A 71,452-nucleotide genomic window follows, 5' to 3' on the forward strand; every position below is an offset into this window, starting at 1 on the left:
CACCGGACAGTCCGGTGCTCCCAGACTGCGCTGACCTTGGCTGAACTTAGCCATCTCTTCTCCAACTCGATTTTTCCTGTTTCCAGCACTTAGACACAATACATTAGTCCATAAAACAATGTACTAAGTCTAGAAACATACCTTTTGACATGATTTGCACTTTGTCCACCACTTTGCATAGATTAACACAAAAGCACTTGTGTTGGCACTCAATCACCAAAATACTTAGAAATGGCCCAAGGGCACATTTCCCTTTCACAACCCCATGGGGGTTGGCATTCTTCCGCCATTGCTCGGCTTCAAGGATTTTCATCATGCAGCCCGGCTGCAATCTCCCGCCAGTGGTCATCTAGAGGGATGACCACCAGCCTTGTGGTGGGGAGAAGCAAGTCGGGCTGCGGCCTCCCTCCTGCCCTCAACTTCAAGGATGTTCATCATCCGCGCTGGGGAGGAGGGCGAGCAAAGTCGGGGCTCCGTCTTCCGCATGGGTTGGCGGCCCGCTTCTTCCTCCAGCATTCGGGGGAGAAGCGCGTTCGCGAGCCTTGCGAAGGAGGCGAACTTCGACTACGCGGGGTCGACCGTCTGAGGCGCCGTCAGTTTTTGCGTGTCTGGCTCCTCGGCCTGGATGGCTTTGGTGCCACCTCCGGCACTGCCTCCTGCCGCTTGGACGGGGCATGGCTGTCCGTCCACCGCACGAGCGACGGTCGCGCCGTGCGCGGGTCGGCCACACCCATGGCTTCTCCCGCGCCGCCGGCCGCACCGAGGGGTCGTACAATACGTCGTACGCCGTGGGGGCGGTGGCGGCGTTCTTGGATGGTCTTGTAGTCCTCACCCCCGTAGTGAGGACGGGAGCGAGAACCTCTTCACGCGCGCTGGGGCGGCCGCCATTCGCCGGTACGACACTGGTGCGCAGGTGGCCGCTGTCATCGGTGCCGCTGGTGAGGCTCCCCACTGCAGAGGTGGTTGCCTCCGCTGGCGAGACCGTCAGTGCCACCTGCCGCCGGACCTCCGGCTCTTTGGCTTTAATGGCCTTGTTGTCGCCCCCCATAGGAAGACGGGGGCAAGGACCTTTTCGCAGTGGCGCACGTGCCGAGGTGGTCGCCACTGCTGGCGAGTCGTTGGTGCAGAGGCAGCCGTCGCCGTCGGTGCTGATGTGGTCGCCTCCACTGGCGAGCCGCTCGGAGCTAGCTATCCCGTGGCCCTACCAGTGTGGAGGTAGTTCATACCTGCAAAGTAGAGATGGAACTAGGGCTCCACTTGAAAACAGACGATGTAATACTTTCGCTTTTTGTAAGATACTCAAAAGTACTCTTTTTATAAGCAGTATTAGCACTTATCTATTTTCAACTTGTTTCTGCTGTGTGCGATTTTGCTGACTCCTCCCTGGTACCTGGCCCCCCGCCTGGAATGCAGGCTTGTTGTGTTGAGGCTGGATTCCAGCGTATCTGAAAATATTGTCAACAGTTCTCGGGAGGCAATTTCGCCGGGAACTGGATCTGCACACAGCTTCAGCTAGGGGGCGTTAGTAGTACACCTCATAGGGTTCCCTGTCTGACATTAGTCGTCCTTTGATACATGCTTGGGACTCACAGGTTTTAGTCCGGGTGGCCAAGTTGCGTGTCCGGACCCCCTTGGGTCGCGGTTCTAGATACTAGGACACTTGTCGCAGCGCGGTGGAGCGTGCAGGCCCACGGTACGGGACTAGGCTGAGCGGCTGCACGGGCTCCGGACCACCCCATGAGACTAATGCCCATTCTCTAGCTTCGGTCCCGAGGTTGTCGGACCCACTGGACTTATAGCCCCAAATACTAAGTACCCGTCATGGAGTGGTGGAGCATGCAGGCCCACGGTACAGGACCAGGCTGAGCGGCTACACGGGCTCCGGACCACCCCATGAAACGATGTCCCGTTCTTTAGGGCCGGCTCCCAGGCTGTCGGACCTCCCAACTTTCGTATCGGGGGCCCTAGACTGCGAGCCTGGCTGCTCAATTCAGACGTCGTAACGTTAGGATCGATAGCAACCATACGGGTGGGTTAGACAAAAAGCATTATCTGAAAAATTGCAAGGTAAGACCATGGAGCAGTGAGGTGGATCTATCATAGGGGCACAACTGAGGGGGCAGTTTTTCTTTATAACTCGTCTTGCATGTGTGCAGACCAATAGGTCGGGCTTATGGGGACAGACCCCACCGGATTGTCGTACACGTATGCGTTACCTAGTTACAAAAAAGAAAACAGATTCGACCTCTCATACTTGCTCTATGGATAGAACTTACAGAGATGTTTCGGCATTGGGGTAAGGCACTCCTCCAGTCATAGCTAGATGGCTGCCCCTGGGTCGGTGTATTCCCGTTACCTTGAAGGGTCCTTCCCAGCTGGGGGAGAGTTACGGAGCCCTTCTTGGTTTGGTACTTGTCATAGGGCTAGGTCCCGACCCTGGGTCCCCACCTGCATTTGACACGGGAGCCCTTGTCTTTGGTTGTGGTCACTTCCGCATGTACCTGTTGGCTGCCTGGATCCGTGGGGGAGTCCAGAAGGGTTTCCGGAGGAAGGCATGCTTCAGCTCCATAGACTGGGGAGCACGGGGTCCCCCTGGGGTCCGCCTAGTTGTCTTCACCGGAGTAAGAACCTCCGACGAAGACATCCTTCAGGTCCCCTTCGGATGACTGATACCCGTGGTCCCGCTCAGCCGCGGCCACCTCGCCGTAGTCCACCTTTTCTTTGCCAGGACGGTGGTGAGGTGGAGAGTCGTCCTTGGAAAACTGCTCACGCCGCTCACTGACGCGTTTCGCGAGGTCAATGATCTCGCGACACTCCGTGGTGCTGTGGCGACCGTTGGGGTGCACAGGGCATGGGCCGCTGTTACCCCTCTGCGGCTGTGGGCATTTGTTGCGGTCGCCCTGGCCCCCGGTCGCGGCTGCGACCACTAGAGCGGTTGACTGTGGCTTCTGGTAGTCGCGATCCTTCTTCTTTTTCTTCTTTCCGTCCCGGGGGACGGCGCCCGAGCCACCCGACTGGGCAGCTCCGGTTTGTGGGGCCGAGTGCCATGCACGACCCTCGGCGGCTCTGGCGCATTTATCGGCCAAGGCGAAGAGTGTGGGGACAGTTTCCACGTCATGTGCGGCCAACTTCTCCAGCATCTTCTCATCACGTACTCCCTGTCGGAAGGCTGTGATGATGGAAGCATCAGAAATACGAGGTATAGTACCTCGCACCTTGGTGAAGCGGGAGATGAACTTCCGGAGGGTCTCCCCGGGCTCCTGCCTCACCGCATGGAGGTGGGCCTCCACGCCGTGTTGTTGGTAAGCACCGGCGAAGTTCGCAACGAACCGCGTGCATAGCTCCTCCCAGGAGTAGACCGATCCCGGGGTGAGGTTCATGAGCCAGGTCCGGGCAGGTCCAGACAAGGCTACATGGAAATATGTCGCCATCACAACGGTGTTTCCACCTGCTGCCGTGATGGCGGTGACGTACACCTACAGGAACTCCGACAGGTTCGATGTTCCGTCGTACTTTTTCGCCAGGTGCGGCCGGAACTTGGGTGGCCATGACGCCGCGCGGAGATGATCCGCAAGAGCGGCGCAGCACACACCGGCCAAGGGGACTCCCGTTTGGGACCGGGTGCCATTGGTGTCTGCGGTGCAACCACAGCGAAGTCCTGATCGAGGTTGCGACCATCGATGTTTTGGCGGCGCTCGCGTGCCCTTTCCAATGAGACCCGGGCATCCTCTCCCGCACGCCTACGATTGAGTTCTGCCCGGAGGTCATTGGTCTGTGCACCCCTTACTGAGGGTGAGCGCATAGATGCCGACGCCTCGCGTTGGCGCCGGGATGACCGCATCCTCGACCTGGTCGAGGTAGAATGTGCCATACCGAGTAGTCGGTCGACGTCGTCCCGCCATTGCTTCATGGCCCCCGGTGAGGCCGTGGAGCTTGGAGGGTGTCGCAACAACTCCCTGGCTGCCGACAACGCCCCTGGAGATGCCCTTGACGGAGTCCGAGACGCTTGAGCAGCCGTGTGCTGCCGTGCGGTGTGCACAGCAGCAGTGCCTAGCACTGGGCGACTGGGAACCTGCAGTGTGGAGGAAGCAGCTTCTCCCTCCACCGCAAAATCCACTGAAGTCTCGGCGCGGTGCTCAATGATCTGCACCATCATGCTTGGACAAGGAAAACAAGCAAAAAACCTAATGCTTAGCCCCTACCTGGCGCACCAAATGTCGGAGAGCAAATCTCTGGCCGGGTGGCGGAGTGCACCCGCCCTAAATCCTAAGATGAGGAGGGGCCTAGGCGTTTTGCTTGTTAGTTGGAAAAGTGGGGAGAACACAAGAACATACAAGGATTTAGAGTGGTTCGGGCCGCCGGAGCGTAACACCCTACTCTACTGTGTGATGTATTGCTTAAGAGCTTGTATGAACTTGTGAGTGTCTGAGTGAGCCTAGCCTTGGATGTTCAGATCGAGCCTATGTGTAACGTCACATGCCTCCCCTTTTATAGCTGAAGGGGGATGCACAAAGGTGCTGAGCCAGGACATGTGGGCCTAGGGACATAAATAATATAACGCTTGGAGCCACCAATGTTTGCTGCTGGGGCAATCTTCTCGTGCCCTAACGCTCGAGATCTCCGTATCCTCGACGTGCAGGGGAAGCTTCTTGTAGAAGGGATGATGGGTACTGTGCGCCGCTCGGCACGGGCGCACTGTTTGCCAACAGACTGGTCAGACGCGCTGTCTGCTGGGTGACCCTGACGCCGTCTGCCAGCGGATTGGACAGGACACATTAAATGCTGAGAGGGTGCATCACCCGTCAGTGTGGTGGCAGGCGGCGCGTCCTTCCCGCAATAAATGCAAAGACTGCACAACCATATGGGCCTTACGTCAGGCTCGACCCGTTGGCTTACGTTACGGGCCACAAAGCATGCGGCCGCGGTGGGTTTCCGCCTGAGCGGGGAGCGTAGGGCAAGGCCTGGACACGTGTCGGCACCGGACTCTTGCTTGTGCCGGGGTCCTCTCTGTCCCGGGACCCTGCCAAGGCCCGGACCTCACTCGGGGGGGACCCGGCATGTCTCCTCGGGAGCTCCGGGCTCGTATTCATAGGGGTCCGGTGTTCCTCTACGGAGGTCCGGACCCAACGGTGCTTCCTGGGACGTATTATCCTTCCTCGCCACGTGGTGCCCTTAGGCCTGCCCATGTGGTGGGGTCGGGTGCCGCTCTCCGTGTGACCTGGAGGTGTCGTACGGGTGCAGCGCCTTCATACTTTAGAAGAGGGTACCTCTGATTCAGGGTACCGACAGAGCTCATTTGTGATCCTCCCACTCATCCTCTCACACCCCTTGCTTGAGATTGCATTCTAGTGAGAGACTGAGAGCTCCTAGTGCATTTGCATCCATTGGTGATTCTTGAGGCACTAGGTGGTACACCGGGCAAGCTTCATCGGCTTGTTACTCTTGGAGGTTGCCGCCTCCAAGACGGCTCGGGTGTTGTCTCTGTCGAGCTCTCTAAGAAGATTGTGGAGGAGCCACGGTGTCGATTGTAAGGGGTTCGCGCCTACCTCGCCGGAGCGGCAAAGGCGACGCTAGTGGAAACGAGGTATTAAGAGATTTCTTGTCCACTTGACTCAAAGATCAAGTCGCGTCTTGATAGAGGAGCAAGTGAGAGCTTGAAATCCACCTCAACGTGGATTAGGGGTGATCGGCAAATCACTGATATCACGAGATAAAATCTGGTGTCTCTCTCTTCTCGCATTACTTATTACCGTGCAAGTAATTAGTATTTCGTGTATTGTCTCTCTTGTATACAATTACCATAGTTGTTTCTCATAGATTGCTTACTTGTTGTCACTAGAGAATTTATACATATTGTCATATTGATTAAATTTCTCTAGTGTTTTTTATTTTAGTCAAAATCGTCTATTCACCCCCTCTAGCATTGTCTAACCACTAGAACATCATGCTCAGATATTTTTAATATTAAATATAAATTATATATATGTATATACGTTTTTTGTAAAATAAAAAATATATAATCGTGTCAGGCCGGACCAGTACTACGGGCCGAGGCTACAGCCCAAACACGGCACGACGTTCTTGGCTCTTGCAAGCATGGAGTCGTTTATGAGACCACATTAACGCAATGGACTCCATGGTGTTTGATGTTGCTAAATTGGATGGAGCAACAATGATTTATCACACTAACAGTAAAATGAAAGGTCATTTGTTGGTTTTAAACGTTAGTAATGGCTACGAAGTAGCATAATTTATTTGGAGCGCATTCAATTTTTATTGATGCATGACTTTAGCAATCACTCCATATTTTGATCTATCTTTTTTATAAGTTTGAGTTTATGTGACTTATTTTAGAAACTTGAGCTCACAAACTTTCTCTTATTTGATCTCTGTATGGTGGAATTATGTTATTTTATAATCTCTGTTCGTTGAGTCAGTCGTTGTGAAGTCTCTTTTAATCGCTCACTTTATTGGGCGTGTTGTACCAAGACATATTGAATGGAGCAAATAATAACATCAGTTAGCCAAATTAAAAAATATTATACAGAGAGCAGAGATAATCAATAACAAATTTTGAAATCTTTTTTATGGATAATTTACATAAATATTATTGTAAGCCGTCGTAAAGCACGGACAATCGACTAGTAATTCTTTAAAACTCAGTTCCGTGAATCACTTCTCGAGGACGTCCACGAATGATAAAAATGTTCCCATAAGTTCATTATTTTGGTATTTTTTTGAAACTATACCGCTTAGTTATTTTTTGGTAAAACAAAGTTATTTTTGATAAATCTAAACTTCGTTATGGTATCCTAAACTCAGGAAAAAAAGGTGAAGTCCAAAAGTCCACTACACTCACACATCTACAACAGTATTCGTCTCCAAGTTTACAAAGGAGCCCCACGAGGAACAGCTAACTACCAAAACGTCCATTCCGAAGCCGAGGAGAGATCTCATCTCGGCTTCTCCGCCGCCGTCGCCGCCATGCCTCCCTCCCCATCTTCCGCCGGTGCGGGCGCCGCCTCGCCTTCCGGTTCCGCGTCCGCTTCCGGCTCCGACCCGACCCCGTCTTGGTGGGAGTCCGTCTCGCAGGCACGGTCCCGCATCCTGGCGCTCTCCTCCATCCTGCCCGCGGCGGTCTCCCACGACGTGGCGGCGCTGGCCGACGCCGACCGCCCGGCGCGCGCGCTCCTCCGCTCGCCCGCTGCCTATTCGGCGCTCTCCGACGCGCTCCGGGCGGGCGGGGGCGCCGACGACCCGGCCTGCCACTGGCTCTACGACACGCTCCTCTCCGCCGACCCGGACCTCCGCCTCGCCGCGCTCGCGTTCCTGCCCCTGCTGGCGGCGCTCTACCTCCGCCGCCTCCCACCCGAGCTCCCTTCCTCGCTCTCCGGCTTCGAGGCCGTCCTCCTCGCCGTTTACTCCTCCGAGGCCAAGAATCGCCAGGGGAAGCCGGTCCTCGTCCAGGTGCCCGACCTCTCCGTCCCATCCCTGTACCACACGCCGGCGTCCAGCCCCAGCTCCAAGTCCCCTCGCCGGTCGCAGCCCCCGCCGATCCCCCCTCCGCAGGCGACTCCCGTGGTGGGGGTGCTGTCGCCGCCGCTGGAGCCACAGGCCGCGGTGAAATCGACGAAGCGCGCTGGAATTATTGGAGTTGCATTTGAGGCCTACTACTCCAAGATTTCGCAGATGCCTGCTGCGTCGAAGGTGGATGCCTGCAATGCTGTGGCTGCGTGGGCGGGGCAGTACTGCAAATGCCGTTTTGAGCTGGATGAGAAAGAACTGGAAGAAGAGGAAGGTGACTCTTTGGGGTCTGCCTCGTCAATGACCTCGGAGATTGAGAATGGGAAGGAACTGGAGGACGAATTGGCCAGGACGCATATCAATGGAGACAGCAGTGGCCGGAATTGCAGCGGGGACGACAAGGAGGCGAGGGTGCCACTTCCCTGGGAGCTGCTCCAGCCAGTGATGAGGGTTCTTGGGCACTGCTTGCTTGCCCCGCTGAACCCACCTGAGGTGCGTGATGCCGCAGCAGACGCAGTGAGGGTCGTCTATGCCCGTGCATGCCACGATCTTGTGGCACAGGCAATCTTAGCATCACGAAGCTTGATTGAGCTTGACAAGAGCGCACGAAAGGCTGCCAAGGCAGCAGCTGCTGCGGCTTCTGGGCAAATTGTTGCAGTTGGCACTGCTGGAAGCAATGCATCAAGCTCTAGGCCAAGTTCAAAGCCAAATACACCAAGCAAGCAGCGGAAGCCTGACACACTGCTCGTGTCCAAATGAAGTCAAATGCGCTACATCTAGCAAGAGTGTTTGCTTATGGTAAAGAGTTTCTTTCTGATGAGTGCTGTTTGTGTGCCACATGAATATTGGTGAAAGTTCAGTAGACCTTGGAATACATAAAATGTTATTATTGCTGCAAGACAGTTGGCTAAGGTTGTTTCCAACTTGGTGTTGTATGTTAACTCGCTTATGTTACTTTTTGCATATAGTTCATGGATCAACATATAGTTTGTGTTTTTTTGGTGGTTTGGCGAGGAGCAAGCTTTTATATATTTGCTGTACTTATTATTGGTTTTGATGTAATGTTTATCTGAATATCTTGGCACGATAGCAATGAAAAGAGAGACGTGAAGGCCGAAGTTGACATGGGAATATTCAGTAGGAGACTTGAAAGGATGGAATGTATCCAAAGATTTAGCTTTGAATAAGAGTGCATGTAAAATAGATATACATGTGCCTGAAACTTGCTTTGTCGTTTCGGTTGGGTTTCAATTCTAGCATACCCAACATGCTTGGGACTAAAATACTTTGTTGATGATGTAGTTTGCGCCAGTAATCATGTATTGTACTTCAAATTTCTCTGTTCCATGTACAGACATCAGCTAATATACAGATTTATAAAGGTATTTTCCCAGCTAATTTTCATAGTTCATTTTGGTATGAGCACAAAGTTTTTACTACACCATTGGAACGCGGGTTGCCATTATGCTGTTTGAGGAACATCTGGCAACAAGGATGGACGGTGTAGGTAAGGAGGGTGCCAAATAATGTTTGATTTGGGAAGTATGTTAATTATTGTTCTTTAAACGAAAGCAATGTGAGAGCAGCAGCAAGGTTGCATATTTGGAATGGATTATGTGACTATTTTGGCCATGCGTGATATACTTGTTCTTTTTTCCCCATGTACTTTAGTTAGACATTGATTTAATTCTTCTAAGAAAAGTTATTGGTATTATAATGCAGGTTCCTCAAGAGATCCAATCAGAGGCCAAATATCAAAACGATTCCATATCTTAGCTAGTAAGTAACTAATTTTCCTTGTAGTTTGGGGGAAATCCTGAAGAAAGCTCAATGCCTCATTGATTAGAATTCTGCACTTGTAGTCGATTTCCAACACATATACTTGTTTGAAGGTTCCAGTCACCATGTTGTAATACAGATGTACATGTAGGTCGTAGGTGATGTATTTTTCATTTCTAACAAGCTTCTAAGTTCTATGACCTTTCATATGCATTTTAATAGGAATTGATTGTTGCTGGCCCATTTCTCCTTTTTTTCTTGAAAGCGCCACCTGGTTACAGATTGATTTCAAAGATAACTATTGATAGTCTTTATGCATTATATTTTGCCTCCAGAGAGGGGGGAGGGAGCTTAATCCCTTCTCTATGCTAGCTAGGTAGATACATTTGCCCGGTTTCCCATTTCATGAATCAATAGATTTATATTATTATACGAAGAACCTCCCTCTACCAAAGCCTTCCTTGCCTTAACACCAAATTCTCTTGCTCTCATCCTCATCTCCTCTGCAGCCTCACCTTCATCCATCAACCTGGACACAGCTGCCTCCACATCATCCTTTGTCACTGTAACCTCCTCTTGTTCATGCCCCCATTGTGTCACCCCTTTGACTCCAACCTCCACCCCAGTTTTCAGCACGTCCACCACCAGCCTCTCGTTCACAAACTGCTCTGCAAAGTGTGGCCATGTGATCATGGGCACGCCTGCACAGACTCCCTCTAATGTCGAGTTCCACCCACAGTGTGTCATGAAACCTCCAACAGATCTATGCCACAGGATCATAACCTGCGGCGCCCAGCCCCTTATGATCAAGCCTCTGTCCTTCACCCGTTCTTCGAACCCGTCCGCGAGCCATCCCTCAACTTCTGGAAACTTATCTCCTGCTTTGATCACCCAGATGAACGCCCTGTTGGAAGATTCCAGCCCTAGTCCCAGCTCAACGAGCTGCTGAGGCGCGGTGCGGGCCATACTGCCGAAGCTTACAAAGATCACCGAGCCCGGATCCATGGAATCGAGCCATTGCAGGCACTGCGCCTCATCCATTGAGGCCTTGTTTCCTCTCGCCGCCATCGTGTTGCTGTCCTGGTTGCACAGACACATTGGTCCCACTGTCCAGACCTTCTTCCCTGTAACCTGCTCGAAGGACTCGATGTACAAGGCCTCCAGCTCTTGGAAGCTGTTTATGACAACACCACTGGATCTCATCTCCTCCTCATACATCTTCTTACGGATCTGATCCAGACCGGGAACAGATACACTTCCAGGGCATCTTGCTTTCGTCAGCTCAAGCGGCGTTGGGAATCCTGGGAAACTGACGAGCTCATTCTCATCTTCGACGTGTTCCAGCAAGTTGTCGCGGACCATGATGTACCTGCAAAATATAATTGTATCGTATTTAATAATCGCATTATGCTGCAAACTTGTTTCCTGTCACTGCCAGTTAGTCAACATGTTACTGTTGGATTTCTTCCACTATTGGCTGGAGCGTAAACTAAATTACTGTTGCTAATTAAGGGCCTGTTTGCATACCCTCTACCTAAAGTTTAGAGGCAGAGCTCTAAATTAAAGCTTTAGAGCTTAAAAGTAAGCTAAAGTGATCTAAAGCTTTTAGAGCTGAGCTCTGAAGTTTTAGAGAAGCAAGTTCTAATTAGTATTATGATTAATATATATATTTTTCCTTACGTTACACTTATAAACACCGTTTCTGAGTTGTATTTGTAGTGCTCAGATGAATACTTTCCTCTATATACATAATTGTCATTCACCATTTTTATTTCCAACTAAAATCAGTTTTTAGTGTAAAAAGCGAGTCCCACCGGATGCTTTGATTATTTCTGCTTTTATGCTACTGCAGCTTCAGAACTTTGAATCGAGAATTGGGAGGAAAAAAAATCCCCGTTGTATGACTGTTAGGCTAGCTCCAGCATCCTCGTACCCATATTTGAATTCTACTATACGAACAATACAACCTATAATGTAAAATAATGTTTTAGGTAATAATATGGATGGATTATTAGGCACAGGCTTATAAGCGGATACAAACAAGACCTTTTTTCTTATATGAAGGAACGTATGCTACTTTTTACACCAGTTTTAGGACGACCAAAGACATTTTTAGTGATAATAAAACATGATATATCAAAATACCTGGCAAGGGACGCGAAGCCGCAGAAGCCATTGAACGTCAGCCTGGGGACACCAAACTCCCTCGCGATGTCACCTGTCCACCAGTGGCTCATGTCCGATACGACGCAGCTCGGAGGTTGTTCTTGCTCTCTGAGGTACGCAGCGAGTGGCTCCCGCAGCGCCGCGCAGGCGTCCATGAAGTTCTTGAACAGGTCTCTGGACTGGAGCATGTCGGCGTTCTCGCACCCCTCGGGCAGGCCGAACTCGGCGGCGGGGAAGCGGAGCCTGACGAACCGGATCGCGAGGCCCGCCGCCGCCGCGTGGTCGATGAGCCCCGCGATCCTAGAGGCGTTCAGCGGCGTGGTGACGAAGCTGACCCGCGCGCCGTGCCTGGCCAGCAGGCACGCCATGTCGGTCATCGGGATGGTGTGGCCCTGCGCCATCAGTGGGACCAGCACGAAGTGTGCCTTCCTTTCGGAGGCGTCCTCCAGGTCGTGGGCGAGCGCGAGTGCTGCTTGGGTGGCAGAGGCCGCCGCCGCCGCCATGGCTGTGTGGCTAGCTGTGAGGTGGAAGTCGTACTGCTGTTTGCACTGGAGGAGATGGCAGCTGAGGTGGATATGTATAGTGTCTCTTCTCTTCCTCGTGCTACGAAAGCGATGTGGGCAGGGCTTGGTGACGCATGTTCACACGTCATGTTATCAGGGAGGAAAGAGGCCGGCAGCTAAAACAAATTGCAGATTGCGGCAGCTTAGATGGCGCACGTTGACACGTCAATCAGAGTCGTGGATTGGAGCAGCTGTTCGACTGCAATAGTACAGATAGCTCGGACCTGTATCGTCACTGCCTAACATGCCCGGGATTCTTGACAATCCTGTGACTAAAATGGGTAAGCAAATAGGTTATCCACTAGAAGTTTAGGCTATGTTGCACTCGAGTCTTTATACTGTCGGCTGCTCGCTTCTGCTGCAGCAGCTGCTCCACAAATACAGATTTGCTCTGGAGCCTTTTGATCTTGCTGGTGATGCTTGCGTTGCTCGTTGTATCATTTTCTGCATAAAGGAAGTGTGTCCGAGTGCCGGTTCTTCTCAGGCGGATCTCATCTATTTGGAAAACTGGTCGTGGATCCCCCCCTTGGGCCCCTTTTATTTTTGGCAAGATGTACTTGGCAATCTTGCATGCGCGCGCAGTACTTCCGACCAAGGAAACACCATTAGTCATTGTCATCTGCCATGTGTACTAGCTCCGTTTTCATTTATTTGACGCCATATAGTTTAAAATTTGTGCTGGATAAAAACGGACTGAGGGAGTATAAGCTTCCATGATATCCTTGTACCTGCTTCTTTCAGGTGTGTGTGTGTGGGTCAGGGACTCAGGGTTCACGATTTCGTTTTCACTGTTCTGAATTTTTTTTTTGAAAAAGGACACGGCAAGAGCATTGCCATGGCCAAAAATTTATTAGAAAGGGACACTTACAAACACTGGAAAGGAAAAGAAAAAACAACACTAGGGTAGAGGGGGGCAAAGAAAAGAAAAGAAGCACTAGCAAAACAGCCCACTAGAAACCCAGCACGCCACACACACAAAACGCTAAAATTAACTAGAAGCTCTTTGCGGGTTGAAATCTTCTTTGACGAAGTTGGCCACTTCTCGCTCGCTCTTCTCAAGACCATGAAAGATTCTTCGATTTCTTTCTTTCCAAATCTCCCACCAAAAGTAAATACAGAGACCATCGAATTCCTTGCGAGCAGTTTTCTCTACTTTTAGTCTGCACTTCCTCCACCATCCATAGATCGACGAGCACTGGTCCAACTTTGGCAGAGAGGAGAGGTTATACCACGAGCTGAGCCAACTCCAACACGATTTTGTGAATATGCAATCTTTTGCTAGATGGCCCACCGTCTCCGGTTCGCGCTTACAAAGCTTGCAGATAGGATCATTATTCCAACCTCGCTTCTGAAGATTATTGGCCGTTAGAATTTTGTTATGGAGGAGGGTCCATGCAAAGAACCGACATTTAGGCTCTGTCTTCGCCTTCCAAACTGGAGAAAGTTTGAGCTTGGCAAAACTCCCGTGGAACTGAGCCAGGTAAGCACTCTTGGTAGAGTATTCGCCATCTGATGTCCAGCGCCATCTGATTTTGTCTACTTCCTCAATATTTATATGGACTTCATGGATGGCTTCCCAAAGTCTCACAAATTCAATTATTTCAGTTTCCCCAGAAACCGGAGAAATAAGAGAAATCCATGTATTGTTGAGCAGGGCCTTATGTACCTTAATGTTTTTGCGCTTTGCCTTAATGAAGAGATTGGGGGCAATGAGACGCGCCGCCATGCCATTAATCCAATTGGAGAACCAGAAAGAAGCAAGGGTCCCATTGCCAACTGTCACCGAAGTTGAAGCATGAAAAAAGTCTCTATCTTCTTTGGTACATGGGGTGTCAAGCCCCGTCCAGGCCCTGTCCCGGTCTCTCCATTGGAACCACATCCAACGGATTCGAAGAGCTCGAGCAAAGCGTTCCAGGTCTACCACTCCAAGACCACCAAGATTTTTTGGGCGTGAAACCGTTGGCCAGTTCACAAGGCAATACTTCTGGTTCCTCGCCTTTCCAAAGAAACCCTCGTCTAATTTTGTCAATTTGCTTCAGTAACCATCTCTGGGCTGGAAATACCGTTAGGTGGTAGATTGGTTGAGAGGACAGAACTGTGTTAACGAGAGTCAATCTACCCGCTTTGGAGAGCAATTTTCCTTTCCATCTTGGAAGCCTTGCACGAATTTTGTCAACCAGAGGCTGCATCTCAATTCTTCTAAGTTTTCTAGTGTGAAGGGGCAGACCAAGATATTTTCCAGGGAAAGAGGCAATCTTTCCAGGGAAGCAGTGAAGCAGTGCCTCAACTACACCAGGATGACACCGAATAGGGTACAACTCTGTTTTACTCATATTAAACTTGAGACCAGAACAATCACTAAAGGTCTGGAGGATGCGCCTTAAAGCATACAGGTCAGAAGCCGACGGCTTTGCAAATAGTCCAGCGTCGTCAGCATAGAGTGAGCAGTGCAAAGTAGCCGGCTTAGGAAGGGCATGAGAGAGGACGCTCGAGTGAATAGCACGCTCTATAATTCTCTGAAGTGGATCGATAGCCAAGATGAACAACATCGGAGATAGAGGATCTCCTTGACGAAGGCCACGCTTATGAATGATTTTTCTTCCTAGTCTGCCATTCATGAAGATACGCGACGAAGAGGAAGCAAGGATAGCTGAAATCCAATTTCTCCATTTTCTACCGAAACCAAAAGCTTCCAGCACCTCCAAAAGATATGCCCAGCTAACAGAGTCAAAAGCTTTTGCTATGTCCAACTTGATGAAGAGAGATGGATTCTTGGATTTGTGCAGCTTCTGGATTACTCTTTGGACATATAAAAAATTGTCATGAATGCACCTTCCCTTGATAAAGGCATTTTGTGAGCGAGATACTAGTTGTCCCAGTTTTGGAGCCAATCTCTCAGCCAGTACCTTTGTGATTATTTTTGCTAGGCTATTGATCAAGCTGATCGGTCGAAAGTCCGTAAGGTGCAAAGCATTCTCTTTTTTTGGGAGGAGCACAATATTGGCCTCGTTCGCTAGGTGCAGCTTGTTAGTGCGTAAATTGTAAAACCCACAAAGCGCCTCGGACAAATCGCTTCTTACAATGTCCCAACATTTCTTATAAAACAGCCCAATGAAACCGTCTGGGCCCGGAGCGCGTTGCGAAGGCATGAGATGAATAATCCTCTTAATTTCGTTTTCTGAAAAAGGAGCTTCGAGGTCTGAAAGGTCAGTTTGCCATTTCTCCTATTCGTTGTCCCCCTTGCTTGGCTCTTCCTCTAACGGGTTGTTGGGTAACAAGTGAGTAGGGCCCAGTAGAACGTCCATGAATTTTCTCATCAACTTGATGAATTAATTTTAAGATATAGGACTTCCCTATTAGAACAGGCTGTTCGAAGGGATCTCCTGTTCTTCCATCAAATATTCTGCTTTTTCCCGGGTACTCGGGTTCAAATACCCATGGATTTTTTGTTTGTTTACTGGCTTCATATAATTCCGAAAACACAAGTTTTCTTGAAGCCTCTTGCTCATATCTCTCATCAAAGGGTGCTATTCTATAATGTTTTCTAAGGCTGTCCAATCCAAGGAGGAATTTCTGGCTGGGGGAACCCCTAAGATGGAATTATAGAAGTTAAATATTGCTTCCTCCTTGTCTTGTTGTGTCATCACAATGCCCGTTTCTGATTGTAGCTCTTTTATGAAATGCTGATTACGTCGAATATTAGCATGCAGATGGAAGAATTTAGTATTTGCATCACCTTGTTTGATCCATTTCAATCTCGAATGTTGTTTCACTCTTGATTTCTGCATGGCAGCTAGCCCCAAAGATTTAGCCTTCAAGGAGCGAAGCAGGTGAAGTTCAATCTCAGAGAGCTGTCTCCGCTCCTGCGCTTTTTCTAAGCAGAGAAGGACGACCTGAACAATGGCTAATTGTAGCTCAATGTTACCAACTTGTTGTGCTTTCCAAATTTTTATTGATGTGGCCAAACGTCGCATCTTAATATGTAGCCTTAGGATTGCGTCTTTCGTATCTACCGACTGGCTCCAAGATGCTTGCACCATCTCTAAGAAACCGGGAAGAGTAGACCAGAATGCTTCAAAGCGACGCTGACCAAAAAATGTGACTTTTCTATTCTAAAATTTGAAACCCACACAAACCACGAACGTGAGCGGCAACGGGAAAACCGGCGGTTTCTCGCCAATCTCGACCCAGAAATGAATCACTTAGGGCTTGTTCGGTTATTTTCAATCCATATGGATTGAAGGGGATTGATACGGATTGGAGTGAATTTTGACTTACTGGGGATTGAAACCCCCTCAATCCCCCTCAATCCATATGGATTGGGGTAGAACCGAACAAGCCCTTATGTGTGTGTGTGGTGGTGGGGTGTGGGGTTATACTCTCTTTTTTCTCGAAAACGGAGAAGGCAGTTAGTTTCAAGTAGATCTCAGTTTATTTGTCCTTACTCAACCTTTCTAGTTTCCTGTCTGAGAAGCTGAGGCTGCGATGCATGCTGCTTCAAAATTCCTCTTTGCTATCTGGTCTGTTAATTTGATTTTCTCGCTCTCCCCCCCTACATATGTTCACTTTCTTCTTCGATCACCTTTTTCCATGTAGATATATCACACGTATTATTGTATATACCATACAATCTTGACTTCTTGAGGTCTCATATATTAGCTACGCTGGGATCATTTTAATGTTCTATTACGTCTTTGATGTTGACGGTTTGGATCAGAGCTCTGGCTTCTCTTTCTTTCTTTCTTCCTTTTTTTTTTGCTAAGCTAAACCCGTTTGGAAGAAACGTCTTGGCGAAAACGGCTTCGATTGTACAAGCCATTTATAAATGTCCAGTTGGTGCGGCTCCGTGACAATAGCCCTTGACCCTTGTGCCAAAGAGGCCCGCGTCGTGTTGGACACAAAGATAAGCAATTTGGGAACAGCCAAGAAGTACAGGTTTCGAAAGACAGTGGGAGCACAAGCAAACAAGGAACTGCAATAGATCTAGATTCATCAGAACATAGGCTGTTCTCTTACTGCTACAGCATCTGCAGTCCATAAAGATAAAACATTCAATAGAATTCGGTACGGATTAAAACTAAACGGACAGGCTGACCGATGAATCTAGATATCATATTCACTGTTTCGATGAAGCTTGTCAAAGAAGTACTCTTAGAGTTAGAGAAAACTAACCAGTAGCCTAGCCATGGCGCGCTCGCCCCCAACCCCAGCAACGCCACAGTGCGCTCGCCCTAGCTCCGACCGACCGACCGCACGCTCATCACTAGAAGAGAGTGAATGACAAAGACTGATATGTGGGGCCCTATTTGAAGAATAAAACAGTCTGTTCCAACTAAAATGTCATTTTCATGGATCTGAAGCTAACTGATTCCTTGGTTGATCCACGGTCGATCTTGGATGGACTAATGGAGCTGCTCAATAGTGAAATCTTAGATCCAGATCTTTTCCCCTCCCTTCATGCAAATATGTAGCACAGCACTTGTTCACATGTCAAGATACCAGTGGCCGCCAACGAGTCCGTGATCAGCTGCGCCGTCAGATTCGACCGTCTGTGATGCACGCGGTTGTTGAGAGCTTTGACTACACGGGGGCAGCACGCCGACATGGCATTTCGAGCTTTTGACCATCGTCGTGTGCTGTGGCCATCGCACCATTGCAGCTGCCCAAAAGAAAAAACTGCAGGCGAACGGGAGGCAGGGAGATCCGTTTTCTTTCTTTGGTGCCGATACGCGGTTGCACACAGTCTGGAGCCTCCTCTTCATGTGAGATCATTAGCCTGTCCTTTCAAAACACAGGAATCGCTGAGGAATCAATTCACGTTGGAAACGAAATTTTCATTGGGTTTTTAAAATCACGATGAATGATGGATGGGGCAGGATCACATATACACGTGGTTACGTGGAGAATCTGTACACCTAGGGATGGGCACGCAGTTTGCCTCGTTTCTTTCTTTCCACCTTTGACAGGAGACGTGCGCTGTATTCATCCATGCAGCGACCGAGGGTCACTGCCTCGCTGCAATGCGGCCTTGCTCTCCTGCCAGACCAGACACTCAGAGAGATCAGAGAGTCCACACTCCACTGGGCGTCTGGGCTCCGAAGACGGCGACAACGGAGCTTCGCTCGGCGCGGACGTCAGCGCACCACCCTTCTAGAACACAACTTTGCCTTGCCCGCCATGCGTCCTCTCAGACCAACCAAATCTGCCGCAGTGCCATCTCTGTGCCCTCCTTGTGTGTGTGTACAATAAACACAGCATGGGTTCAGTCAAGTGACCACGATTCAGTGCGGAATTCTCCGGTTCTCCTCCTCACACAAGTGACGCACATTCCAACACAGAAATGCTGCACACTGTTCGTCTTCCGTCCTCACGCTCCTTATCGCGTCGTCCCGTCTCGGCCACTCCTCACTAGAACCCCCCCTCGTCGTCCACGCGTCACGTCGTCAGCCTCGATCTTGGCCGTGCAAACTTTGCACCGGTCGTATCGCGGCCGGTGTGTGGAGCTGGCATTGTTTTATAAGCCGCACGTACGCGCGCTCGTCATTTAAGCTATCGAGAGAAAGCAGAGAGAGAGAGAGAGAGAGAGAGGCAGGCTAGGTTAGGAAGACGCAGCCAATGGCGGGGCTTCACTTCGTGCTCGTGCCGCTACTGGCGCAGGGCCACATAATCCCGATGGTGGACCTGGCGCGCCTCCTCGCCGGCCGCGGCGCGCGCGTCAGCGTGGTCACCACGCCCGTCAACGCCGCGCGCAACGGGGCCGTCGTCGAGAGCGCGCGGCGAGCGGGGCTCGACGTCGAGCTGGCGGAGGTCGCGTTCCCCGGCCCGGGGCTCGGGCTGCCAGAAGGGATGGAGAACGTCGACATGGTGGTGGAAAAGGAGCACTTCATGCCATTCTTCCAGGCCACGTGGAAGATGGACGCGCCGCTGGAGGAGTACCTGCGGTCGCTGCCCCGGCGCCCGGACTGCGTCGTCGCCGACTCGTGCAACCCGTGGGCGGCGCGGGTGTGCGCCCGCCACGGCATCCCGCGCCTGGTGCTGCACTGCCCGTCCGCCTACTTCCTCCTCGCCACGCACTGCCTGTCCACGCACGGCGTGTACGGCCGCGTGGCCCACGAGCTGGAGCCGTTCGAGGTGCCGGGCTTCCCGGTGCGCGCGGCCGGGAACGTGGCCACGTTCCGCGGCTTCTTCCAGTGGCCGGGGATGGAAAGCTACGAGCGCGACGTGGCGGAGGCCGAGGCCACCGCCGACGGCCTGCTCATCAACACGTTCCGCGGCCTCGAGGGCGTCTTCGTCGACGGCTACGCGGCGGCGCTCGGAAGGAAGACGACGACGACGTGTTGGGCCGTCGGCCCGACGTGCGCCTCCTCCTCCGGTGGCCTGGACGCGGGCGCGACGGCCGCCCGCGGCAACCGCGCCGACGTCGACGTCGGCCTCGTCCTGTCGTGGCTCGACGCCCGGCCCGCGGCGTCCGTGCTGTACGTCAGCTTCGGCAGCCTCGCGCAGCTGTCGCTGAAGCAGACCGTCGAGCTCGCCCGGGGCCTCGAGGCGTCCGGGCGGCCGTTCGTCTGGGCCATCAAGGAGGCCAAGTCCAGCGCCGACGTGCGGGCGTGGCTGCTGGCCGAGCGGTTCGAGGAGCGCGTCCGGGACAGGGGCCTCCTCGTCCGCGGGTGGGCGCCGCAGGTGACCATCCTCTCGCACCCCGCGGTGGGCGGCTTCTTGTCGCACTGCGGGTGGAACGCCTCGCTGGAGGCCATCACCCACGGCGTGCCGGTGCTGACGTGGCCCAACTTCGCCGACCAGTTCTGCAGCGAGCGGCTGCTCGTCGACGTCCTCGGCGTCGGCGTCAGGTCCGGCGTCAAGCTGCCGCCCATGAGCCTTCCCGACGAGGCCGAGGGGGTGCAGGTGACGAGCGCCGACGTGGAGAAGGCGGTGGCCGAGCTGATGGGCGTGGGCGCCGACGGGACGGCGAGGAGGGCGAGGGCCAAGGAGCTCGCCGCAAAGGCCAAGGCAGCCATGGAGGAAGGCGGGTCGTCGTATGCCGACTTGGACGACATGTTGCGCCATGTTGCGGAGCTAAACATGAAGAAGAGCCACGAAGAGGGCACGGGCTTCAGCACTCTGCCGGAGCTTGGAACTGGAAGCAAGAACAATGACAACATAGGTGCCGGGGCTGCCTTGTCAGTACAGTCCTAAGTTGCATTGCACCATGCGCTTGCCTTCTTGGACGATGTTTAACACAAGTAGACCAGTGTACTTTCTCTATGTTTTTGTACACATAATACATGTAGTTAGTATTCATAACAACAACAACAACAACAATAATGATAATATATTATAAAAAAAACAGGTGAATTGATGTGTTGCTGTAAACCGAAACATTCATAGGGACTGCAGAGGATCTCAATCCGGGGGGAGGGGGCACGGGCCCTTGTTGTTCCCCCGGTTTCCGCCATTGTTGGTCAGTCAGCGTCAATATTTGATTCTTCGGCCCATGTATGCTGATAAATTGAGTCAATCAAGCAGCAGTGACCGCTGTGTAGCATATGATAGGCTTACGGAAGGTTCTAGATACAAGGAAACCCATACACAGGAGGTAGAACAAGCAAAAGAGGTAGATCGAGCGGATGCTCACCTCGAGCTCTTGCTCGCCGCCTCCGAGTTCAGGCTCAAATCATTTGGCTGCTACTCTTTTTGTACTTCACTTGGTAGCTTGCTTCCTTGAGTCGATCGAACCTGATGGTCCACCCCACCCCATGTATAGCCTAGCTTCATCCAGTGCACTAACCACTAGCTCAGTAGGTCCATATGACACCCTTCCCTCCTTGAAATTTGGCTTGTCCCCAAGCTGACTCAGGAGCCACAATTAGATATTGAACCGATGTCGAAAAACCCAATAGCATTGGGATATCGATCACCTGGATGATCTATCCCATGGAACTTGCAGTTTGCTTTTGATGCATGTTATTCTATTAGTAACATCTCTGCAGCTTGATGCTCGACTGAAGTTTCGGTATTTGAGTGAATCCACTTCAGAATGCTGGTGATAAGCTTCAGAAAAGAAAGAAAGAAAGAAAGAAAGAAAGAAAGAAAGAAAGAAAGAAAGAAAAAGAATGCCGATAAGCTGTTGGTCTGATGTAAATCGCAAAATCTTGACTTCAATAGAATTGACAATGGATATGCAGTGTCTCTGATCCTCGACAACAACAGCAAACTCACACTTGCACTTGACTTACTTTGGATTAACAGCTCTATCAAGGAAATGCCCGTCATTTAGAACCATATACGCAAAATTAGTAAGCGCCATACCACGCCTCTCATATATCTTAGTAGTAGTTTCAGACACATTTGCTACAGGTCGTTGGTGCTTTGACAACATCTCAGCGTACAGGTCGTTGGTGCTTTGACAACATCTCAACTTGAAAGTAGCTGAAACTGAAAGATAGCCAAGGCATCCTCAATACCTCCCCAGTGACGAACCCCCCACCTCCACCGCACACACGCACACCCAACTGGCCTTATCGCTTTCAAACGCCGAATAATCACTTTAAGTTGGCTAGACAACGTATAGCTTCTTTGGTTCTATTTGTTTCAGCTTACGCCCCGTTTGGATCTCTTTATTTTAGACAGTTTGAATCCACTCAATAAAGTAACTTATTTAACTATTTCGTAGTCTATATATAGTTGTTTCGTAGCCTAAATTATAAAAACGTAGATTAGTCTTATCTAAGACACAAAATAAAAAATGCCCTTATTTGTTTATTTGATTTTTTGCAATTATGGCATTGTAACGATCATACATTTAAAGATACGAAAATAGAATTGTGCCAGTTGGTACATCTTATTTGGCCAAAAGAAAGTATATATAAATAAAATTACAGTCTTCTAGCAAACAATGCAGCAATTTGATCTCGAATATTATTCATGTCGACCTTTCAGTAAGTCCAATTTATTCTTCAATTGAAGCCTTGAATGGTGCAGTCATGTTGCTATCTTGTACTTTTCAGCTATGTTGTTGTGACCACGGGTAGTCATGATGTCATTCGACCTATTACCAGCATTGATTTCTTGGATACAAATTTCACAAAACCCTCTAGTGTTCTCAAAAGTCCAAGCTGCTTTGTCATAACTTCATTCTACTCAAAATTAAAAACATGCATGCAAATAAAGTTTAGGAATTTAAAACATATACACAGTTAACGTCCTGGAGTACAATAGAAAAAAATAGTGGGAAGAAATTTACATTGTTTTCAATTAGTGGTTCAGCATGTTGTTCCTCTTCGTTGGGTTGCGAATCGCCCACATCAATTAAATTAGATCGTGGAGGCTTGTAGGCGCAGGGCGCTCCCATGTTCGTGGCCACGAATAAAACGAACAGACCCTTGCGAACCTTGTGATGGCCACTTTCCACGTCCGGATCCTTTCTCGGACTGTGGTACTCCATCGAAAATAACGTCTACAAAGTAAGATTGTGTTAACATTTTAACAAACAAGTGGGGTTCAGAAGAACATGTAGACCTAACACAAGACACTAGTGAGCATTTTATCGAACATCTACAGCACACCTGCCACATGAGCCGTAGCTTCATTCGGTGTGGTGACACCGGGCCCTGCGATCGTGGCGCCATTGCCGCGCCCTGCGGACAAAGAGCCAATGTTGCACACAACGCTACTATTCCGACTTCGTGCTCTGTCGCGCGTAGTGCTCGCGGTGGTGAGGCCGCGCCCAGTGCTCACCATGTCGAGGCTCGCGGTGGCGAGTCCAGGCCCAGCCCTATCGCGGCCCATGCTGGAGCTTGCGACGTCGCGCCCCCCTGTCCGCATGCCAGTGGTGGTGCTGAGCCCTCCTGTGCCCGTGAGCTCACCATCTGAAGCCGGTGTCGGTACGAGCGCTCTTTCTTCGTCTTCCAAGAACGAGTTGAAATCCAACCCTCGCCTCAAGGTGCTCCTATACTTCAATGTCGAGCCAGGTTTTCCTCGTTGTTGAGGTCATCTATGGAGGGAGAGGCTGGCAGTATGGGCACGCATGATGGAGACAATGGGCAGAATGTCGGCGTCCTCGTTAGATGCGTTAGGGATGAAAACGGTCGGAAACGGTATTTATTCGGTAATCAGTTTTTTCTTTGATTGCGAATAAATATGATATAGAATATACAATATAAATTTGTATTCTTGTTTTTAACATCCAGCTTGTTAAGATTCATAAAAGATAAATCTTAAATTCATCCTACATTTTCTCAAATAATAGATATAAACTTCGGTATGGATTCGGAAACAAATTCGGTAATTTTTTTAACTTTTTGTGTTGTAGGGAGCAAATAATATATAAAACAACTTATATAATATTTTATTCATATTTGTACTAATGTGCTTGATAACATAAGAAAAGATCAACATCAAATTTTATATATATCTATTTTAAAATATTAAATTTGTTCTAACAGTTCGGATTACCACTTTCATCCCTAGATGCGTGGAGGCGGGTTGGAGAAAGCAGCAGGGAAGGGGGCAAAGGGATGGATGAATGGGCGGCCGCGAGCCCAGCACGAAGCCCTTTATTTGGGTCCAATCTAAGCCCAGCACATCTAGTTCTATGTGGGGCCGGGCTCGAACAGGAAACTGTGCTTACCGGCCCGTTTACCTCTAAGCCTGATTTTTTGCACTAAACTGTGCTTACTGGCCCGCTTAGTCCGTTTTTCGGCTCGCTTTTTCCGTGCTTACCGGGCTGGTCCGACCCGTTTAGGCCCGCTGTGGGCCGTGCTCGGACAGAGAAACGAGCCCGCATGCTTAGATGGCCCGACCCAATTTTCTAACCGTGTTTGGCGGGCTAGGCCCAAAACGAGTCAGGCTTCACCGGGCCCGGGTCGGGCCGGGCGGCCCGTTTGGCCAGGTAGGATGGAGGAAGCGGCCGTCAGGATGGAGAGTACCGTGATGGGGGAGACCGATCGGACCGATTTTTTTGTTTTTTAATCTTTTTTCTAACAAAAATTTACATTAGACACATAGATGACTTATTTCAGGATTTGGACCCGAAGCTCAGCGCCATCAGCTACGACGCCGAGGTAACACAGCTCGGCGCCATAGGCTATGCGCCGAGCTTTGACGTGGTGGTGGTGGCTCGCGGTGGCTAGGGCTGGCGTGGCGCTGACGTGACCCTCCTAGCTTGACGCCACAGATTTTGGCGCCGAGCTAGGAAGTCTTATAAATCGTCCGTTCTGCTGGCCGAGAGGGACGTCCTCCTCATTTCTCAACTTCGCCTCCATTCAAATCATCTTAAAAAACGGCCAGATTCGAGTTGGAATACTTTGTATACCAAGGTATGGTGTCTCACTGATTTGTTTTGTATATTATGTTGTAATTTTTCGATTATTAGTTTTGATTGTTGCTCCTAGGATATATAGTTCATATGATGACTACAATTTTGATTGTTGCTCCTAGGATATATTAGTTTAGATAATTGTGTTAATAAATAATCGTTTCTTAGATGAAAGACATGTACCGGGAGGCATTGTGGCAGAAGAGAGGTCGTCCTAGGGAGTTATATCCAGATGTATCTAGTAAGGATGCTCCTATTCCTCCTGATCTTCCTGTGCCTAAATGTGACTGTGATAGACCGGCTTGGGTATGTCAATCCAAACATCCAGACACGGCTGCTCGCTGCTTCTACCTTTGTGGCGGTTTTAGCGTACATAGCTTATGACTTGTGAGTTAATATTGTTTACTAAATATGTACTAATGCTTCATTCCATTTTTATAGGAGCAGCTGAGGTGTTTCTTTTTCTAGTGGATCGACAGTGCTGATAAATTTGATCCTCTTCTTTTCGCTAATTGGTTGTGTGGAAGGACTAGTCATGAGCGTTTTAAGCGTTGGGTTCCTCCTCCCCCGAATCCTCCACCAATGACGGATGCGGAGAAGGAGGTAGCAACAGAAAGACGAATGGAGTCGACGCCTCGATGCGATTACGGAGATTATACTGTCATCGACGAGGACACTGCGAAGCACTTCGTGTGTCCGAATATTGATTATGTCAGCACATAACAAATGTCCAAACTTTTTGTTATTTTTTGCACAAATTTACTAAATTATTCTCCTGCAGCCATACAGGTGGCGTAAGTGTCATTTCATAGTGGTTGTATGGTCCTATGTTCCATTAGCCAGAGCCAGAGGCAAAGGAAAAGAAAAAAAATGAGTGGGTGGAAGTAGGGATGGCAACGGGGAATTCCCCGTCGGGTTTTGGCTCCCCATCCCCGTCCCCGTGACGAAAAAACTTCCCCACGGGGATCCCCACGAACGCTTGCGGGGGACATTTCTTCCCCATCCCCGTTACCCGCGGGGATAAATCCCCATCGGGGATCCCCGTCCCCGCTTAAATTATAATTAGATCGTACTTCATTTGTTATTAATGTAAAACATTTTCACTTATACACATTGTTAGATGCAAAAATCATTATGTGTACATTAAAATGAACGCATTTATATAACTAGTGATCTCTTGGCAAGATAATTATTTTTTTTATCATTAACTATTATATGAAAACGTCGTCACATGTAAGTTTAACGGGTCCCCGCGGGGAACGGGGATGGGGAATGCTTCCCCATCCCCGTCCCCGTTTACCCGTCGGGGGAGAAATTTTCCCCGTTTACATCCCCGTGGGGGAAGAAATTTCCCCATCCCCGTCCCCTAATAGAGGAATTCCCCACGGGGAATCGGGGATCGGGTCCCCATTGCCATCTCTAGGTGGAAGAGTTGAAGTTTGATTCTGGGTTGGATCCTATGTCAATGGGTTCTCCTAGGGGTACCACCGGATTCAAAGCCCCACAACGCCGCGAACAGGACGAGAAATCTCAACCTCGTTCGGGACCGATTGAGTATCTAGCACAACAACCACTTCTTCCGGAAGCTTAGGCAAAGGAGCTTCACTACGAGCTACATTTGAAATTTGTGGAGATAACCTGACTGGAGCATCGCAATGACTAAACGGTAACTTTTGAACGACCACATCCAAACATGGAGGAACAATTGTCTTCACAATTTTGACATATTTCACCCAGTCATCTTGAGAGGCAATGGAGATTAACCGTCGGACAACTCTCAGATGTAACATGGGACAATAAACCCTCAATTGATATACTAGGGTCGTTTAAGTTGCAACTAATCTCCTCACAAGCCCGAGCAAAAAATTGGCCAAAAGAGCGTCTACAACCAAGTGATATCCAAAGGATGGTAACAATTAATTCTTAAGTGCACATTGCTTTTAATTGGTATATTCCTTTGTGTCTTTTGTAGCCACATAGAAAAAAATGAAGCACTTGAGAATGAACTTAAGAGATTTTACCTTGCTTTGGAAAGGATCTAATTATATGGTAGATTGCAAGTTCATAATTTTATATTGTGACAATCTACATGCTTTAAATTGATTGTATGTATCTTGTGGCATATTTCAAATTAATTATCGTGTTATTGCCATGACGTAGACATAAAGAGGATTATCCCATGTTCTTAAATGAATAGAGTGCTAAGTAAGAAATTCAAATTCTTATAGCACTTACCAAATGGGGAATTCTCTATATGACTAGAGTTGTGAGACTAATGTTTCTATTCAAGTGTTTATGTAGTCTCACAACATGAGAATGTGTTTCCCAAATATAGTGTGCCATTCAACATTCAAAGAAGATCGAACCAATACTATGCGATGTATTCATTCTTGTTTAAATTGGTTTTGAGTCTTCTACATTAATCACTCACCATGCTATGAATTAAACTTGCCATGTAAACTTAATTAAATAATCATGCTACTTTCATCTTTTTTACAATTGATGTTATGCATGATGCTTGTAAGGGTAATTTAGTTCATATCATGAGGTTTCCTTGTTTTAGTAACCTTCTTGTCATTCATATACTAGAGGTTGCTAAATAAGAAGCTATTGCTTGTGTTTCAAATGCAATCTCTTCTAAGATATTTCATGGAAATTCATAGTAGAGATTGTGCTCTTTCAATTGGTAAAATCGCAAACACTAAATGTTAATCTTCACCTAAAAGAAAGATTAGGAATGCTCAAGGTAAAGGTATGGAACTAGTTGTTTCATTTGGTATGAGACCAATAATAATTCCTTTCAAGTGGCATTCTTTCAATTGGTAATAATCTATTCCATGGAAATAAATTTCAATATAAAGGTTAATTTCCTTTTGGCTTAAATTTGTAAATTGGTGCATTCACTCCTCCATGTGCATTAACTTAAAAGGAATTTAATTTATGCCTTTATGCCTCATAAATGATGATTTATTTGCCATTCATATATAAATATCATCATTCATTAAATACTTCCTTGTACTACTAATACCTCTTTTAAAAGTGCTATTCGACTAGTTTTAAAAGGAAAAGCGATAACAAGCTAAAAAAGGAAGTCTCCACGAATGAAGAAAAGAAGAACACTTAGATGACACCATCTCATATAGTAAGACCTTTCAATTGATATAACAAATGGTACATTCTATATGGTGGTAAGTATTCTTAGGCATAAGTTAATTCATTGCAAGTTTGTCATGCCTTGACCATGATATATAATGTACTCCTCATGAGACTCTTAACACTGAATTGAAAGTGCATGTGGCAAGTCATTCAAATACTTGATGCACATATCTAGTGGGAGAACATTATATATTTTGTGTCATAGAGAATAAGTTTCACTTGAGTAAGCTATTCTAAGACAATCCATAATGGTAAATTTGTATCTCATTCATATGGATTGTAATCTTCATTTTCTAAATAGCTACTCTTGATGTAGTTTAAAACTTCCTTTATATTATATCAAGTCCATAATAATCCTTTTTGTTGATATTCGTCATATGCATATGCACTAACATGGATATGATTTTTAAACTGTAAAAGGTATAATTAGTGATCCATACTCTCTAAATTTTGGAAACCCATATTTTGATATCTTAGAAATCTACTTCAATCGATATCCATATGCTTCACATTGAATTGGATCACTAAGTTGTAAATTCCATGCATAACTTGTCTTTATGATATGAATGCTTGTGCGACTAACCTTGATAAGCTAGGTGCACCCAAGGTCAAGCTAGGTTCATTATCAAGAAGGCAACACAATGATGTATAAAGAAAAGGAGAAAAGGCTCCTATTCTTAACTCTAGCTTTTATCTGTGTGATTAAATATTGACTTGAAACCATGTAAGATGGTTGTCAAGTATATGTGGGTGCCTACACAAAGAGAAAGGCCACAATAAAGTTTGTGTGGGTACTCAAGGCTCTTACTACTAATCTCAAAGGACCCAATTCAAATTGGGTACCAAACTATGAAGCTTAAACTTGTTTTGCAGGATCTCTCCTTCAATGGATCAAGTTGGGTGCTCGATAATGGATGTATAAATTATATTAGGAGATAATGGCAAGGGTGGTAACAACTTAATCTCAAGTGCATATTATTTTCAAATCTTATCTCTTTTGTGACTTATGTAGCCACTAAGGAAGAAGAAGCACTTGAGGATATACATAAGTTGTTGATTATGAAATAAAGGTCCAACTGTAAGATAATGTCACACCCGGTTTTAGAAGGCAAACCAAATGCGAACCATGTACGTGCCAGGATCAGCAATTCACGTACACAACAGTTACATAACTGGACATCATCACACAGTGCTCAACTAATAACATAAAAGGGGAATAATAGTCGATTACATCATATGTCTGAGACATTCACATAGTCTTTACAATAATCAAAGTGCGGAAAAGAAACATAGATACACGCGGCCTTCACAGGCAGCCGACTGAGGGTTGCCGCTAACCCACACCTAGAACTCGTCGTAATCTTGGAACTCCTGGAGGTCTCCTTCCACGGCTTCATCTTCTCCTGAGCAGTGGTTGCAATGCGGACAACCTGGGGGGGGGGGTTGGTGTGTAGAGCAAGGGTGAGTACACATCAACATACCCAACAAGTGTCCTATTTGGCTGTAGTGGACTAGCTTTATGTGGGGGTAAGTCAAGTAGTTGCTTTTAGTTGGTCAGGTTATTATTACTAGTAAAAAGAGCCAAGTTTTAGTATTAACCCACGTTATTAACCCAAGAGTACCCTTTCCAGATGGAAAGAATACCACTTACCATCACCAGAGTCACTACCAAATCCATCAATCTCGTTGCGCGACGAAACGCACGACGGCTTACGTCAACAGAACTACATTTAAAAAACGAATCGTCGCGCGGCGAAGCGCGCGACACAACACATTAATAAATATAAATTAAAAGAATCGTCACGCGACGAAGCGCGCGACGCAGCACACATTAATAAATATAAATTTAAAAGAATCGTCGCGCGACGCATCACATTAATAAAGATGAAATTAGAATGAACCGTCGCGCGGCGAAACGCGCGACGTAGCACATCGACTAAACTAAAATTAAAATGAATTAAGACGGGGGCTGAACGCCGTGCGACTACAGTCGCACGCGCGAAAGCACGCTGCACGTGCCGAGGGCACGCGAGGGCGCGGCGGGGCGCGGGGCCGAGCCGCCGGCGCCGGGCGTGGACGCGCAGGGGGCCGCGGGCGCGGGGCCGGGCGTGGAGGGGCGCGGCGCGGCCGAGCCGCCGCCTGGGGCGCGCGACGGGGAGGGGAGGGGCGTGGCGCGGGCCGCCATCGGGCACGGGGAGGACGCGGGGACGGGCGCGGGGACGCGCGAGGGGGAGGGCGCGGGCCGCCGGGGAGGGGCTCGCCGGGGGGGGGAGGGGGCTCGCCGGGGGCGCGCGCGACGGGGAGGGGGCCGCGCAAGGGGGGGAGAGAAGGGCGCACGAGCAGGGGAGGGGCGCGCGGCAGGGCCACGCAGGGAGGAAGAAAGGGTGGGGGAGGGAGAGAGAGAGGGAAGGGGAGGGGAAAAACTCACCTCCGGCGATCACGTCTCCAAACCCTAGGGCACCACGGGGAGAGAGAGAGGTGGAAGAGGGAGAGGGAGGTTACTGTGCGGGAGAAAATCAAATGAGACAAAGGGATTAGGGGGAGGGGGGCACGCGCATAGGGAGGGCAGGGGGCGTCGGGGGCGCGTGGGCCGAACCGGGCCGGGCTGGGCCGGGCTAGGCTGGGCCACATCACGGATCAAAACCCACGACACGCACGACCACTAAACGGAATCCGATTGCGAACCAAAATCCGAAACGGGACGAGACGAACACGCGACATCAAACAAAGAAATGCGCTTCAGTATGATGCAACACCCATGACACTAAGGTTTTGTTTATACATGACACGGACACCTGTCACTATACTGGTTTGAAATTGGGAAGAAGGAGTGAAACGGGAAGAGAAAAGAGAGAAATGCCCGAATTTGGTGAGTGAAAAGGAGAAAAAAAATTCTACCCCCAAATTCAGGGCGTTACAAACCTATCCCCCTTAAAAGAATCTCACCCTCGAGATTCAAGGTTGGCTAGCAAAGAGCTCAGGATACTTGGCCATCAGATCATCTTCACGCTCCTAGGTCGCTTCTTCCTCAGAATGGTGACTCCATCTGACTTTGCACATTCTGATAGTCTTCCTCCGGGTGACTCTATCTGCAGTCTCAAGAATCTGCGCTGGCTTCTCTATGTAGGTCAAGTCCTCCTGGACCTCCAGACCTTCCACTGGCAACTGCTCTTCTGGCACACGCAAACACTTCTTCAACTGAGACACATGAAAGACATCATGCACTACAGACAAGCCTTCTGGCAAATTAAGTTGATAGGCCACTTCTCCACGCCTTGCGAGAATCTGATACGGACCAACATAGCGGGGCGCTAGCTTGCCTTTGACTCCAAATCTTCTGACTCTTCTGATCGGTGACACTTTCAAATAGACAAAATCTCCAACTTTGAAACTCAGCTCTCTTCTTCTTGTGTCTGCATAACTTCGCTGCCTTGATTGCGCTATCTTCAGATTCTCCCGAACCATCTTGATGTTCTCTTCAGCTTCAAGTAGAATGTCTGGCCCGAACACTTGCTTTTCTCCAGGCTGATCCCATTGCAACGGAGTTCTACAACTCCTCCCATAGAGCGCCTGAAATGGTGACATCTTCAAGCTGGCCTGGTAACTGTTGTTATAGGAGAACTCTGCATAAGGCAACCTCTTGTCCCATCCAGACTGATCTTGCAATGCACAGGCTCTCAACATGTCTTCAAGGATTTGATTGGTTCTTTCGGTCTAACCATCCGTCTGCGGATGATAAGCTGAACTGAAATTCAGGTGTGTGCCCAAAGCTTCATGCAACTGCTGCCAAAAATGAGAGGTGAACTGCGTTCCTCTGTCTGACACTATCTTCTTTGGCACACCATGAAGACAAACGATCCGAGACATGTACAACTCTGCCAATACTGCACTGCTGTAGTTGGTCTTGATGGGTATGAAGTGGGCTGACTTAGTTAAGCGGTCCACCACTACCCAAATGGAATCGTAGCCGGCTCGAGTGCGAGGCAATCTGACTATGAAATCCATACCGATTTCATCCCATTTCCATTGAGGAATCTGCAACGGTTGCAACAATCCAGCTGGCCTCTAATGCTCTGCCTTGATCCGTCGACAACTATCACACATAGCCACATGCTCTGCGATTTCCCTCTTCATTCCGTACCACCAGAATTTCTTCTTCAGATCCTGATACATCTTCTCACTTCCAGGGTGTATCGAATAAGCTGTCTCATGAGCTTCCTTGAGGATCAACTCCCGAATAGACTGGACATTGGGAACACACAAGCGGTCTTTGAACCATATCACACCTTCTGCATCTTCACGAAAATCTTTGCCTCTGCCGTCTAGAATCAGCCGCCGGATTTCACTGATCTTCTCATCATTCTTCTGTGCTTCTTTGATTTCCCGCTCTAAGGTGGGTTCTAACTCAACTGTCACTCCTCGCATATTGTTCAAAAACCTGAGACTCAGTCTGTCAAACTCTTTGGCCAACTCATAAGGCATCGGACGAGCGACCATCAGATTGACCTGACTCTTTCTGCTCAAAGCATCTGCCACTACGTTCGCTTTGCCTGGATGGTAATGAATCTCCAACTCGTAGTCTTTGATCAACTCTAACCATCTTCGTTGCCTCATATTCAACTCTGACTGAGTGAATATGTACTTCAGACTCTTATGGTCTGTGTAAACATCACATTTCTGCCCATACAGATATTGCCTCCACGTCTTCAGTGCGTGGACCACTACTGCCAACTCTAAGTCATGGATTGGGTAATTCTGCTCATGAACCTTCAGCTGTCGGGACGAGTAGGCCACAACTCTTCCCTCCTACATCAACACGCATTCCAAACCAGTGTAACAAGCATCGAAATACACCAAGAAGGGCTTGTGCACATCGGGCAAGACTAAGACAGGCGCTGTAGTCAACTTCTCTTTCAGCGCTTCAAAGGCTTCTTGGCACTTCTGCGTCCACTTGAACTCAATCTTGTTGCCTAGCAAAGCTGTCATTGGTTTCGCAATCTTCGAAAATCCTTCAATAAATCGCCGATAATATTTGGCCATTCCAATGAAGCTCTTGATTCCTCGAGCATCTGTTGGAGCTTTCAAGTTCAGAATGTCCGCCACTTTCTTCGGGTCCACAGCCAATCCTTCTTTGTTGATTATGTGACCCAAGAACAGGACTTCATCAATCCAGAACTCACACTTGCTCAACTTTGCATACAGCTGGTGCTCTCGCAATCTTTGCAATACCATCCTCAAATGATCTGCATGCTCTGCTTCGCCTTGAGAATATATCAGAATATCATCAATAAATACCACCACAAACTTGTCAAGATAATCCATGAATACACTATTCATCAGATTCATGAAGAAGGCTGGTGCATTTGTTAGACCGAAAGACATCACAGTGAACTCATACAAACCATACTTGGTAATGAATGCCGTCTTTAGAATGTCTGAGGGTCGAATCCTGAGCTAGTGATAACCTGACCTCAGATCTATCTTTGAAAACACGCTGGCTCTTCTCAACTGGTCGAACAGATCCTCTATTCTGGGCAAGGGGTACTTGTTCTTGATCGTGACCTCATTCAGAGCTCGATAATCGATACACATCCTTCTGGTGCCATCTTTCTTCCCCACGAATAGGACAGGGGCGGCCTAAGGCGAGGTGCTTGGCCGGATGTAACCTTTCTCTGATAGCTCATCAATCTGCTTCTTAAGCTCAACCAACTCTGGCCCATATACTCTATAAGCTCTCTTAAAGATGGGGGCGGTTCCAGGAAGAAGCTCTATGGCAAACTCAACTTTTTGCTATGGTGGCATACCTGGTAGGTCCTTTGGAAACACGTCTGGGAACTCGGACACAACCTTGATGATCTCAAGTGGATCTGCTTCACTGCTATCAACAGCCATCTGATAACAACTTCCTTTTCTTGGCTTAGGCGGGACTAACTCTCCTAGTGGGGACATCAACTTGATTGTCCTCTTATCACAACTGATAACTGCCTGATACTTATCTAGCCAATTCATCCTAGGATGACATCTATTCCCTGAGTACCCATTACTATGAGATTAGCGGGGAACACTATCCTCCTTATTTCCACACTTACATTCAAGCAAATGTTATCGGCTTGAATTCTACCATTGGCTGAGTCAATTTGAATGGGGGTTGACATGGTAGTAATTGGAAGATTATGTGCTTCTACCCATGATGCAGTAATGAATGATTGCGTTGCTCCAGTATCAAATAACACTTCTGCAATGTGGGAATCGACTGGAAACATACCTACTGTCATGCCGGGTTTCTCTTGAACTGCTTCAGCCTCCAAGTGGTTCAGTCTCCCATGATTATAGCGTGGCTGAGAGCGGTTGCCTGCTCCAGGCTGAGGCACATTCTGCTTTGCTGGGGCATTGGGGCCTGACTGCTGCTGGGCTACCTTCTTCGAACATTGCATCACCTAATGGTCTTGCTCCCCACAGTGGAAACATGCCCTGCTTCCACCCTGAGATGGTGCTGCTTGACTGTTCTGCTGGGTCGCTGGGGCAGGAAGACGAGGTGCCTGCTGATTCTGCCTTTGGAACTGACCTCCTCCTGACTGATTGTTCTAGCGATTCTGCTGCTGGTGCTGAGGATACTGCCTTTGAAACTGCTGCTGCTGAGGTGGACGCTGGTTCTGCCTGAACTGCTGAGGTTGATTGCCTGAGAAACGAGGGCGATTGTTGCTTCCAGACTGAGGTCCACTGATCTTACACTTGCGATCCTCCATCTCTTTATGCTTCCTCTCTGTCATGATTGCTCTGTCAATCAGGTGCTGGAATGTCGGAAAGGTATGATTCATCAGCTGATACTGCAGAGGGTCGACTAAACCTCTCAGGAAACGATACTGTCGCTTGATGTCGGTGTTGACATCTTCAGGAGCATAGCGAGACAGTTGCAGAAACCTATCTCGGTACTCACTAACAGACATTGACCCTTGCTTGAGTGCCAGGAACTCCTCCTTCTTCATTGTCATCAGACCTGCAGGAACATGGTACTGACGAAAGCTACCTCTGAACTCTTCCCAGGTGATGGTGTCGGGGTTGGCATGGGTGGCGAGATAAGACTCCCACCATGACTGGGCTGCTCCTCTCAATAGACAGGGACCATACAGAACTTTCTCCCTGTCATCACACTAAGCGGTATGCAACTCCTGCTCCACAGTGCACAACCAGTCTTCAGCATCCATGGGGTCAGAAGAATGAGCAAACGTTGGGGATGACCTCTCATGAACTCAGCACGCTTGTCCCTGGGCATCTGAGGCATCTGAGGCTGAGGTGGTGGCTGCTGCTGCTGAATGGCGGCCAGAGTCTGACCGATGGCTTGAACTGCCTGAGTCTGCATCATGAACATCTACTCGATCGACATCAGGGGCGGGGGTGGCAGCTGCTGTTGCTGGGATGCCTCATCCTGCGGTGCTGCCTGCTCCTGCTGAGCACGTCTTCCTTCTCTGCGCCTATTTTCTGACATCTACAGAATGCAACCACACATCAGAATTGATCTGGCAAACCTTGTAGCATAAGAAAAGAGTATAGAATTCTTCCACAACACTGAACAGATGAACATCTTCACTGATCTCTGTAACACCCCAGGTGTTACTCAGGGTGTCCACCCCAGGGTTACCCCTTTTTTTAACCCATTATCACATGAAGTTTTGTATGGGCAAGGTACCTCAAGCATTAAATTCAAGGTCTTAACCAAGTGCAACTATCTTGGATGTCATGCCCTAGCTTGTCATGCACATCTAAGTGGGGATTTCCCAAAACCCTAAAGCAAACCCCCATGGGCAATAGGAACCCTAATTGAAGCCATGATCAAAAGATCATGTAAACCTGATGATCATGGTTTGGGCCAAATATAAAAGTTGTAATATACTTAATAACCTACAATTAATAGTAAGGAAGTACCCCCAAAAAGTTTTCAGAAAAGCCCTAAAAAGTTCACCTAAGGTTCAACACAAGGGAGAATTCAGTTTTTGCCTAAGTACAAAAACTAACCCTTGCACAAAGACTCCACATGTTCACCTTAATCCCCTTTTCAAAACCCTTCGACCCAATTGACAAAATGGTGCCAAATTAACCCTAGAACACCCTGGAAAGAGATGACACCTACCCTAGGGCGCTAGACACGACTTGACACCCCTTTTGTCTCGGTTCGGGCCTAGCTGACACAGCAAACTTCTCCCCTCTCTATCTCCCTACCCCGACCATATCTCGACTTGGAACTCACAGCGAAAAGATAGGATTTGGAGCAGAGAAGCGACCGTACACAGTGACTTTGCCAAGATACGCACGCTATGGCGCTCTAATCCGCCGTTGAACCATGGCAGAAGCAAGCTTCCACGTGTTCGACGCGAGCTGACATCCAGGGGCGCGCTCAGAGCACGCCCGTGCGCGAACCCCCGCACGCCCGCGGCCGCCCGTGACCACGCCCACGCCACGACTATAAAGCCCGCCCCAGTGCTTGGCTGCCTTCCCCGTTGCCTCCTCCGTACCTCGCCTGACTTACCCGAGCCAGTCATTAGCTCCGGCGACCTCCCCGCGACCCGCCAGTGCCGCCCGAGAGCAACCACCGTGGCCAGCCCCTCTCCCGTCCTCCTCCGTTCGATCCAAGCCCTCAGATAGCTTCCTGGTGATGCCATGAGACTTGCTCAAGCTTGACCCGGGGACCCGCGTCACCGGTATAGCCCAATCATGCTCACCGGAGTTCAAGAACCCGCTGGCGCATGTGGACCGGGTAAGCCCCTGCACCGTTTTCCAATTCGTTGCGCGCATGGCCTCTATATCACCCCGTGAAGCTCCTCGTGCACCCTAATTGAACTATACCGCCGTGGTTTGGCCGGAGCAGGAGCCGCCGACGACCCCCGCCGCCTGTGCTCGTGGCCAGGGTAGCTCCGACCACCTCCGACGTCGACCCGCACACCGACGTGACCGTCGCGACCTCCCGGACGTCACTGACCACCCCGCCGGAGCTCTACTGCCGCCGGTAAGCCCCACCGCCGTAATCTATGCCGCGAGTACTGTTTAAGCCGGTCAGGGAGCGCAGATTAGATTTCAGTTAAGTCCAGGGGGCTTTGCGCAATGTCAGTGACCCAAGCCAATAGTGGACCGAGGGCTGTTCTGTGAGAAAAGAAAAGGATAAACCCCAGGGGCCTCAGCGTAAACCTGTTTTCTTTTCCATTTTTGAATTTCTTTTTCTTTTGTTATAACAGATAGCTAAATAAATGCATAACTTGAAGAATAATCATCCAAAAATGTTCAAACCAATTTTGCTAGATTCTGGAAATTATGAACTATCAAAAAAAATAATAGAACCCATGGTTTCTGTATTTCTTTCTGAAGTTTTAAATTAAATAAGAAAACTACTCAAAACTCAATATTAGAAGGAAAAATAGGAATATTGTTTGACCAGGGTTAGAAAAATTTTGAGAAGTTTGTATCTACCTATTAAACAAAGTAAAAATGTTAAACCTCACTGTCTACTCCATTAGGTTAGTTTTTACCCCTTATTTCCTAATATGCTTAAGGATAAGAAAAATAAAAAATGTACTTTAAACAAAGAACCAGAGAGTACCTCTATTTTTGTTAGGATACTTATTTAATATAGTCCACTGGAAAAATATATCATGCCCTGTTTTAGTATAAAATAAGTAGGATCCCTTTTGTTTTAATAAAACAAGTGAAACTTAGAAAAACTCTACAAAAATAACCCCAAGGTAAAAACACCCCCACCCTTGGGATAACTAATGTTTTGTTATTAAGAACTTAGGAAAAATAGGAGATCTGCTGTTTGACATTTTTCAAATAATAATGTAGTAGAAAGTGCCTTTTTGACATTAAACTTAAGAAAATCATAACTAAATAACCACCCCTTAGTTTTCTGAGATTTTTAGCACAGAAGCCTATTATTACTATTGGATGCCAGCAAAAATAACCTTTAGGACAGAAACCACCCCTAAATAAGAGATGTAGTGTAAAGTGGCCCATTTTGCCCAATTATTGTTATTTTTGTTTAAAACCTAGCTTTTGTACCTAAGCCTCAAAATTCTTAAAACAGGCTAGAATAGCAAATGACAACCCACTGTAATTTTTACAGAATTTTTGGAAATTTTTTAAAACATTGTCATAGTTCAAACCTACCCTAGAAACCCTAAATGGAAATTAAGGAAAGGAAAATGAATAATGGTAATTAATGTCATCCTAAAACCCTTGTAAATTTGTCCACTGAAATGTACAAAGACAATACAAATCCACTATGTTATCCTAAAAGAAAACCTAAGCTTAAAGGGTAATAAGTCTATGTATCTATATATATACCACTAGAAGCCCCGCATGACTAAGAAACCCTAAGTTACTTCTTAACTTAGTTCTCTTTAGCATAATATTATTAAATCCTGCATAACCATGACATACATGTTCATTGCATTTCGATAGACTGTAATCTTGCTGACGGAGAGTACACCCTCGTGCCGGAGCAAGGAGCTGCTCAGGAGGTAGCCCCGGACCCAGCACCCGAGCCTGCACCAGAGGACCTGCCAGCCACTGCTTTGGAAGGCAAGCCCCGGTTTTATGCATAGCCTGTTATTTATGCTATTTTACTTCACTTAATGGTTGTAGGATTGATTGTGCACTTAGGTATAGGAATTGTTTGAAACCCTAGTTGCATGATCTCAGGAATCCTATTGAGATGAATACTAGTATGCTAGGTCGAGTAGCTGCTTTATTAAGTAGGATCTCGGTAGAAGACGAGTGATTTTTCTAGCACTCGCGCGAGGTCAGGACATTGATTGTACCCACTTTCATATCGTACTGATGTTGGGTGTGGGCAACAATCCATGGGGATTGGTTGTTCACGGGATAAAAACTTGAATAAGGATTAAGGTGTGGTACCGTGCGTCAAGCGTTTGAACGTACTAAACACATACCGAGAAATATGGTAAATCGGTAAGCCTAGTACCTGAGTGAACCTGCCCGCAGATTGCCCTCCTCACGCGACCTGAGACGAGGTCTCCCATTCCGGTTATGGTGGGTACAAGTGCGGTCACTGCACGACGGCCAGTCGGGGTCAGTGAGGCATTGTACGCCAAGGCGGTGAGCCCCTTTCTGTTGCCAGGGAATCGATGGGGACGGTTGATGTGTGTGGGGACGGAGTGCCCCTGCATGTCGTGTGTTTAGGTTTACCTTGCAAGGATAAAAACTCGATTCGAATCGTCTGCTTCTCGCAGCTAATGAGACTGCTTGATCCATGCTGCTACATTGAGTAACAAGTGGAAATATGATGAGTTGATATAAGATGTGATTGCTAATAATGTTTGTTACCATGTATGAATAGATAGTTCACTTTTAGCCTTAAGAGAGTCACACTTAATTTTGACTAAATTAAAATCTTGATTTAGAAACTCAGCTAGTGCTTTTGGCAACCAAACCCCACAGCCAAACAGCTGCATGTCTAGAGGTAGAGGAGTAGACTCCTCACACCGGGTAAGTCTAGCTGAGTATTAGTATACTCAGCCTTGCTTGTGGCATAATTTTTACAGGTTCTCTGGAGGAGATGATTGCTGGGATAACTTGGCCGTCCACCTTGCCACCGGGTTGGACTGTTGAGTGGGACCCTGCCTCGGCTGAGGAGGAGCATGAGGAGTGATGGGACAGGCTTCCCCATCTCTCTGTTTAATTACCGTTAGTTTTATTCCGCTGCACTTCGAACAATGATGGTTACTTTTGCAAAAACTCCGATGATGATGATGGTGATGTAATAATTTAATATTCTGACATGTATGGTTTTATGCTTTATTGTATTTGCTCTGTGACTCACCTTCGAGTGAGATTGTGGTACTTGATCCTGTCAGTGGCCGTGTCGGACTAGATCCGAGGGATTGACGGGTTATTCCCATTTAAGTGTGGTCTAGCCTCTAAGGCGGGGCTTAGGCACTTAAGTTGGAATAATTCGGGCAGTTCCGCCACATCTGGTATCGGAGCTTGTACCACCACAGAGGAATCAATAAAATGTAAATACCATCAAATTTCCAAATAAAACTTGATAGAAACAAGGTTGAATAGATAGTAGGACGAGCAGGATAGACCTAGGACGTGAAGCCTTAGGGTAATAGAAGAGTAGCTAGGTGGCTAAATAACTAGGCCCTACAGGCCACTTTTACAGGATGGGAGTTCTTCCCTATTCCTTTTATCTTGTTGTGAGGTCGTTCAGGACGAGCATGCATGTATTCATAATTAAGCAAATGGGTAACTGAGTAAAGGACTTAAAAATAAGATAACAACCAATTAGATTCCCCGGTGCCTTTTCAGTAGCTAGAGAAGGGCTGAGTTTTATTTTTCCTTGTTCTCTTATAATTCTTTTTCTTTTACTTACGCTTAACCGTACACAGATGACTTCCCACGGATCCTCCGATGACGGAAATGCACTAACCCACACGGACGGACTTGCATGAGAGGGCTTTCCTCGCATTCTGTGGGAGGTACTTCAGGGGGCCGGATACACGACACCCCCTCAGTACGCGGTGCAGCAGTTCGAGAAGCACCGAGTGCCTCGCTGTAGGGTGAGGATGACTTTGGAGCCTCATCCCCTGCAGCCAGGCTGGCGCTCTTTGGACTCCGAGCCTTTCGGGTACCGAGCAGAGGACACGATCGAGGCGATCGCTCTGCATGGATTGACTACTTTTTGCGGATTCCATCCTTTGGAGCTGGCTACCCACCCCGTTGGCTTGTTCCCCGCTGAGAGGGAGGACGACCCAATGTGGAAGGATCGGGTGGAGCATGCCAAGGACATCTGGGCCATCTACCCAGGACAGACGGCGCACTTGACAGTACGGTGCATGAATGCTCTGTACCGTCTGCAGGTGATGCGCGGTGAGGCAATGTCCCATCTGATGGCACTGCTGGAAGCAACAAAGATCACGTTGGATAACAGAGAGGAACTCGTGGTTGATTTATCTCAAGAAATGGTGGAGAAGGACTTGCAGGTGGAGCAGTTATCCACCGATATTCAGGAATTGGAGGAGCTGGTGGGCACCAGGGAGAACGCCATCGAGGTCCTAGAGGATCAGCTCATTAACACTCAGCAGCAGCTTGCTGAGGCTAACGAGCACCTGGACATGCATCACCAGGAGATCCAGGACCAAGAGGCAAACGAGGACGTCGACATTGAGGGAGGAGATGAGCCTGCCTCCAGTGTGGACACTGCTGGCTCGGGAAGACCACCTTCCCCCGAGTCGAGTGTTGCGTCGTTCGCTCACTAGGTGTTTAGGATAGGCTTAGAAGTTGGATAGTCGGACTCCTCGCAGCTAGCTTAGCTTTTGCACCCTTGGGGTACTAGGCTAGATAGAGTTGAGTCATTTTGGAACAATTTGATGTAATCGTGCTAAACTCTCTTGGGAGCTTGTTTGATGGATGCTGTTATCAGTTTAAATTTGGAAGGAAGAATTTATGCCTCTTTAAAAATCCCTTTTGTTGAAGTCGGAGTCTATCATGCTGTTTTAACTTTTTCCCCGTGATAAAATCTTGAACTTGGAACTGTGGTGTTAAGTAAGTATGTGGTTTTTCAGATGGCCGGGAGGCAGCGTCGTGGCCAGAACGAGCGCGTTCCTCCACCGCCGCCACCACCCCCCACTCTGCAGGAGCTCATGGCTCAGCAGAATGAGATCCTGAGGCAGCTGGCTCAACGTCAGCCACCACCTCAGCATTATGGTGGTGGAGACCATCAGCGTCACCCCGCGGCGGCTACATACCAGGAATTCCTTAGCACCCAGCCTCCATTGTTCACAAGGGCGGAGGACCCACTTGATGCAGATGTGTGGCTACGAGTGGTGGAATCCAAATTCCCACTGCTCCATGGAGCTTGTTCAGAGGTCACCAAAGTCAGGTTTGCCACCCAGCAGCTTCGCGGACCTGCAAGGACTTGGTGGGATCATTTTCTTGCTATGCAGTCAGAGGACAGAGAGGTGGAGTGGAGGGAGTTCAAGGCAGCTTTTAGAGGACACCATATACCAGCCGGGGTCATGGACAGGAAGCTCAATGAGTTTTTGGCACTCACTCAGGGCAATAGGATAGTGTTGCAGTATGCCCAGGCCTTTAATGACTTGTGCCAGTATGCGGGATATCATGCAGATACAGATGAGAAGAAGAGGGATAGATTCAGGAGGGGGCTCAGCACTAAGCTCCGGGATCGTCTCAACACCGTCAGGGCCAACAGCTACAATGAGTTGGTCAACATGGCTATCTCCCAAGAGGACTGCATTACGGCTAGGCAGGCAGAGAAGAAGAGGAAGACCCCTGTGGCAGGACCCTCAGCTCAGCCACAGCGCTTCAGGATTGTGTCCGACACCCAGGGCAGGGGACCCCAGCAGCAGCAAGGGCGATGGGTGATCCGACCCCAGCAGCAGCAGGCACCCAACCGCACCCAATTTCCCACTCAGAGGAGTAATCAGCAGCAGCAGCAGTACCGCCAGGCCAATGACAACAGATGCTTCACATGTGGCAACACTGGGCATTATGCCAAGAATTGCCCCAGGAACCAGCAAAGGCAGGGGCAGAATGTCAATCAGAACCAAGGCAAGAGACAGAAGGTGCAAGTGAGGCAGGGCAGGCTGAACTTCACCACCATGGTTGATATTCCAGAGGGAGCACCCGTCATGACTGGTATCTTTACAGTTTTAAATTATCCCGCTATTGTTCTTTTTGATTCTGGTGCATCGCATAGTTTTATCAGTGCCAAGTTTAGTGCCAAATGCCAGTTGCCCTTTCACCATACCGATGGGGGCATTACAATTTCAACGCCAGGAGGCAGAGTTGCCACTTATCAAATCAACAGGCAAGTGCCTATAAAACTTGGTAGTCTGGTGATTAGAGCCACCCTTCTCATCTTAGGATTGGATAGCGTGGATATTATTTTGGGAGCTGACTGGTTGACCAGGCATCAGGCAGTATTGGACATTGCAGCCAGAGCCATTGAAATCCATTCCCCTGCTTATGGCGAGACTGTTTTGCATTTACCCGACCAGGGTTGTACCCGATCTTATGCCTTTGTTATGATAGAATCCCCGGTGGAAAAGATCCCAGTGGTCTGTGACTACCCAGACGTTTTCCCAGATGAATTGCCAGGGATGCCACCTAACTGAGATATTGAGTTCGCCATCGAATTGCAACCCGGGACTGCTCCTATCTCCAAGAGACCCTATAGGATGCCTCCCGCGGAATTGGCAGAATTGAAGAAGCAATTGCAAGAATTGTTGGACAAGGGGTTTATTCGTCCAAGCACTTCACCATGGGGATGCCCAACATTATTTGTGAAGAAAAAGGATGAGAGTTTGAGGATGTGTGTTGACTACCGCCCTCTCAATGCGGTGACTATTAAGAACAAATACCCGCTGCCCCGCATTGATGTTCTGTTCGATCAATTGGTAGGAGCCAAGGTATTCTCCAAGATAGACCTTTGCTCAGGATACCATCAGATCAAGATCCGTGCCAGCGATATTCCCAAGACGGCTTTCTCAACCCGATATGGACTGTATGAGTTTCTGGTGATGTCTTTTGGGCTGACCAATGCCCCGGCTTATTTTATGTACTTGATGAACTCAGTATTCATGCCAGAGTTAGACAAGTTCGTGGTCGTTTTCATTGATGACATTCTGGTTTATTCCAAGAATGAAGCCGAGCACACCAAACACTTGCATACTGTACTTCAGAGACTACGTGATCATCATTTGTATGCTAAGTTGAGTAAGTGTGAGTTCTGGCTAAAGGAGATTAAATTCTTGGGTCACACAATTTCTCAGGGTGGGATATCAGTGGATCCTGAGAAGGTACAAGAGGTAATGGACTGGAAACCCCCGACTACAGTGAAGCAAATTCGGAGTTTTCTGGGATTGGCAGGGTATTATCGACGATTTATTCCGGACTTCTCCAGAATTGCCAAGCCAATGACTGAACTGTTAAAGAAGGGAGTCAAATTTGAGTGGAGCCAAAAGTGTGAGGATGCCTTTCATACCTTGAGGCAGCATTTGACAACAGCCCCAGTGCTGGCCCAACCTGACAACACCAAGTCATTTGAAGTTTATTGTGATGCTTCGGGTACCGGATTGGGATGTGTCTTGATGCAAGAGAACAGAGTGATTGCTTATGCTTCCCGAGCACTCAGGCCCCATGAGCAGAACTACCCTACACATGATCTAGAATTGGCAGCTGTGGTGCATGCTCTTAAGATATGGAGACACTACTTGATGGGAGCTCACTGTAACATCTATACCGATCATAAGAGTCTCAAATACATCTTCACTCAAGCAGATCTGAACATGAGGCAAAGGAGATGGTTGGAGTTAATCAAGGACTATGATTTGGAGGTGCATTACCACCCAGGGAAGGCCAATGTTGTGGTAGATGCCTTGAGCAGAAAGGCCCAGTGCAATTGTATGAGCATGGATGTGGGAGTTACCACCCTGTGTGACGAGTTGTGCAAGCTGAACCTGGAAGTTGTTTCTTCGGGTGACCTAAGCTATATCTCGGTGGAGCCCACGTTGCAAGAGCAGATCATCAGGGCACAGGTTGAGGATAAAGGTGTTCAGGTTATTAAGGATATGATCAAGCAAAAGGCAGAAAAATACAAGTGTTTCCGACAGGACAGCAAGGGAATTCTATGGTTTGGAGATCGATTGGTTGTTCCTAAGGACCCTGAGCTCAGAAAGAAGATACTGGATGAAGCTCACCTTTCCAAATTCTCCATGCACCCTGGTAGCAACAAGATGTACCATGATCTCAGATCTCTATATTGGTGGACTAGAATGAAAAGGGAAATTGCCAAGTACGTATCCGAATGTGACACCTGCCAGAGAATTAAAGCTAGTCACTTGAAGACAGCAGGCCCTTTGCAACCCCTTCCCATACCATCTTGGAAATGGGAGGACATTTGTATGGACTTCATAGTGGGATTACCCAATACCTCCAGGCACCATGATTCAATTTGGGTTATCGTGGACAGGTTGACCAAGACTGCTCATTTCTTGCTAGTGCATACCACCCACAGGGCAGAGAAGTACGCTGAAATTTATGTTGATCAGATAGTAAGATTGCATGGTATTCCCAAGACCATTATATCTGACAGAGGAGCACCATTTGTGGCACGATTTTGGGAGCAATTGCAAGAGTCACTTGGGACCCATGTCATCCGAAGCTCAGCTTACCACCCTCAAACAGATGGCCAGACAGAAAGGGTGAATCAGATTTTGGAAGACATGTTGCGAGCATGTGCACTACACTACGGAAAAGATTGGGACAAGTGTCTGTCTTTGGCAGAGTTTTCTTACAATAACAGCTATCAGTCCAGTTTGAGGATGGCACCTTTTGAGGCATTATATGGGAGAAGATGTAGGACCCCACTTAATTGGTCTCAAGCAGGAGAAAGGGAAATTTTTGGGCCAGACTTGGTACTTGAGGCAGAGGCAAAGGTCAGGGTCATCAAGAAAAACCTAGAAGCTGCTCAGGCTAGGCAAAAGAGCTATCATGACAAGAGGCGAAAGCCTCTACAGTTTGAGGTAGGAGATCATGTCTATCTTAAGGTATCACCCACCAAGGGCGTCCAAAGATTCGGGATCAAGGGCAAGTTAGCTCCTCGCTACATTGGGCCATACGAGGTCAAGGAAGCTTGTGGACCCATAGCCTATCAAGTGGAATTGCCACCTCACATGTCGTCAGTTCACAATGTATTCCATGTATCTCAGCTGCGGAAATGTGTTCGCCTACCCACTGAAGTGCTACCGGAACCAGATATTGAGATAGAACCAGACTTGTCATACCAAGAGTACCCCATCAGGGTATTAGATCAAAAGGAGAGATCAACTCGGGCAAGGTCGGTCAGAATGTACAAGGTTCAGTGGAGTCACCATTCAGCAGAAGAAGCTACATGGGAGACTGAGGATTTTCTACGCTCTCGCTTCCCCGACTTTTTGCCCAAAGGAGTCGGTATGTAACCCCAAAACCCCATCCCCACCTGCCCTTTGAACTCAATTATAAGAAAAACTTAGATAACAAGGATAATCTAAGTTTTGGGTTTAACTTAAGAAGGGCTTCCTTCTGAAGTTGCAAAGAGGATGACATTCGAAGAGCAGTTAATGAGAGAAACTTGAGTATAAAGAAAAGGGTAGCACACCCACACACCTTCAAGCACCCCTCCAAGGGACTCTACCTGAAATCTCGGGACGAGATTCCTTTAAGGGGGGAGGGCTGTAACACCCCAGGTGTTACTCAGGGTGTCCACCCCAGGGTTACCCCTTTTTTTTAACCCATTATCACATGAAGTTTTGTATGGGCAAGGTACCTCAAGCATTAAATTCATGGTCTTAACCAAGTGCAACTATCTTGGATGTCATGCCCTAGCTTGTCATGCACATCTAAGTGGGGATTTCCCAAAACCCTAAAGCAAACCCCCATGGGCAATAGGAAACCTAATTGAAGCCATGATCAAAAGATCATGTAAACCTGATGATCATGGTTTGGGCCAAATATAAAAGTTGTAATATACTTAATAACCTACAATTAATAGTAAGGAAGTACCCCCAAAAAGTTTTCAGAAAAGCCCTAAAAAGTTCACCTAAGGTTCAGCACAAGGGAGAATTCAGTTTTTGCCTAAGTACAAAAACTAACCCTTGCACAAAGACTCCACATGTTCACCTTAATCCCCTTTTCAAAACCCTTCGACCCAATTGACAAAATGGCGCCAAATTAACCCTAGAACACCCTGGAAAGAGATGACACCTACCCTAGGGCGCTAGACACGACTTGACACCCCTTTTGTCTCGGTTCGGGCCTAGCTGACACAGCAAACTTCTCCCCTCTCTATCTCCCTACCCCGACCATATCTCGACTTGGAACTCACAGCGAAAAGATAGGATTTGGAGCAGAGAAGCGACCGTACACAGTGACTTTGCCAAGATACGCACGCTATGGCGCTCTAACCCGCCGTTGAACCATGGCAGAAGCAAGCTTCCACGTGTTCGACGCGAGCTGACATCCGGGGGCGCGCTCAGAGCACGCCCGTGCGCGAACCCCCGCGCGCCCGCGGCCGCCCGTGACCACGCCCACGCCACGGCTATAAAGCCCGCCCCAGTGCTTGGCTGCCTTCCCCGTTGCCTCCTCCGTACCTCGCCTGACTTACCCGGGCCAGCCATTAGCTCCGGCGACCTCCCCGCGACCCGCCAGTGCCGCCCGAGAGCAACCACCGTGGCCAGCCCCTCTCCCGTCCTCCTCCGTTCGATCCAAGCCCTCAGATAGCTTCCTGGTGATGTCGTGAGACTTGCTCAAGCTTGACCCGGGGACCCGCGTCACCGGTATAGCCCAATCGTGCTCACCGGAGTTCAAGAACCCGCCGGCGCACGTGGACCGGGTAAGCCCCTGCACCGTTTTCCAATTCGTTGCGCGCATGGCCTCTATATCACCCCGTGAAGTTCCTCGTGCACCCTAATTGAACTATACCACCGTGGTTTGGCCGGAGCAGGAGCCGCCGACGACCCCCGCCGCCTGTGCTCGTGGCCAGGGTAGCTCCGACCACCTCCGACGTCGACCCGCACACCGACGTGACCGTCGCGACCTCCCGGACGTCACTGACCACCCCGCCAGAGCTCTACTGCCGCCGGTAAGCCCCACCGCCGTAATCTATGCCGCGGGTACTGTTTAAGCCGGTCAGGGAGCGCGTGTTAGATTTCAGTTAAGTCCAGGGGGCTTTGCGCAATGTCAGTGACCCAAGCCAATAGTGGACCGAGGGCTGTTCTGTGAGAAAAGAAAAGGATAAACCCCAGGGGCCTCAGCGTAAACCTGTTTTCTTTTCCATTTTTGAATTTCTTTTTCTTTTGTTATAACAGATAGCTAAATAAATGCATAACTTGAAGAATAATCATCCAAAAATGTTCAAACCAATTTGGCTAGATTCTGGAAATTATGAACTATCAAAAAAAATAATAGAACCCATGGTTTCTGTATTTCTTTCTGAAGTTTTAAATTAAATAAGAAAACTACTCAAAACTCAATATTAGAAGGAAAAATAGGAATATTGTTTGACCAGGGTTAGAAAAATTTTGAGAAGTTTGTATCTACCTATTAAACCAAGTAAAAATGTTAAACCTCACTGTCTACTCCATTAGGTTAGTTTTTACCCCTTATTTCCTAATATGCTTAAGGATAAGAAAAATAGAAAATGTACTTTAAACAAAGAACCAGAGAGTACCTCTATTTTTGTTAGGATACTTATTTAATATAGTCCACTGGAAAAATATATCATGCCCTGTTTTAGTATAAAATAAGTAGGATCCCTTTTGTTTTAATAAAATAAGTGAAACTTAGAAAAACTCTACAACAATAACCCCAAGGTAAAAACACCCCCACCCTTGGGATAACTAATGTTTTGTTATTAAGAACTTAGGAAAAATAGGAGATCTGCTGTTTGACATTTTTCAAATAATAATGTAGTAGAAAGTGTCTTTTTGACATTAAACTTAAGAAAATCATAACTAAATAACCACCCCTTAGTTTTCTGAGATTTTTAGCACAGAAGCCTATTATTACTATTGGATGCCAGCAAAAATAACCTTTAGGACAGAAACCACCCCTAAATAAGAGATGTAGTGTAAAGTGGCCCATTTTGCCCAATTATTGTTATTTTTGTTTAAAACCTAGCTTTTGTACCTAAGCCTCAAAATTCTTAAAACAGGCTAGAATAGCAAATGACAACCCACTGTAATTTTTACAGAATTTTTGGAAATTTTTTAAAACATTGTCATAGTTCAAACCTACCCTAGAAACCCTAAATGGAAATTAAGGAAAGGAAAATGAATAATGGTAATTAATGTCATCCTAAAACCCTTGTAAATTTGTCCACTGAAATGTACAAAGACAATACAAATCCACTATGTTATCCTAAAAGAAAACCTAAGCTTAAAGGGTAATAAGTCTATGTATCTATATATATACCACTAGAAGCCCCGCATGACTAAGAAACCCTAAGTTACTTCTTAACTTAGTTCTCTTTAGCATAATATTATTAAATCCTGCATAACCATGACATACATGTTCATTGCATTTCGATAGACTGTAATCTTGCTGACGGAGAGTACACCCTCATGCCGGAGCAAGGAGCTGCTCAGGAGGTAGCCCCGGACCCAGCACCCGAGCCTGCACCAGAGGACCTGCCAGCCACTGCTTTGGAAGGCAAGCCCCGGTTTTATGCATAACCTGTTATTTATGCTATTTTACTTCACTTAATGATTGTAGGATTGATTGTGCACTTAGGTATAGGAATTGTTTGAAACCCTAGTTGCATGATCTCAGGAATCCTATTGAGATGAATACTAGTATGCTAGGTCGAGTAGCTGCTTTATTAAGTAGGATCTCGGTAGAAGACGAGTGATTTTTCTAGCACTCGCGCGAGGTCAGGACATTGATTGTACCCACTTTCATATCGTACTGATGTTGGGTGTGGGCAACAATCCATGGGGATTGGTTGTTCACGGGATAAAAACTTGAATAAGGATTAAGGTGTGGTACCGTGCGTCAAGCGTTTGAACGTACTAAACACATACCGAGAAATATGGTAAATCGGTAAGCCTAGTACCTGAGTGAACCTGCCCGCAGATTGCCCTCCTCACGCGACCTGAGACGAGGTCTCCCATTCCGGTTATGGTGGGTACAAGTGCGGTCACTGCACGACGGCCAGTCGGGGTCAGTGAGGCATTGTACGCCAAGGCGGTGAGCCCCTTTCTGTTGCCAGGGAATCGATGGGGACGGTTGATGTGTGTGGGGACGGAGTGCCCCTGCATGTCGTGTGTTTAAGTTTACCTTGCAAGGATAAAAACTCGATTCGAATCGTCTGCTTCTCGCAGCTAATGAGACTGCTTGATCCATGCTGCTACATTGAGTAACAAGTGGAAATATGATGAGTTGATATAAGATGTGATTGCTAATAATGTTTGTTACCATGTATGAATAGATAGTTCACTTTTAGCCTTAAGAGAGTCACACTTAATTTTGACTAAATTAAAATCTTGATTTAGAAACTCAGCTAGTGCTTTTGGCAACCAAACCCCACAGCCAAACAGCTGCATGCCTAGAGGTAGAGGAGTAGACTCCTCACACCGGGTAAGTCTAGCTGAGTATTAGTATACTCAGCCTTGCTTGTGGCATAATTTTTACAGGTTCTCTGGAGGAGATGATTGCTGGGATAACTTGGCCGTCCACCTTGCCACCGGGTTGGACTGTTGAGTGGGACCCTGCCTCGGCTGAGGAGGAGCATGAGGAGTGATGGGACAGGCTTCCCCATCTCTCTGTTTAATTACCGTTAGTTTTATTCCGCTGCACTTCGAACAATGATGGTTACTTTTGCAAAAACTCCGATGATGATGATGGTGATGTAATAATTTAATATTCTGACATGTATGGTTTTATGCTTTATTGTATTTGCTCTGTGACTCACCTTCGAGTGAGATTGTGGTACTTGATCCTGTCAGTGGCCGTGTCGGACTAGATCCGAGGGATTGACGGGTTATTCCCATTTAAGTGTGGTCTAGCCTCTAAGGCGGGGCTTAGGCACTTAAGTTGGAATAATTCGGGCTTAGGCGAGTGCCCGACGTAGCAGGGTGTTGAGCGCGTCGTGGAAGTGACACCCGCGAGCAGCGTCGCGAGTGATGGGTCGAGCAACCCATCCTTCCAACTCCTGGTCGGTGGAAAGGTCGGTGTCGTGGCTCGAGCTGCTGTCGCCACCTCCGTCGTTTGGGTCTCCTCCAGCAGCTACTCCAGGGGCTGGGGCGCTCAGTGGTGGTGCAGGGGGCGCTTCCAGCGGAAGCACAGGGGAGCAGCTCCTCACAGATTCTATCTCCTGCTAGAGCGAGAAAGAAGAGCCCTGCTGCTCCTGCTCCTGTCGTTGACGCTCCTGCTCCTCATGCAGGCGGTGGTGCATCCTCTCCAAATGGCCGGACTGACCGGTCACTGGACGGCGAAGCGGACGCTCCACGACACGGGAGGGTAAGAAGGGGATGACAGACTTCCGTGCAGTGTGTATAAGACGAGCCATCTACAAAAGACACTGTAAGCATAAGAGTGAGAACAGAACTAATATGACCTGCAGGTAATTAACCATAAATAAAATGAGGAATTGGAACAAACCAAAAAGATTTTTAGCAAGGTATAATATATAGTAGAACATAGGTTTGGTCGATATGACCAGCTTTTGAAGGGATATCAAAGTCAAGGTGAGAATATGGGTCTATAATCTTTAGAACGACCATACTACTCTAGGTTAGCGGTCCTACAGCCAGCACGGCTTTGATACCACCTATGTCACACCCGGTTTTAGAAGGCAAACCGAATGCGAACCATGTACGTGCCAGGATCAGCAATTCACGTACACAACAGTTACATAACTAGACATCATCACACAGTGCTCAAATAATAACATAAAAGGGGAATAATAGTCGATTACATCATATGTCTGAGACATCCACATAGTCTTTACAATAATCAAAGTGCAGAAAAGAAACGTAGATACACGCGGCCTTCACAGGCAGCCGACTGGGGGTTGCCGCTAACCCACACCTAGAACTCGTCGTAATCTTGGAACTCCTGGAGGTCTCCTTCCACGGCTTCATCTTCTCCTGAGCAGTGGTTGCAATGCGGACAACCTGGGGGGGGGGGGGGCGTTTGGTGTGTAGAGCAAGGGTGAGTACACATCAACATACTCAGCAAGTGCCCTATTTGGCTGTAGTGGACTAGCTTTATGTGGGGGTAAGTCAAGCAGTTGCTTTTAGTTTGTCAGGTTATTATTACTAGTAAAAAGAGCCAAGTTTTAGTATTAACCCACATTATTAACCCAAGAGTACCCTTTCCAGATGGAAAGAATACCACTTACCATCACCAGAGTCACTACCAAATCCATCAATCTCGTTGTCACCTGTAATCCGAACATCTCTGATCAAGTATCACTAATCACTGGAGCTCCCTTGGCCACTCATAACCGCGAGCACGACTGATATGTCAGTTTTCATACACTCTGCAGAGGTTGCACACTTTACCCACAAGACGTGATTCCCTTTCTGCCCGGAGATCATGACTCTCCATTGATCACTACCAAGGTGACCCAACAGGGTATCACTACGTAGCCTTTACAAAGATTCTCCGGGGCTGTAGCCGCCCATTAGGTTTCCTAAATGTACCGCACTTCTCCCCAAGGGACAAATCAACCTTGGCAGCGCGAGCCGCATACACCGAGCCTCATTAACGGCACGACGGCGAAGCGAACTACACCCCGGTTCCTCTAATTATTCAGCTAAGGGCGTCCCACTCCACCCTCATGGTTGCACTATTTTCTTGGGCGGTCATCCAACGAACAGGTCCTTACGGAGAGGCACTCAAGAAACCGCTCGAGTCCTCTTAAATGCCACAAGTATATAATCATAAATAAGAGGGAAAACAACGTATCATATATAAATCTCATCATGTTCATTGATTAGTGTTGAGCAATAGCAATAAACTAAACAATAATAATCCGACCCAAATAGGTAAACAAGGACATGGATAACAAAAGCTAGTCAATCCTTAGGTATAGCTGTGTAACTACGGGAAGTGAATTATAGAATTGTATAGGACATAGATAGGTCAAGGGACACTTGCCTCCACCAACCGACTGCTGCTCAGGGGCTTCTCCTGTGAGTTCCTCGGGCTCTTCAACCAGATCGTTCTCTATACGAGCGCAAACATACATACATCCACACATTTAATACAAATAAACAGTACACCATACAATAGAATGCAATAAATAAACAGACGTTCCACGCGGGGCTCGCAATTACGGTTAAAAGATAAAGAGGAACTGACAGTCGAGTCTAAGGTCGAGAAGCGATCACGTTACATAATTATAAATTAAACCACTCATTTAAACAGAAGGATATCAATTTGGACACTGCGTTTAGCATAAAGTAAGGTCATGTTCCATGTTTAATCATTATAAATAGATAAAGATGAATGAAAGGGAGTGGTCGTACGACGAGACGTACGACACAACATTTAAATTGAATTAAGAAATAAATGACTCGCCGCGCGACAGAGCGCGCAACGAGATCCTTGCATTAATTATAGATAAACGTTAAGCGTTGCGCGACGAAACACACGACGGCTTACGTCAACAGAACTACATTTAAAAAACAAATCGTCGCACGGCGAAGCGCGCGACACAACACATTAATAAATATAAATTAAAAGAATCATCACGCGACGAAGCGCGCGACGCAGCACACATTAATAAATATAAATTTAAAAGAATCGTCGCGCGACGAAACGCGCGACGCAGCACATTAATAAAGATGAAATTAGAATGAACCGTCACGCGGCAAAGCGCACGACGCAACACATCGACTAAACTAAAATTAAAATGAATTAAGACGGGGGCTGAACGCCGCACGACTACGGTCGCACGCGCGAAAGCACGCTGCGCGTGCCGAGGGCACGTGAGGGCGCGAGGCCGAGACGTGGGGCGTGGCGCGGGGCAGGGGCCGAGCCGCCGCCGCCGGGCGCGAGGCGCGCGCAGGCGCGGAGCCGAGCCGCCGGCGCCGGGCGCGGACGCGCAGGGGGCTGCGTTCGTGGGGCCACAGGCGCGGAGGGGCGCGACGCGGCCGAGCGCGGGGACGCGACCGTGCGCGGGGGGCGCGCGACAGGGAGGGGAGGGGCGCGGCGCGGCTGAGCCGCCGCCGGGGGCGCGCGGCGTGGGCCGCCGCCGCCGGGCACGGGGAGGACGCAGGGACGTGGGGCTGGGCACGGGGGGGGGGGAGGGTGTGGGCCGCCGCGGAGGGGGCTCGCCGGGGGCGCGCGCGGGGGGGGGGGGGGGGGGTGGAGAGAAGGGCGCGCGAGCAGGGGAGGGGAGGGGCACGCGGCAGGGGCCACGCAGAGAGGAAGAAAGGATGGGGGAGGGAGAGAGAGAGAGAGAGGGAAGGGGAGGGGAAAAACTCACCTCCGGGGATCCAAACTCCGGCGATCACGTCTCCAAACCCTAGGGCACCACGGGGAGAGAGAGAGGTGGAAGAGGGAGAGGGAGGTTACTGCGTGGGAGAAAATCAAATGAGACAAAGGGATTAGGGGGAGGGGGGCGCGCGCATAGGGAGGACAAGGGGCGCTGGGGACGCACAGGCCGGACCGGGCTAGGCCGGGCTGGGCTGGGCCACATCGTGGATCGAAACCCACGACATGCACGACCACTAAACGGAATCCGATCGCGAACCGAAATCCGAAACGGGACGAGACGAACACGTGACATCAGACAAAGAAATGGGCTTCGGTATGATGCAACACCCATGACACTTAGGTTTTATTTATACATGACACGGACACCTGCCACTATACTGGTTTGAAATTGGGAAGAAGGAGCGAAACGAGAAGAGAAAAGAGAGTAACACCCGAATTTGGTGAGTGAAAAGGAGAAAAAAATTCTACCCCAAAATTCAGGGCGTTACAGATAATGAATATTATCATATGGTCAACAATCCAAAATTATGTGACGTATTCTCTATCTAGTTAATTTGGATTTGATTCTTCTATATTAGACACTCACCATAATATTGATTAAGTCATCCCTTTAGACTTCATTGAATAACCATGCATATTATCCATGTCATTCAAAATATATTGTGCATGAGGGTTCAAGGAAATTTAGTCCATATTATGATGTTTCTCTATTTTAGCAACACGCTTGTCTTCCACATATAAAGGGTTGCTAAATAAGAAACTAGTGCTTGTGCTACTAATGCCATCTCTTGTGTTGAGTTTATCCATAGAAAATCTATGTTAAGAGATGGTGCTTGTTTTAAATGGAATAAATCACAAGCTTAAAGGATACTATTCAACTAAAGTAAGATGAAGTTGATAAGAGGCCAAGGTATGAAAACTTCCTCTCCTTCAGTTGTTTTAGTATTCTATCCTTAGTGGGATGTACCATAGTATAGGTTAATTTCCTTGCAATATAAAATGTTCAATAGTGCATATAACTTTGACATCAACTATATGTTTGCACTAATTTAAAGATTCTATCCTTTTGGGTTTCAAGAATGATGATTCATTCTCCATCCACATATAAGGATTATCATTTGTGAAACCCTCCCTTGTGTTTCTAATGCTCTCTTTTCTAAGTGTTTCAATAAGGTCTTTCCAAGTGCTTTCAAGATGGATTCAAAATCTACGGATATAAGAGTCTTGGTTGTTTCAATCATTGAGTTTCAATGGGTCTCATATCAAGTATGATTGAACCAAGCCAAGATGAATGAAGTTCAAGATCGCCTGGTTGGATGAAATCATAAAGAGAAAAGAAATCACAGTGATTCAAGAAGGGAGTTACACTTTTTGTCAACCAAATAATGAAGATGTAGTGACATATTTATATGATATCCTTCATTATGAGGTTTGAGGTTCATATTAGCATGCTTTACCCTTCAGAATTTCAATTGATATACTTTTAGTTCTTAAACTTTCAATTGGTTAAATTTTCATCATCTATGTAAAGCATGTTATGTTAAACCAAGATATAATGCAAACATCTCCTTTAACCTCGTATTGTTGATGTGCATAAGTGTACTTTGTGTACTCTTGCATGCACAAATTGAGGGAGAGTTTAGCCTATATCTTGTGAGACTAATGATTTCTTTCAAGTTCATGTTGTGTAGTCTCACACCTTGGTGAAAGAAGAACATCCAATGAGGATGAGTGGTTCCAAGGAAATGATCAAATAATTAGCACATGTCACCCCATGGATTAGTTCTTTTGGGGAACCATATGTGTTCTCTAGCATGATTTCAATTGTTGCAAATTTATTATGCCCTGGCCAAGATATATGATGAACCCCTCTAAGAATCTTAATTGAATCAAGTGCATGTTACAAGTAATTCGAGTACTTGATGCACACATTTAGGGGGGCTCATTCTATATCCTGTGTCCTTAAATACTAACATTTTCTTTTAGTGAACTTGTGTAGTTCTTTGAAAAGAATGGATTTCTCTTGATTTTTAAGAGGATATGTTTCTCTTTGGCATGCTAAATTTACTCAATACATGTCGTAATGAAGACTGATGGGCATGAATGAAAATCATCTTGCTTTGTGCAAAAATAATGTCAAGCCTATCAAAAGCTAAGATGGAAATTTATGATTATAATGGAGACCATGTGGCGTAGAACAAAGGTGTGTCATTCCATGAACTATTGTATTACCTTTGTACATCTAGTCTCTTACATGCTAGTGTGTGAATGTATATGCAATATCTTAAGTCACACCATAAGGTTGCACTTGCGGTGACGATTAAAGAATCTCTAGATATTTGATTAATACCTCTTGTGCCGATGTCATAAGTTAGTCTTAAGTCATCTTAGTGAGGTATGAATCAAACATGCTAACTTCTCAGGAATCTTGGCTTAAAATATTGCATATCATATCTATTAGTATACCTTTTGATTATGAGTAATTCCTTCAATTGGTGCAATTTCATATTTTCATACTTTACTTGTACCAAAGTTCAAATTGTAGAACTTAATCCCATGTCCTCACAATTCCAAGTGCATAAGCTAAACATGTATTCATCACTTGTATGCACACATTTAGGGGGAGAATGGTCTATAATTTGAATCTTTGAGACTAACTTCATTTCCAAGTCTATTATGTGTGTAGTCTCAAATTAGAAAGGAATTTTCGGGCAAAGACAATTGCTTCCCCTGCAAATTTGATGGGTATCAAAGATTCTTTGCTCCAATAAATGTACCTTTTATACATTTCATAAGGGAATGAGTTTATCTTTTATATGCTACTCCAACATCATCTAAAATTGGTAAACATGTATCACATCCTTTTGGATTGCAAATGTATAAAGTAGCATAGCTTCTAAATTCTCCTGTCTAGAACTTAATTGATTAAATAGTGCACATGTTTCTTATGTTGCATGATTATGTTCAATTGATACTCATTTTATGCCAATGGTACTTTAAATTACAAATAAGTACTCTCAACAGATATCAATTGAATTCATATATATGTGTGCACTAAAACTTGAGGAGAACTTAGTGTAATATGCTATTAGTGATTTGCTTGTCTATCAAATAGTATCAATTGGTGTTTTTCAATTGATATTTTTCATACATGATCACTAGTTGTATAATCCATACTTGTGCAATTTTCATGCTGCCTCTTGTTATGATAAGAAAATGCTAGGTGACATCTAGACTCCAGGTATCAAGATTTATCTTTTAATTAGTATGACAATATTCATTTGATATCTTGGACCTATGTCACAATTATGCCAACAAGAGATTGCAAAATGAACTCTAAATACAACACAAGTGTGGAACACCCCTTTGAAAAGGTAAAACACAAAGGTACATCACTTATGACACTTCTCCATTACCTTTGTGCCATCTAAGGACCCTCTTCATGATAGTGTGTTCACATCTTGCTTACTCATAATTTCTACCCTTTATATTCTTTGTATCTTTTTTGGAGATTTATGACAAAGGGGGAGAAATTTTGCATTAAAGCTTACCTTTAGTCTTATGTAACTAAGTGTTAGAAGACTTTTGAAAAGGGGAGAAATAATTAACAAAAAGGGGGAATCATAAGAAAAACATAAGATGTAGAAAGTTGATGAGTGCATACTATGTCATGAGCATCACATTTATTTTATGACACACTACACCCCACGAATAGTATGATATAAGTTGTCTTCATACTTTGACCCAAATATGTGCTTTTGGCATTTGAGTACAAAATTGGTATTTTCTAAAATGCACATACTTAGGGGGCGGAAACTATATCATAGGATTCAAAATCATATTTATCAAATCTTATGTAAGCTTTAAACGTGTTGTCATCAATCACCAAAAAGGGGGAGACTGAAAGTGCATTCGTCCTTTTGTGAGTTTTGGTGATTTGGATAACAACACATTTAAAGGACTAACAAGTTTGCTAAGTGTTGAACAGGAAATTCAGTATGATGAACATACTTGAATAGTGTATAATGACAGTGAACAAAGGTTCAACACAAGGTTAAATAACCAGTGAGACAATGCAAATGGATATAATATGATCTCTATATTGGTTTGAATATATGGACAAGACCTGAGAAATCACTATGCATAAATATGATAATAATAGAGGTTGAAGTGATTAAGAGGATTGGTCAAACCAAAGTGAATAAGATATGAGGAACCGTGAATTGGCTTGACCATATTACTATTAGTCCATATATGAATATGTTGGGGACTTGTTCTCAAATGCTATGAATTAAGAACAAGGCAACATAAAAATGTTAAATGTTAATGCCCTTCGTCCGCTGAAGCATTATCTCCCCAAGGATTTAATGAACTTCGGACGAAGGTCGCAGGTAAAATATCACGAAGGTCATACCTTCGTGATTAGGCTTATACAACAATGTAAAATGAAGCATAAGGTGTAAAACATATGTTAGAAACAGATAACATTATTCGTATATTTTATTATATGGATCTGAATATTAAAACATGATATTTGGGTACGTTTATACCTTCTCCTCGACGAAAAACAATAATTCCAGTGTGATGCGTCAGCAATTACCAGATTGCGTGAACAGTATAGGGGTACTGTTCATCTATTTATAGGCACAGGACACAGCCTATGTGAAATTACATTTATGCCCTTTATAATCAATTACAATACTGACACAAAACATCATGGGTCTTTGAGTCATTTGATCTTTAGGTCGGTTTGCCCCCTTCGTCTTGAGACTTGTCACTGTGCCGAAGCTCTATCGGTGATAACTTCGGCGCTGCTCTTGAAAGGATCTTGCCGAAGGTGTTTTCCTCTTTTAGGATCTTCGGCTACGAAGCATACCCCCAACAGTAGCCCCTTCGCGGTGCTAGATTGTTTTTCGTAACGAGCTTGATCCGTGAAAAAGTCTTCTAGGCTTCGGGATGCCGAAGATCCAAAAAACACCTTCCTTGAGCTCGTTGATGAGAAACGATTAAAATAATCCGTGCGCGAGGTGGCCCCATCTTGCAGCAGTTGCGCGCGCCCTGGCGATTCACCTTCCCGGACCTTGTGGCCCACCGGTCAAGGAGTGTGGGTGGCAGTTTTTCCGGTGCGGAAGACCTTGACGATCCACCTTCCCACCTGCGGCGCTATATAAACAGACGGGTAGGTGTGAAGTTACCACAACATTCATTGCTATTGTACTGTTGTGCTGTCAAAAATTTAACCATAGCCGAAGCTTGATCATCGTGATCAAACAAAGCACCGCTTTCGATTCTGCTTCGTCACAAGAGGAAGAACTTCGGAGAAATCGAGAAAGTCAACAACTTCAAAAAATTTCAAAAAATTCATAATCAGATGGCAAGAGTGCGTTCTACTACCAGGGTTGACCGTGAGGGAGATGAGATCGAAGCTACTGAAACTGTTCCAATTTCCGAAGCAATGAAGCGGTCTGGGCTGGCAACATCGGAGGATATACCTGCCGCCGAAGCAGAACGGGCTGATGCTGAAGAAACTGATTCCGAAGATGATTACATCAGTGTAGTGCCGAGCAAACCTAGCCACTTGGACTTCGAAAAGTCCACCATCTCCGAAGCTGATCTTCCTAAGTTGGTGAAGTTGGGCTATTTTAGTGAAGCAAAGAAGGAGTTGATTCGTTTTGGTGGAAAAGAAACTATCTCGAAGCCGGGAAAGAATGAAGTAGTGGTTTTCAAAAGTCTTTTTAAAGCTGGTTTAAGATTCCCTTTGAACAAGATGATTGCTGATGTACTGAAGAAATTTGGGATCTACCTTCATCAGCTGACCCCTAACGCTATCGTTAGGCTAAATGTTTATATCTGGGCTCTCCGAAGCCAGGGGGTGGAACCATTCGCTGAAGGTTTCACTACTAGAAAACCCCCCTTGTATGTACGTTTTAGTTGTAGCGCACACAAAAGCGTCTCTACGGCGGTACATAAAGACATTATTTGAAACAATTTTAAGAACGCATCAAAATGTTACAGTATTTGACACGCTTTCAACGTGAAGAGATACCTAAACACAATTTTTAACACGCTATTAAAATCATATTAGAATGACACGAAATTAGACACGCTTTCAATCGTCAGTAACCTATAGACACATTGCAAAACACGTATTAAAATCATCTATAGAAACCTTAAGACGCTTTTTGATATGCAATTAAAAACGTATAAAAATGACATAGTTAGACATGGTTTCAATACGTGACTAACATGAAGATACGTCATAAAGCGCATCGAATAACCGTTCTTAGCCACATAGAGATGTTTTTTATGTGATAACGAAATATCTCTAGTTGATATTGTTTTTGGTGTAAAATTTAAAACATGTAACCTACCGAGGTATATTAGTCACCATAGTTGTTGTGTGGTATATCTTCCACTAGAGCTAACGTGGCATATATTATAGGAGGCTAAAACAATGTTAACATTAATTGTGTTTAGCTAGTGTATGTTGTATAGGTCTAATAATAATAATAATAATAATAATAATAATAATAATAATAATAATAATAATAATAATAATAATAATAATAATAATAAATCAGAAAAAATATGGTCATGCCCACTTGAAATAGGAAAAAGTATGGTCACTCACTCGATAATAATAAATAGAAAAAGCGCCTGATTTGGGCACACTCATAACCAGAAAACACCAAAGCTAAGAATAATTAAATAAGCCATGTTACAAGTCTCATGGATTGTAGTATTTAATCAAATAGGAAAATTTGTACACTAAACAACATTAACCCAACAAGTTGGCACCTCCTATCTGAAGTAACACATATTAGTTCATTCTGATTCAGTGCAAGTAAAAAACCCACAATATTCTTCTATAGCATTAGATGACCGAAAAACCTAAGCCTTGTCTAACTTTCTTCATTGAGTTATACACCCATGTCAAAATTATCTCTTGGGCTAACTCTCACCACAGTGTTCCATGGTTCAGCTTTTGGGTTTTGGACATAAAAGACTTGCTGAATTTGTGATGAAAATACAAAAGGATCATCATCTAGTTTATCACCAGTGTGTATTTTCCGGGAAAAATTCACATGACTGTATCCGAACTCATCTTGTCGCAACCCAACTTTATGATGAACATCATACCATTCACACTTGAAAAGCACCACCTTGTAGTTTGCATATGACAATTCAACTATATCTAATAATCTGCCAAAATAATTAACCCCATCATCAGCAATGTTGACCACACCACTGTTTTGTGTCAACCGTGCAGCCTCACGACTCAAAGTGTGGAACCTCGAACCATTAATAATGTAACCACTGTATGTCACTCCATATCTGTTTGGTTTTGCAGCCAAAGCTCGGACCTTTGTCGTGATCCTTGTTCCATTGCCTAATATAACCTGTATATAAGGAAAAACACTCACGTACATTTCTTTTATTAGTTCCATGCCAAATTTGCAACAATTTTAGATGTACATACCTTTTGCTCCAACCAGTCAGGAAAGTGTTGATCCATCAAATTCTGAATGGAGGAAGGTGTTAGATTAATTGAGGGATGTAATTTTCTTTTCTCCTCATCCAAGAATTCTCTACAACAATAGTATCAGTGTCATGTCAGCAAATAGCAGTAAAAAATAAATACAGGTTACTGGTTATAATAAATGTGATGTTGTGTATTTTAGAAATACTGAACGCACCTGCGGAAATCTTCAAGTTCATCACAATGCCGCAACACATATCAATGAGCCTGAACAAGAAGCTGCTTATCAAGGTTGACGGCAGTACTCTTTCCAATAGGTTCACCAACAGTATCAAACAAATACATGTTTGCTATTTCATCAGATGGTCCAGGATTTCTAGATGGCCTTGTAAAACGTGTAGTTCCTTCTATAAATCTGGAACAAAAGGTCAAGCACTCCTCCATGCAATATCCTTCAGCTATTGATCCTTCTGGTTGAGCTTTATTCTTCACAAGTGCCTTCAGCTTAACAAAATATCTAAATGCAATAATTGACACATGTAAGTTAAAACTGAATTATTGATTATCATTGTGCAAATTAATTAAAGTTGACTACATACCTCTCCATGGGGTACATCCACCGGTACTGAACCGGACCGCCTAGTTTAACTTCTTCTACCAAGTGCACCATCAAATGCACACTTACAGTAAAGAATGATGACAGGAAAATTCTCTCCATATCACAAAGTGTCATCACAATACTGTCTTGAAGCTGCTCCAGCTCAGCAACATCTATGACCTTGGAGCACAACTTCTTGAAGAAGTTAGATAACTGAACAACTACTTTCATGACATCCTTGCTAGGGTAACAAGACTGCAGTGCCACTGGAAGAATGTCATGCAGTAAAATATGATTGTCATGACTCTTTAGTCCAGTCAATGTACAATCTTTCATATTTACACACCTAGATATATTTGATGCATACCCATCTGGAGTCCTGAGGTTCTGAATTATTGAGCAAAAAATCTCTTTTTGGTCTTTAGACATAGTAAAAGGTGCATCAGGAGTTGATTGCTTTCCTTGAGCATCTACAACAGGATGAAGATCCTCTCGAATTCCAAGTTCAACTAAATCTAGTCGGGCATTCAGATCATCCTTTGTTTTATGACAAATATTCAATAGAGTGGCGATAAAGTTGTCACACACATTTTTTTCTAAGTGCATTACATCTAGATTGTGTCTTAGTTTGTTGTGTTCCCAATATGGTAGTTGAAAGAAAATTGACCTCTTTTTCAGCCAATCTTCTGGTTTCTTCTCCACTTTACCACAACCCCCATCTAATTCCTTCTTTTCTCCCAGTCTTGTACGCTTGCGTTTCTGACCACTTTTATCTTCGACTTTCTTATTCTTGCCTTTCTTCTTACCCACCTTGGATGTTCTCTCCCCTTTCCCTAACACGAACTCTTTGCCTTCCAACATTTTCAAAACTGTAGTTCCACTCATTTTTTCAGGTGAAAGTCCAGTCTCTACCAAGCCATCAAATTGCATCCTTTGCCTTCGGTATTTGTGATTTATTGGCAGCCAGCGACGATGTCCCATATAGCACATCTTTTTACCTTTCTTCAGGTGAAATGATTTTGTAGCTGGACCACAAGAAGGACATGCATATCTACCGCTCGTGGTCCATCCATATAGGTAAGCTAGTGCAGGAAAATCATTTATAGTCCACAATAATGCAGCTCGAAGAGTAAAATTCTTTTCTGAGGAGGCATCTGGTGTTCTATCTATTCCCGCCCACAGAAGTAATAGTTCATCGATAAGGGGCTGCAAATATACATCTACATCATTACCTAGAGAATTTGGTCTAGGTATGATCATTGACAAAATTAAAGATGTTTGCTTCATGCAGATCCAAGGTGGAAGGTTGTAGGGAACAAGCATTACTGGCCATGTACTGTGCTTTAAATTCTTGTTCCCAAAAGGATTAAATCCATCACTAGCTAGACCAAGGCGTACATTACGAGCATCTTCTTTAAAGTCAGGATATCTACGATCAAAGTCTTTCCAAGCATCACCATCTGCTGGGTGGCGTAGTTTTCCATCCTTTGTTCGCCCCTCGTCATGCCAACGCATGTCATCTGAAGTTTTGGTAGATGAAAATAACCTTTGGATCCTAGGAATCAATGGAAAGTAACGCAACACTTTGGCTGGTTTCCTTTTCCCCTTAGATTTCACTACAGAGGCATTTGAATCCTTCTTATCAACTTTCCAACGAGAGCTCTCACACATGTGACAAAAATCTTGTTTGGCAAAATCACCTCGAAAAAGAATGCAATCTTTGGGGCAAGAATGGATTCTCTCATAATCAAGACCTAAGTCACGGATGATTTTCTTCGCTTCATAGTATGTCTTGGGTAGATTAGCTCCAGGAATACCAGATAGCAGATCCATTAGTCCTGTAAATGATTCTTGTGACCAACCATGTAAGCACTTCAAGTGATATAAGTGGACTAAAAATGACAGCCTAGAATATTTACACCCAGAAGAAAATATTCTTGCATCTGCATCCTTCAATAAGCTTGCATATATATTCTGTTGCCTCCCCAAAGTATCTCCTTCTGCTAGATTCACATTATCCTCAGTGGCATTATGTTCCACATCTACAGATCCAGACTAAATATCATCTGCTTCAGCACCAATTATACTTGCAGCCCTTCCAAATGCAGCCTGCAAGAGTTCTTGCATGTCATCCAATCTTCCATCCTGGCGGTCTCGTATTGGACCTGAATTAGTCAAATTTGCACTGATATTTGGTACATCAGCAAGTTCTATAGATGGCCTGTCATATTTTTCACCATGATGAACCCAGATAGTATAACCTTTAATAATACCATCACATCTCGGATGTGTCCTGACCTCATCACAGCTGTGGTTGTATCTATTTTTGTAGTTTATGCATGGACAAAGTATCTCGCTACCTTGTGGAAGGTCCTGGTAAGCAAATGCTAAAAACTTCTCAACACCATTTTTGTATGCAGTGTCCAATCTTGATTCTTTCATCCAACTTCGATCCATCAATCTTTATATTATGACCTATTAAAGTTGAATAAAACTCGTAAGAATTTATCCAAACCAGTTTAATTTATCTATCCAAATCCTTACTAGCAATCTGTCAACAACTCCAATCGAAACACAAATTTACCAGAGGGACAGAGAAGGCAGTCAGCAGCACCTCAGCGGTCACTGGTCAGCCGGTTAGCCGCTCAGAGCCTTGGACAGTCGGACCTCAGCAAGCGACGCTCGAGCCTCAGCAAGCCTCAGCTGCTGGTGGGCCTAAACCGTGACAACACCTAATCCTGTTCCGCGGTACCTGTTCCGCGGTTCGCCTAACAGACAAGGATACGCTCAATTGCACAAGGATACGCTCCATTTTATAACCAACTGGTGGTTCATCTGGGGAGGAGAGAGCGGTTTCCGAGTCATCACATAGGTCCGATTCCCTCGATTCGCCGGCGGCGCCACAGCAAGGTGATGCCTCCTCCTTCCTCTTCCCCAATTAGTTCCGTGTTTTTGTGTATGGTGCCGTCAGGGAGGGTGCCGATGGGGCGGTCCTAGCGGTTTCCGTGTTTCCGTGTATGATCTCCGTCGCGAACTTGCCCCACGGCCGCTGCCTCACCCTGCGGTAGTGCTTCCCCCTGGACACCGCCGCCGAGGCCTCCTCCACGCTCTCGGGCGTCATCGCCGCCTCGGTCGGCTTCTCAGGCCCCTCCGCGAGAAGGAAGACACCAAGGAAGGGATTGGATCCGCGCTCGTAGGGGGAGTCCAGGAACGCCAGGGGTCGATCCTGCCCCGGACGTCGAGCAGGAGGCCCCTGAGGCTCGCCACGTGGTCCTGCAACCGCCGCATGAGCCGTCGTCCTCCCCGTCGCTGCCCAGGACCTCCGCGACACACAGATTTCTTCATCCCACACGAGCCGTCTTCCTCTGTGATGCTCTATTTCGGCACTTTATTCCTTTAATGTACATACCATTTATAAATATTTGCTGATTGCTAGGGTTGCTGTGTTGGGTCCCCGATCCCGGCGACCGACTTCTCAGAAAGCAGCGGCGGCGAATGGCGCGTTGTGCTCCTGAAAAACCCTCAGGTATGGATTCTTAGATTTGGGGAAAAAGCACTTTGCTGCTGCGCAACTGCCGCAGCTATTTCTGCACTCTATTCCTTTATTAAAGTAGTGGGGATTACATGGTCAGTATATCGACAAGTTGATCATCAGTCCCCACATGATCTACACTTACCATACCTTGTTCGATGCAATCTCGAATGTAATCGTAACGAGTATCAATGTGCTTGCTTCTATCGTGAAACACCGGGTTCTTGCTCAGTTCTATTGCTGACTGATTGTCAATAAATAAACTGAACTTCTGCATATTTTCCTTTAATATATCTGCTAGTAGCATACTCAGCCACACTCCCTGACATACACCCAGAGCAGCAGCTACATATTCTGCCTCGCAAGACGTTAGAGCAACTACTCTTTGCTTCTGCGACGACCAGGTTATTGGATTCAGACCCAGAAAGAACAGGATACCTGAGGTACTCTTTCTATGCACAAGATCACCTGAACAATCACTATCGGTGTACCCCAGCAGTGACAGACCAACTCCACCACCTCTCTTATATTTGACTCCAAAATTGACTGTTCCAGCAACATACCTGATAATCCTTTTCACTGCACCCCAGTGATCTTTGTTTGGAGCTTCCATAAATCTACTAACAAGGCCAACCGAGAAGGTCAAATCTGGTCTTGTGTTCACTAAATACCTCAGACTACCAATAATGCTTCTGTATCTAGTCTGTTCAAAATCAGTTCCTTTTTGAGCAGTTGTCAGTTTTACTCGCTGTTCCATAGGTGTATCTGTAGGATTGCACCCTGTCATTCGACATTGATCCACAATCTTTGCTGCATAGGAACTCTGACAGATAGTTATTTCATTCTTCGACTGTCTGACCTCCATACCTAGGTAGTAGCTGAGCAAGCCCAGATCACTCATACTGAAAGTATGCATCATTTGATGTTTGAAGTGTGTGATGTCAGACACTGATGGTCCACAAATGATGAGATCATTAACATAAACTCCTACCACCAGCAAAGAAAACCCTGACCCCTTCCTATAGACAGCATGTTCCACCTTGCACTTCTCAAACCCGAGGGAAATAAGCTCTGAATCAAGTCGAGCATTCCAAGCCCTTGGTGCTTGTTTCAAACCATATAGAGCCTTATTCAGTTTCAGAACCTTTCTAACTTTTGTTGGATCTTGGAAACCTGGTGGTTGTCTGACATATACTCCTTCTTACAGATTACCATTCAAAAAGGCTGATTTCACATCCATATGGTGCACCTGCCAGTTTTCTTGTGCTGCTAATGCTAATAACACTCTGACAGTCTCTAGTCTAGCTACTGGTGCAAAAACTTCATCATAGTCCACACCTTCTTTATGAGCATAACCTTTTGCAACAAGCCTGGCCTTGTGTTTAACAACATTTCCTGCTGCATCTTCCTTAAGTTTGAAAAACCACTTCAAACCTATAGCCTTTTGACCTCTTGGTAAATCAGACCAAAACCAAGTGTTATTGGATTCTATAGCTTGCAGTTCAGCTTGCATAGCTTCTCTCCACTCCTGACTCTTCAAGGCATTTTCAATGGTCACTGGTTCATCTACAGATAGCATACAAACACCACTGTATTCATAGTCAAGAATTTCTTCAGTGTTTTCAAACAAGTCAGTCAAGGTCCTATATTTTACAGGAACCATGCCTGAGTTTTCTGAACTCGATGATTGTGGAATGTTGTTTGCACCAAATATTGGACCTGTATTCTGTCCTTGTGAGGTTGAGGCTACAACTGGAGTCTGTGAGTTTAAAGGTGTCATAGGTTATTGTGGATGTGGTGATAGTGGAAGTGATCCACCACCCCCAGAATTTTCACTCACATCTCCTGTACCCGCTGGAATACCCATTTGCTGACTAGGTACAGTAAACTGAAACGGTGTGATTGAAATATCTGTGTCTATTTCAGTCGACTGAAAACAACTGTCACTGTTCCAGTTCCATGCCACATCCTCTTCAAACTTCACATCTCTACTTATGTATAATCTCTCAGTTGTAGGATCAACCATTCTGTAACCCTTTGTGCCTGATTCATATCCTAGCAGAACCATTTTAGTAGACCTGTCTGACAGCTTGTCGACTCCAGGACCTACCTTCTTGACATGACCTATGCATCCAAAAGTTCTGAGATGACACACTTGTGGTTTACTGCCATGCCATGCCTCATATGGAGTTTTCCCTTGCACACTTCTTGTAGGTGATCTGTTCAGCAAATACACAGCCGTAGAGACTGCTTCTCCCCAATATCTTGGAGGGACACCTTTACTCTTTAACAAACATCTTGCCATTTCAACTACTGACTGGTTTCTTCTCTCTACAACACCATTCTGTTGAGGGGAATAGGGAGCAGTTGTGTAGTGTTTTATCCCTTGATCACTGCAGAAAATAGAAAACTGGCTTGAGTTGAATTAACCTCCTCTGTCAGTTCCCAATGCTTGTAATCTACCTTCCTGATCAACCTCAGCCCTTTCCTTGATCCTTTTTAGACAAACCAGTGCTTCATCTTTGGTTCTCAACAGTTCTACCCACATATTTCGGCTGAAGTCATCAACTACCAACAGAAAATAGTTCTTTCCTCCAGCTGTTGATGGTTTGACTTGGCCACAGAGATCTGCATGGAACAAATCCAGTCCCTTTTTAGCTCTAAAAGCTGACTGTTTTAGAAAAGGAGTACGGTGTTGTTTTCCCAAGGTGCAACCATCACATACTTGCTCAACTCGATCTACTACAGGCATACCTTCAACCAACTGTTTCTTGCCCATTTCTCGAAGAGCTCTAAAGTTGAGATGCCCATATCTGGCATGCCACTTCAATGCTATATCATTCAGCTTATGCATTAGACAGACTGGTGGTGTCACTCCTAACTTGATGATGTAGAGCCTGTTGCTAGTGCGAGGTGCACTAATTAACAGATTGTGTTCTGGATCAAACACCTTTAACCAACCATCAAATAGCCTAATATCACACCCAGCCTCTTCTAGTTGACCAAGACTGACAATGTTACTCTTCAGCTTTGGAATATAATAAACACTAGTCAGTACTTTGTGTTGATCATGTCGACCTTGAATCACAATAGACCCAAGTCCACAGATTTCTACTGTAGATCCATCTCCGAATCTCACAGAACCCCGAAACTTCTCATCAAGGTGTGTCAATGTAGACCTTGTACCAGTCATGTGATTACTGGCTCCTGTGTCCAGTACCCATTCCTCCTGTGAACACACCAACGACACTACTTTCTCCTCAGAGAGATGAACATACTGGGAAGACATAGTTTCTATTGTTTCTACTTCAGCTAACAAAAGAGCCCCTTGCTCTTCGCCTGCAACAGCCACATTTGCTTCTGGCTGTTTCTGTTCTTTCTTCTCTCTTTTCTAACTAGCTATCCACTAAAGAAAACAACAAGAATAAAAAGCTAGCTATCCAACGAGATTAATACTAACTAGTGAATCTTATTCAGACTAACATGCTGTCCATATGATTTGCTACTGCCACCTGCAATTTCTGCCTGTTCTGAAGGCTGTATTGAACCTGTACATAATCTGATATGTGTTTGTCTATTTTGTTTATGAAAATTATAGAATGAAATGTTTGTTTCTTGCCTAAATTTTGGATAATGAAATTCCTAATTTCTAATCTTAGCTCTTAACTGAGAATGCAATTTCACAAGGCAACTAACATGCTCATCTTTTATTTTCTTGATCTCCTATATGTAATAAGCAGAATCAATCATGACAAGAGGACTTTGAAGATTAAAGAATTTGAACATTGGTGGAGATGGTGCAGAAGCTGCTCAGGAGGAGCACGAAAATGTGGCAGATAATGAGAACAATGAAAGTTTACAGTCCCCTCCTAATGTTGATGGTTTATTAGTCCGCCTGCCACACCAACCTCGAAGTCCAATTAAGATCATATGTAAGTTTCAGGTTTGTTCTTGTATATCTTGGTACAATGTGAAATCTTACATTTTCATATATGCAGGGCCAAATGGAGAGGTTAGACAAATTATAGGGGAATTCACACTTTCAAATTTACTAGCATTACAAGGAGGAAAGGTAATTGTAGATACAGATGAAAATGGTGTCCCAAATGAAAGGTCAGCCTCCATCCTTGGGCAACACCTTGGCCATGTAGCAGAAAGCCCAACCTTAGCCCCTTTAGACATCCCAAGATTTGACAATACCAGGTTTAATTCACACAAGGAACAAATAATAAAGGATGTTGAGGTAATTTTTTGTTATCGGTGCAAGCATGTACCTTCATTTTTTATATGTACTAACATTTACCTTCCTGTATGTAGCTAAAGTTTGCCTTCCCAAGGCAAACCATACATCTTACAAGGGACTGGATCCTAAGGACAGTTAATAATAGGTGGCGAGCGTACAACTCTAAGTTGAAGAAACAATACTTCAATCGTGACGAGAGAACTCTAGAAGAAATCCTAAGAGAGAAGCCACTAACGACTAATGAACATCAATGGAGATCTCTAGTTGGAATTTGGTGCCAAGAGCAACATAAGGTGCCATCTATTTACTCAACACGTTTATATCAATTTTTAATCAAGGAATGTTACATTATTGCTTAATCATTGCCTGTCTTTGTAGAAATTATGTTCCACAAACTCTCGTTGTGCAAAAGAACAGAAGACTGCACACACATGTGGGAGAAAAGCCTTGCTAGATTAAAAAAAGAGATGGTGATAAATATTCATCCATATTTGTTAAATTTCACTATCATCTATCTCAGGATTGAAATGATAGCCAAATAACTCAATTATGCAGGAAACCAGAACTAAACGAAAGGTTCATAGGATAGAACTATGGGAGGCAGCTCATAAAAAGAAGAATTGTAGATACACAACAGAAAAGGCAGAGACACTGATGGTACGTACATTTTCTGGTATAAATGATTTATGCTTGATCTAAAAATCAGCTTATAGTTCCTTAACCTTCCTATATACTTGTTTCAATAGGCTGCATCTTATGAGGAATTTAAAAAAAGGCGAGGGAACAACAATGGTAATCATCTTTCATCTAAAGATTACAATGAAGTGTTCAATGATATTGTTGCCAAGGATTTCAAAGCACGTGGGTACTATGATGATAAGTACTGGAGTCAAGTACAAGCTTTTCAAGGTTTACCGTTTGTTATTCAAACGGAGGAAGAAAGAATGTACCAAGAGAAAGTAAATGAAATTGACAATAAAATGGAATCCGTGAGTGGTCTCATGAAGCATTGGTTTACTTTTATGTCAAAAAAGTATCCAGAAGATTTAACCCCAGAGATGAGAGAAGCTTTACAAAATGAAGTAAGCTTGCATTCAACCATGGCCCCCTCCCTCTCTAGAATAAGAGCATATTTTTAACAGTATGTTGGTTCAAATATTTCAGGGTGGTGATAGTTATGACCAATGCACTGAAGATGACAAATCTGAAAATTATGCTGCCAAAGATACGAGTAGCATCCAAGAAGATTCAAATGCTGACGTGACCTCTCGAACAAATGAAGTGCATGTATACTTCCTTTATTTCAATTATTAAATATCATTAGCTACTATATAATAATATTCAAACTCTTGCTAATGGCTTGTAGAACATGGTTCATGTCGAGCAGCAGCAACAACAATCTGTCCATAGAAGTCTTGGACGAACTCATGTTCATACATCTACACCACATGAGCAAACACCTTCAAAGGTATGTTAGAAAGGCCTAGTCAATTACCAATGCACATGTATCTTGTATTTTTTGTATTTTGTTACCTGCTTCAAAGTTGTTATTTTGCAAATTTGAACACTTGTAGTTGGATATAGATTGTTCTTGCAGAATAGAAGAGATATAAAGGATTTTCATGTGAGATAAATTTGCAAAGTTTCTTTTCACGTGTTGATTTATTGCTCTTTGATTCTGTGTAGTTTTTTAAGAAGAAGTACTGAAGTAGCATGTACTCTGCTTTCATTCAGTTGTTAATCCGTCTCATTTAGCCTACATAAACTTAAGTGAAAAGCATTAAAAACTCCCTTTTAGTTTAGTTGCCTAATTAATTAGCTTTCTTTTGCAACTCTAGGGTTCAGTAATTGGTTCCTGTTCGTCTACATTCCCTGTTAAAATCTAATATTTATAATTTTTTTCTATAATAATTGAGTGAAACTATGCCTGTAGGAGGCACAACTTGATGACAATGTAGTCACAGATTTTCCAAGTGATCCTATATTGCACAACATGGTATGTCTAAGCTAATTGTATTATTGTTTCATTAAAATATAAAGCATAATTTGATTAAGTGATGCTATGATTTGATGTTTATT

At 46.0% G+C, this 71,452-nt stretch overlaps 5 protein-coding genes across 5 annotated transcripts in view; 3 read left to right on the top strand and 2 right to left on the bottom strand.

Moving 5' to 3' along the window:
* Positions 1–6,941: 6,941 nt before the first annotated feature.
* Positions 6,942–9,502, top strand: LOC100273062 (uncharacterized). Its single transcript, NM_001147511.1, has 2 exons — positions 6,942–8,322; positions 9,247–9,502. Exon 1 carries the CDS (start codon positions 6,985–6,987, stop codon positions 8,281–8,283), a length of 1,299 nt encoding a protein of 432 aa, NP_001140983.1. The 5' UTR covers positions 6,942–6,984; the 3' UTR covers positions 8,284–8,322; positions 9,247–9,502.
* On the bottom strand, positions 9,389–12,028 carry LOC103649679 (UDP-glycosyltransferase 73E1). Its single transcript, XM_008675414.3, has 2 exons — positions 11,449–12,028; positions 9,389–10,672 (listed from the first exon to the last, which is right to left on the bottom strand). Exons 1-2 carry the CDS (start codon positions 11,970–11,972, stop codon positions 9,676–9,678), a joined length of 1,521 nt encoding a protein of 506 aa, XP_008673636.1. The 5' UTR covers positions 11,973–12,028; the 3' UTR covers positions 9,389–9,675.
* Positions 12,029–18,402: 6,374 nt separating this feature from the next.
* LOC100281698 (cytokinin-O-glucosyltransferase 3) lies at positions 18,403–20,368 on the top strand. The gene has a single exon (NM_001154618.2). It carries the CDS (start codon positions 18,648–18,650, stop codon positions 20,223–20,225), a length of 1,578 nt encoding a protein of 525 aa, NP_001148090.2. The 5' UTR covers positions 18,403–18,647; the 3' UTR covers positions 20,226–20,368.
* A 1,400-nt stretch (positions 20,369–21,768) lies between these two features.
* LOC103649680 (uncharacterized) lies at positions 21,769–23,082 on the bottom strand. Its single transcript, XM_020550664.3, has 3 exons — positions 22,595–23,082; positions 22,273–22,485; positions 21,769–22,165 (listed from the first exon to the last, which is right to left on the bottom strand). The coding sequence occupies exons 1-3, from the start codon at positions 22,655–22,657 to the stop codon at positions 22,061–22,063; spliced, it is 381 nt and encodes a 126-aa protein (XP_020406253.1). The 5' UTR covers positions 22,658–23,082; the 3' UTR covers positions 21,769–22,060.
* A 47,788-nt stretch (positions 23,083–70,870) lies between these two features.
* Positions 70,871–71,452, top strand: part of LOC103651754 (uncharacterized) — a 1,275-nt gene continuing 693 nt past the window's right edge. The window contains exons 1-2 of the mRNA XM_035966555.1: positions 70,871–70,885; positions 71,307–71,369. Of these exons, the coding sequence (XP_035822448.1) occupies positions 70,871–70,885; positions 71,307–71,369 (78 nt within the window). The remainder of the gene's footprint in view (positions 70,886–71,306; positions 71,370–71,452) is intronic.

The sequence above is a fragment of the Zea mays genome, chromosome 3, assembly GCF_902167145.1.
Source record: "Zea mays cultivar B73 chromosome 3, Zm-B73-REFERENCE-NAM-5.0, whole genome shotgun sequence".
NCBI lineage: Eukaryota > Viridiplantae > Streptophyta > Magnoliopsida > Poales > Poaceae > Zea > Zea mays.

Bases quoted from the DNA above. Each gene is read 5' to 3' on its own strand.
- LOC103649679 (XM_008675414.3), bottom strand. From the start codon at position 11,972: ATGGCGGCGGCGGCGGCCTCTGCCACCCAAGCAGCACTCGCGCTCGCC. The intron at 10,673-11,448 runs GTATTTTGATAT...TATATTTTGCAG, and splicing joins GGCTTCGCGTCCCTTGCCAG to GTACATCATGGTCCGCGACA.
- LOC100281698 (NM_001154618.2), top strand. From the start codon at position 18,648: ATGGCGGGGCTTCACTTCGTGCTCGTGCCGCTACTGGCGCAGGGCCAC.
- LOC103649680 (XM_020550664.3), bottom strand. From the start codon at position 22,657: ATGGCGCCACGATCGCAGGGCCCGGTGTCACCACACCGAATGAAGCTA. The intron at 22,486-22,594 runs GTGTGCTGTAGA...CTTACTTTGTAG, and splicing joins AGCTACGGCTCATGTGGCAG to ACGTTATTTTCGATGGAGTA. The intron at 22,166-22,272 runs GTAAATTTCTTC...AATTTTGAGTAG, and splicing joins AACCACTAATTGAAAACAAT to AATGAAGTTATGACAAAGCA.
- LOC100273062 (NM_001147511.1), top strand. From the start codon at position 6,985: ATGCCTCCCTCCCCATCTTCCGCCGGTGCGGGCGCCGCCTCGCCTTCC.